Source organism: Capsicum annuum, chromosome 6 (assembly GCF_002878395.1).
Source record: "Capsicum annuum cultivar UCD-10X-F1 chromosome 6, UCD10Xv1.1, whole genome shotgun sequence".
In the NCBI taxonomy this organism is placed as follows: Eukaryota; Viridiplantae; Streptophyta; class Magnoliopsida; order Solanales; family Solanaceae; genus Capsicum; species Capsicum annuum.
In genome coordinates, this window is record NC_061116.1 from 62,017,156 (window position 1) to 62,089,244 (window position 72,089).

At 32.0% G+C, this 72,089-nt stretch overlaps 2 protein-coding genes and 2 pseudogenes across 2 annotated transcripts in view; 2 read left to right on the plus strand and 2 right to left on the minus strand.

The window, feature by feature from the left end:
• Nucleotides 1-25,007: 25,007 nt before the first annotated feature.
• Nucleotides 25,008-35,696, minus strand: LOC107874331 (annotated as a pseudogene).
• Nucleotides 35,697-41,049: 5,353 nt separating this feature from the next.
• On the plus strand, nt 41,050-41,733 carry LOC124899490. The gene is made up of 2 exons (XM_047414384.1): nt 41,050-41,290; nt 41,516-41,733. The coding sequence occupies exons 1-2, from the start codon at nt 41,050-41,052 to the stop codon at nt 41,731-41,733; spliced, it is 459 nt and encodes a 152-aa protein (XP_047270340.1).
• Nucleotides 41,734-42,424: 691 nt separating this feature from the next.
• Nucleotides 42,425-52,217, minus strand: LOC107874332 (annotated as a pseudogene).
• Nucleotides 52,218-53,797: 1,580 nt separating this feature from the next.
• The window catches only part of LOC124899491, a 21,125-nt gene continuing 2,833 nt past the window's right edge, over nt 53,798-72,089 (plus strand). Inside the window, exons 1-10 of the mRNA XM_047414385.1 lie at nt 53,798-54,056; nt 54,161-54,303; nt 54,416-54,544; nt 54,664-54,783; nt 54,845-54,925; nt 55,106-55,227; nt 55,333-55,399; nt 55,481-55,745; nt 55,833-55,980; nt 56,056-56,145. Coding sequence (XP_047270341.1) covers nt 53,798-54,056; nt 54,161-54,303; nt 54,416-54,544; nt 54,664-54,783; nt 54,845-54,925; nt 55,106-55,227; nt 55,333-55,399; nt 55,481-55,745; nt 55,833-55,980; nt 56,056-56,145 — 1,424 coding nt within the window. The remainder of the gene's footprint in view (nt 54,057-54,160; nt 54,304-54,415; nt 54,545-54,663; nt 54,784-54,844; nt 54,926-55,105; nt 55,228-55,332; nt 55,400-55,480; nt 55,746-55,832; nt 55,981-56,055; nt 56,146-72,089) is intronic.

A 72,089-nucleotide genomic window follows, 5' to 3' on the forward strand; every position in this document is an offset into this window, starting at 1 on the left:
TGTGTATGTGTGTATGTGTGTCTGTTTGTGTAGGTGTTTCTGTTTGTGTAAGTGTGCCAGTGTAGACCCGAAAATATATCCTATGAATGATATCTATGATCATTTGTCAAACTTTAGTTGTATGTGCATGCTTTATTTAACTGCTGTGTAATTATTCATAACAAGTATGTATTATTTACAATGGATTACTGCTCATCACTATTATGTTCCTCTTTAAATCAGCATGTAGATGTGATCATGTACTATTTGCAAAAAAAGCAAAGTATAGTATAATGAAGTCGATAACATATACCACAACTGATGTTTGGTTCATTAAGTGGGTCTGTGCAATTGAGCAACAATGATTGGGTGCGAAGAAGAATATGAGATATATCTCTCCTAAACACTATAATGGTCGGTACATTAGGGATTTTAAGTTGTCTGTAAATGTATCTTGGGATACTGTGGACAATATCATTATTTTAGTCAATGTTAATGAATCATTTCATTGGATTATGATTTTATTTAGCATCAGACACAAGTATCTATATGTGTATGATTAATTTATTAAAGGTGCCGTGAACTCCAAGAATGTTCATCTACATGTCCAATCAGTTGCTACCATCATACCGTTATTTTTGTTTGCAACTGAATTCTATGGTAAATGAGTTGATATTTGTTAGGATAGAGAGTCTGCATACATTGACAAGGCCATGATTGATCCACTTGAGTATTTTATTGTAAGGGACGTTCCTCAACAGGCTCCACAGCATAAGTATGTATATTTATATTATTTAAATTACTATATTATAATTGTATATATTAATGTACTATTTTTTAAAAATTATTTTTAGTGATTGCGGTATGTATGCGTGTGCATTTGTAGAGTTTATAAGTCATGGTGTGTTTGATATTTTAACCAACAAGTTCAATGCTACCAACCATCGTATGAGATATGGTGCATTACTTTGGGATTATACTTAGAAAAAAGTAAAACGATGATGCTATAAGCGAAAATGAGGTGACTGACAATGTTATAAGCAGATTCGGTGGTCCAAAGATATTGAGAGACATTGTTAGTCCAGCTGTCACTAAAAAAACAAGAAATAGATAGACATTTGATATTTAATGTTGTTTGGAGCTCATTATTGTAGTCTTCTTTAAATTTTTGATTTCTTCACAAAGTTTAGTTTTGATTTTTAAGGACTACGTATATGATGTTTTGCTACTTTTAACAGTTATTTCGTATTTGAATTCAATGAATGAAATTGATATCATTTCATTTTATTTCATCATACATGCATTCGGATAATACACATATACATGAATTTTGTAGTTCTTAACTATTTTTTATGCTCATTACTGTTATCTGACTTATCATTGTTGGTATGCAACATTTTTTTTATTTTTAAACACTACATTTATATACTTATATAATGTTATGATAGTTTAACAGTTGATTTGTATTTAACCTCGTCCAATGAAAGTGATATCGTTTCGTTTTATGTCAACATACATAAATTTAGATAGTACAAATATATATATATATATATATATATATATATATATGGATATTATATTTTTTATATTTTTTGGTGCTCTTTACTGTTGTCTAATTACAATGGTTGGTATGAAAAAAAATTTCTTCTCGTTTTTAAGAACTAAATTGTATACTTATATAATGTTATGATTCTTTAACAGTTGTTTTGTATTTCAACTCATTCAACATTTTTGATATCAATTCATTTCATTTTTTTTCTTCACGACATATGTATGTTTACTGAAAAAGTCATATAAAATACTAATATAAAGTTGAAAATGAGCACACAATATTAAACAAAAAGATAAGTTGCATTATTTATTAAAAATATTCAAAAAACATAACAAATTCATACTTAAAAAATATTTAATAAAAAAACTTATTAAACTAGATGAACATGTTTATGGCATGTTTTTCTGTTGTGTCCTTCTCTATGGCAGCTGCTACATGTAACGTCGGCTCTTTTGCACTTATTTTTATTTGATGCATTCCATCTCTCATAACTTGGACGTCCGGGTGGTCTTTTAGAATCAGGCGGTAATACAATTTCATCCAACATTCTTGAGGTATATTTCATGTACTCTCACAAGGAAGAGGCTCAATTGGTATTGCATAAGCATCCTTAAAATTTTTATTGTTGTAGTATGCAGAGCAATAGTCTTCTCCATGTTGATTACGATATGTAATAATTGTCATTGCATGGGAGCAAGGTATCTCATCTAATTGAAATCGACCATAACTACATTTTCTACTTCGTAGGCATACAACAAACCTTTTAACTCCATCTGTAATGGTATGCAAAAATTCATTTGAAGCTCTTACCTGCAAAAAATTATATTATTAATAACTCTATCCTATAAAAAAATGTAACAACATAATATGATAAGTACATGTTTACAATTCAGAACATTATCGTTAAAATAAAATAAACAAATCAAAGATAAAGTAAACACAGTAACCCACAACAAAGTTATAAAGAAATTTATACAAGATTGTAATACAATTAAGTTAAAAACATACCGTCATATTATGCAATTATTGCTTGTTATCATTGAGAATATAATTGTATATTTTTTTTTAGCACTGTCAGTGTATTTTTTCCTTCTTCATTTTGTTTTGCATTCCACGATTCAACAGTTAACCTCATGAAATCCAACACAGAAACAATAGGTAACCTTCTAGCTTTCCTGTTTGTATTGTTTATGGATTCAATAATGTTTGATGTTAGAGTTCAAGTGCGCTTTACCGTAGAATGAACACTTGCCCATTTATGATAGCCAATTTCATACAAATATACTCTTACTCTTCTGTCAATTTGGTCAACTCTTTCCATTAACTTTTTAAATTTTTTAAGTGTATATGACTTTGCCATTGCAAAAATATGCTTATGTAGTTCATCAACTTTCTTATGAAAATTCGTCTTTATATTCCCCCATAGATGCCAGATACAAGCATGGTGAGACAGATTCGGATAGACTGTTGATGTTGCATTTCATATGCTGTCATTTCTGTTTGACACAATACACATGTCATTTGTTTTTCCAAAAGCTTCTCTAAATTTTTTGAAAAATCATGTCCAAGATGCTATATTTTCAAAATCAACCAATACATAAGCAAGTGGTAATATATGACCTGCATACACAATCATTAGCAATAGGTGTATTTGTTGAATTTATTTCAAAAATTAAAATTATTCATAATATTCTTAACTTATCGATGTCATACTATAAAAAAATTAACACACTATTTCAAAAAAAAAAAAAATTATGCCAAGAAATTAACAAGTAAAATAATAATTTGTTACCTCCTGGATCTAATATGCTTGCAGTTACAATTGTCCCACCATAACGTGATTTTATCCCAGCACTATCAACAACAACTATAAGTCTGCAATACTCCCATCCACATATTGAAGCATCCAATGAAACAAAAGCATACAAGAAATAATTTTCTTCTATTTTTTTCCAACTAATAACTGATCCAAGATACTGTTTTCCCAAAATGTATAAATAACCTGAAAGTTTTTGATATGATTCGGTTGGATCACCACGCAATATCTTAACCGCTAGTTTCTTTTCACGCCACGCTTGAGTATAGTTCAAGGACACACCATATTGGCGGCAACATCATTTGACGCATATATTCTATTAGTGTTTATCAAATTAGGCAACACCAAACCGACAATATCCTTTGTCATTCCTTGTCACCTTGCATATACTTGATCTCGCGCCGAACTTGTATGTATTTCACAATACTTTTTTATTTTAAAAACCTTTGTATTACTTGTACTTGAAGCTCTAAGAAATCATGTACATTCTTCCACATGACAAACTAGGTAGTAGCTGTTTAAGATTATTAAAATCAAACAAATAGTTATAGAACATACAAACAAAATACCAACGAAATATACACTTGTTAGAAATTATGAATATAAGCTGGAATAGTTTGTACCTTTTTGCATTAGACCTCTCAGTTCTAAATGTAAATTGATGCAAGAAAGCATGCAAATTCATAACTTGTAAAAGTATTTCTTTATCGATGTAACTCTGGTTTATTGCTATTATCGGATTGGTAACTTTTTTGATTATTTCAACTCTATCTTCATTCATCATTTTATAATCTGGAGTTAATCCAACCAACCGAACTGAATTTGTAGAGTATAACTTCTACCGATCTAGATTTAAATCAGTATTCATGTTGTTACCAACACAAATATTTGACTGTTTACAATTTTCGTTAACATCTATTGACATATCAGTTATTGTCACATACAATGGTTAACTAAAAAAAAATCTGCATTATTTCTTTTTTGACCTAGATACACCATTATTCCAGTGTCATTATGTATGAGCATCGGTGGGCATCTATCATTTAATAAAAACTTAATCTCAATTTTTGTAGAATTAATATCAATCTTCAATTATTTTGATATTGCAGCAACCAATCCTTTATACTTTGTATATGCATTATACATTATCCCATCTACAGGAAAATCTCTAGGTCTACCTATAAGCACAATACAAATTTCATTATAAAAATTTTTACTAAATTTTACAATTTCTATATATGAAATTTCATATTTTCAACAACACTTTCATACGATCAACATTCCAAAAAAATAGAAAAACCAATTTATATTACTGGATGCAACTTTAAGAACAACATCATACTATTTTAAATAAACTAATTGGATGAAACTTCAACAACAACATCATACTATCAACATTTTAAAAAAATACATAAACACATTTTTGTAACTGAATACAAGATTCATAATTACTAGTTTACAAAAATCCTACTTTACAACAAAATACTATCATACATTCAACATATATATACAATAAAAAAATCAATCAATTTCAATAATTAAATGACCACAATCAGATTGTGAACATACCATGAATAAAAATAACATTGAAAGCATCTATCAACTGCACCATACAAATCACAATTAGATTGAAACCACAATCTTTTTTCTGCAAAATGAGCAACGTAACAAATCATTAAAAACTAATTGGATAAAACAACCTTAACAATTAACATACCGTTAACATCTCATCTTCCTCCATACATTACAAAAAACAAATGTACCCTTTCACCATTCATTAGTTTGATCAACTTCAAACATATAACTGAAGTTGTTTAAGAGGAATAAACGAAAAATTAATAGAAACTAGAATATCGTAATATAAGAGCAAAATTCTTTAAATGATACGTTTAAGATGTTAATTAATTATATGAAAATCGTCTATTGAGATATTTAAGGTGATGAAGATATCTGACTATAACTGACATCTCCTTTTTTGGGGTATAAGAATCTTTTTTTCATATATATAGTTGATATTTTTTAATTTATTAAATGGAAAAAAAAAGTTTTCATTTTTTTATAAGATTTGCTACAACTTGAAAAAATGAAAGTTATGTTATAAATTGTAATTTCCAATCTAAGAAATGATATATACATTTTTTTTTCTTTTTTCATATCTTGGCCTCAAAATTGAGACTTTTGATTAAGGGAGAAATAATTTGGTCAACTATATGTGTCTTTTTTGTGGTAATAATATTAGATTTCTAACATAAGATAGTATATAATTTTTGTTTTTCAAACACTTCATTGCAAGTAGTCGTTACTTTTGAGAATTTACTTCACCAATTGCATAAATGTAATTGTAAAAGAATTACTATATTCATTATTTGTATTGATTTAACACTAATTAAAAAGACTTAGGAAATAATTGAAAATAATCTATATATATAATAAAGCAAAGAAATTAGCATAAAATTATGCCAAGTGGCATATTGAGAACTAGCCACTTGGTATTTTGGCAACAAAAATCTATTTTGTTAGCAACAAAATTTATTTTACTGATTAATTATTTATTTTATATATATATATCGTATTTTTAAATTTTCCTATCTATTTTCATATTGTGGTAAAAAATCTCTATATATAATAAAACAAAGAAGTTAGCATAAAATTATGTCAAGTGGCATATTGAGAACTAGCCACTTGGTATTTTGACAACAAAAGTCTATTTTGTTGGCAACAAAATTTATTTTACTGATTAATTATTTATTTTATATATATATAGTATTTTTAAATTTTCCTATCTATTTTCATATTGTGGTAAAAAATATTGAATGAACACTATTTATATATAGATTTTTAAATTTTCATATCTATTTTCATATTGTGATAAAAATAATTATAATTGACTCCTATGAATGAACATTATTATAATTATTTATATATTTCAACTCTATATATATGATAAAGCAAAATGTTTGATGAATACTTTTTTTTTATTTTTATTCTATTATTTGATATTGTGATAAAAAATATAGAATTGACTAATATTAATCAACACTATTATAATTATTTATATATTTGAAAAAAATCCTTTGGGCCATAAAATTTGTCCATAATAGTAATAAATCCTATTCACACTATAAACTAGTTTCCTTTTGGACATTTTTATCCCTTTCATCTTATATTTAAAATTCTTTCATTACTTATTTTATTACTCTTTCAAATACATTGAAAACTATCCTAATACATGAAAATGGATAAATTAACATACAACAACAACAACAACAAACCCAGTGTATTTCCACAAAGTGGGGTATAGGAAGGGTAAGATGTACGCAGTCCATATCACTACCTCCGAAGAAGTAGAGAGGCTGTTTCCGATAGACCCGCGACTCAAGATAAAGAATAGTAAATAGTGGGGATGGGTGACATAAAAGAAAATCAGGAATAAGAAATGATACAAATAGTAATCGTAGAAATACGAAATATGAGAAAATACTGGCGACACAAAATAAGACAAATAGGAACTAAGACATAAGAAAAGGGGCACCTACCTATATACAAAGTCCTAGGGTTACTTCCCCGGCTACACAAGATCTCTCCTAACTGCATGCTACAACCCACACACTCACACTAGCCTTCTACCCTTATCCGCGCCCTCCACACCTTGCTATCTAGGGTCATGTCCTCAGTTAGCCGAAGCTGCTCCATGTCATGTCTAATAACCTCCCTCCAGTATTTCTTCGGCCTACCTCTACCCCTTTTGAAGCCATCCAAAGTTAGCCTCTTACACCTACGAACTGGGGCATCCGCGCCCTTTCTCATCACATGCCCAAACCATCTCAGCCTTCCTTCCCGCATTTTGTCCTCCACCGAAGCCACTCCCACCTTCTCTCGGATAATCTCATTCCTTACTCTATCCCCTATAGTAAGCCCACATATCCAACGCAACATTCTCATTTCCGCCACCTTTAATTTTGGGTTATGGGGGCACTTGATTGTCCAACACTCCGCTGCATACAACATGGCCGGATGGACTGCCACTCTATAGAATTTTCCTTTAAGCTTTAGGGGCACCTTCTTATCACACAACACCCCTAAGGCGAGCCTCCACTTCATCCATTCTGCTCCAATACGCTTGGAGACATCCTCGTCAATGTCACCATTCCCCTGAATGATAGACCCAAGATACTTAGAACTGTCCGTCTTACAAACATCCTGGGAGTTCAACCTCACCACCATTTCGTCCTCCTGTATCAAGTCACTAAACTTGCATTCCAAATATTTCGTCTTTGACCTACTCAACCTGAACCCCTTAGACTCAAGGGTTTGCCTCCAGACCTCCAATTTTTCATTCATACCCCCTGCGTCTCATCAATCAGCACTACATCATCCGCAAATAACATACACCAAGGCACCTCACCTTGAATACTCTACATCAATACATCCATCATCAGCGCAAAATGAAATGGACTAAGAGTCGATCCTTGATGCAACCCTATCTCGACTGAAAACTGCTCTAAGTCTCCTCCCGTCGTCCTTACCTGGGTCTTTCCTCCATTGTACATGTCCTTAATAGCTCTGATGTACGCCACCGAAACCCCTCTCACCTCCAAGAATCTCTAAAGAACCTCCCCCGGGACTCTATCATACGCCTTATATAGGTTGATAAACACTATGTGTAAATCCCTCTTCCTTTCTCTATACTGCTCTATCAATCTCCTCACCAGGTGTATTGCCTCTGTTGTCGAGTGACCAGGCATAAATCCAAAATGATTCTCCAAAATAAGCATGACCCTCCTCAGCCTCTGCTCAACCACTCTCTCCTAAATCTTCATAGTGTGACTTAACAACTTAATACTCCTATAGTTGTTGCAACTCTAGATGTCACCCTTGTTTTTATATTGATAAATTAACATAATTTTCATAATTATGATTGCATAGTACTAATTGCTTGAAAAGAATAGTCTAGGATAAAAATAATAATATAAAATTAATTAATTATATTCTCAACAACAACAACAAACCCAGTATATTCCCATATAGTGGGGTCTGGGGAGGGTAGAGTGTACGCAGTCCATACCACTACCTCAAAAGAAGTAGAGAGGTTGTTTCTGATAGACCCCCGACTCAAGATAAGAGGCAGTATACAGAAGCATGCAAGGCATAGAACAGGATAAAATAACACAGGTACGACATCCAAAAAAAATTACAATGCCAATCCAAGGACACCAAAATCCACCTAATTACTAAGTACGACTCATCTACACCCTTAGCCCTTTATCCTAATGCTTTTCCTCCATACTTTCCTATCTAGGGTCATGTCCTCAATCAACTGCAACAGCTCCATGTCACGTTTAATCACTTCTCTACAGTATTTCTTCGATTCACCCCTACCTCGCTTGAAACCATCCAAGGCCAACCTCTCACACCTACGAACAGGGGCATCCGTGCCCCTTCTCATCATATGACCAAACCATCTCAATCTCACTTTTCGTATTTTATCCTCTACTAAAACCACTCTCGCCTTCTCTCGAATAATTTCATTCCTAACCCTATCAGCCCTCGTGAATCCACACATCCAGTGCAACATCCTCATTTCCGCTACCTTCAACTTTTGGATATGAGAATTCTTAACCGGCTAACACTCCGCTCCATACAACATAGCAGGCCGGACTGCAACTCTATAGAATTTGCCTTTCAGCTTGGGGGGCACCTTCTTATCGTATAAAATTCTTAAAGCAAACCTCCATTCCATCCAACTTGCCCCAATACGGTGAGAGACATGCTCATCTATCTCTTTATTTCCCTGAATCGTAGACCCGAGATACTTAAAACTATCCCTCTTGCAAACCATCTGAGAATCCAACTTCACTACCACCTCCTCCTCTTGCCTCGAGTCACTAAACTTGGACTCCAAGTACTCCGTCTTGTTCCTACTCAACCTGAAACCTTTAGACTCCAGGGTTTGTCTCCAAACCTCTAGCTTATCATTAACCCCTTGTCGCGACTCATCAATCAAAACTATATCATCCGCGAAAAGCATACACCAAGGCACTTCGCCTTGTATATTCCGCGTCAACACATCCATCACCAAAGTGAATAAAAATGGACTAAGAGTTGATCTCTGATACAACCCTGTCAAGATCGAAAAATGCTCAGAATCTCCTCCCACTGTCCTAACCCGAGTCTTCGCACCCTCGTACATGTCTTTAATCGCTCTACAGTACGCCACCAGGACCCCCTCACCTCTAAGTATCTCAAAAGCACCTCCCTAGACACTATGTGAAGATCCCTCTTTCTCTCTCTATACTGCTCTACCAGTCTTTGCACAAGGTGAATCGCCTCAGTCGTGGAGCGACCAGGCATAAAACCAAATTGATTCTCCAAAATAGACATAATTTTCCTCAACCGTCACTCCACCACCCTCTCCCAAATCTTCATCGTGTGACTCAACAACTTAATACCTCGGTAGTTGTTGCAACTTTGAATGTCACCCTTGTTTTTAAATAAAGAAATCATTGTACTCCATCTCCACGTCTCAGGTATCTTTGCTGCCTTAAAAATATTGTTAAATAAGTTGGTTAGCCACCTCAACCCTGACTCACCAGAGAACTTCCAAAAATCTATCGAAATCTCATCGGGCCCCATCGTCTGCCCCTACGCATCATGCGAATAGCCTCACTGACCTCTTCTACCTTAAAACACTGACAATAGCCAAAGTCGCGACACTCCTCGGAATACTTCAGCTTTTCTAACACAACACCCTTGTCCCCCTCATCATTCAAGAGCTTATGGAAATACGATTGCCATCTTTTCTTAATGAGGTTTTCTTCTACCAAAACTCTGCCATCCTCCCCCTTAATGCACTTCTCCTGGTTCAGGTCATGACCCTTCCGCTTCCTAACCTTCGCAATCCTAAACAACCTCCTCTTCCTACCTTTCTCCTCTAACTCCTTATATAAACTCTCAAAAGTTATTATCTTAATAGTCATGACTGCTAACTTAGCCTTCTTTTTAGCTAACTTGTACTCCTCCCTACTCACCCGCTTCTCTTCATCATCCTTACTCTCAACCAACTTAGCATAAGCTGCCTTTTTCGTCTCCACCTTCTTCTTAACATCTTCATTCCACCACCAATCCCCCTGATACCGGCTAGACCAGCCCCTCAAAAAACCCAACACATCTCTAGATGACTTCCTGATGCAACCAGCAGCCCTATCCCATATACTTTCTACGTCCCCCCTGTACTCCCACACCCTAATCTCCTCTAACTTTGCCCCTATCTCCAAAGCACGAACCAAAGTCAGACTGCCCCACCTAACTCTAGGTTGACCTTTCCCACCTCGCCTTATCTTGCCCTTCTTAATAAACTAGTCCATCACTAGGAGTCTATGTTGAGCTACAAGATTCTCACTCGGAATTACCTTACAATCCTTACACAAAACTCTATCCCCCTTCCTAAGCAGCAAAAAGTCAATCTGAGTCTTGGCTATCCTGCTACAGAAAGTAACCAGATGCTCTTCTTTCTTTGGAAAGATGGAATTCACTACCACTAACCCAAAGGATCTCGCAAAATCCAAAAGAGCAGCTCCCTCATCATTCCTAACCCCGAACCCAAAGCCCCCGTACATATCATCGTACCCTAACAGCAAAGACATGATGTACCCATTGAAATCCCCACCTATGAAAATCTACTCCGAACTAGGCACGCCTCTAACCACCTCGTCCAAAACCTCCAAAAAATTCTTCTTCTCTTCCTCGTCCAGGCCCACCTGTGGTGCATATGCACTACAGATGTTCAAAGTAACCCCCCAAGACCAACTTGATAGTCATAACCCTATCACTAACCCTTTTAACCTTCACTACTTGCCCCCTAAGCTCCTCGTCCACTAAGATACTAAGTCATTCCGACGCCTTTCACTACCTGAATACCACAACTTGTAACCATCTATATCCCTAGCCTTGGAACCTACCCACTTGGTCTTCTGAACACACGCAATATTAATCTTTCTCCTTCTAAGAATCTTAACCAGTTCTATCAACTTACCCTACAGGGTCCCAATGTTCCACGATTGTACCATTAAACTATCACCTTTCTTATCCCCTCCCTTAAAACCTTGCACTCCGCACCTCGTACTTAATCCAACACCAACCCTCGAGCCCATCCCCAGCCCCTGGGCCCTCCAGGATATGACCCTATTCCACCATGAGCCACTCAAGCCACTACTCAAGACAAATTATAGCGAAGGGTAAAAACAGCAGTAAGCTAATAACACTAAAAGGCACATGCAAAGAACGAAATGCAACCAAACTTCAAGCACAACATATTCTATCAGAATAAAGAACTAGAGAAATAGAAATAGAGTTCAAGGTTACAATTTACAGGGATATATAGAGGAGTGTCCCCGAAATCCCACATCCGCCACTCAGTTATCCAAACAGCGGTCCACACCGTGCTCCAAACCAACCGCACACAAACACACAAATGAAGGAACCGTAGGAGAAAATAGTAGAATAGACATCAGGAATGCACTAAATACACACAATATCTACCAATATGCAAAATCAGCCACAACTAAAATCATAAGAAATCGAAATTAAAATTACCAAGAAACTAAATTGTGAAGAGTAAACTACATAGTAAAGTTAAGATGTCACCGGGATTCCGCGTATGCTGGTCACGGCAATTTTGCTGTCGAAATTGATTGCCAGAAGTACAGTCACCATAAAGAGGCCAGTTGTTCATCGCCGGAATGTCGCTGGGGCTTATTTTTTATGTTGCCAGAATCTGGTCATTGGCTGACGTCTTACCCACTATTTTAATAATTTTTAAACCATTTTTGGATGACGTTTCACTCTTCCACCGTCGCAAGAGCCGAGCCAGTGGAAGCTTTAAATTTGCTGGTCATAATAGTGTCTGGCACCAAACTGAAGGAAGAGAAGGGCTTGGTGAGAGGAAGAGAGAGGGAGAGGTAGTGACCTTACCTATTTCCGGCGCTACTACGCCATCGCCGGCGTCGGCCGGTCAGTCCCGACCGTTTAAAAGTGAACGTTAAAAGTATAAGAGAAAACGAGCATGTAGAGATAAGTAGAGATAGCCTAGGTCAGTCCCGACCGTTCCATAATTGAAATAATAGGTTTGTTAATTAATTATATTCTCATATATCCAAAATTAGTGTGACCAAAGTAGTATTATCTGAAATTTTTAATTTAACATTATATATTTATGTATCATATCTACTTAATTATGTGTTTTATCATATAAATAATTCTTATGTTTTTAATCTTTAATTTTAAATTTTATATCTCTTTATTTTATATAGATAAATAGGAGGTATAGATATATATCTTAAAAACTATCAATATTTTGAATAACTTTTAGTTTTTATTTTTGTTGAAATCTGATTCATAGTTTAGTATTACATAAAATAAGCAATTATCGAAATTTCCAACACAAAAAGTTAGTTATTTTTTTATGAATTCAGTTGTACAATTTTAATTATGCTATAATTTTTCTCATGATAATTCAAATGATTTTTTTTTTCATTTCAAATCTTTTCTATCTATTTTTAGAAGTAGAGTGGAAAGAAGTCAACATAACATTTGAAAATTTCGCAAAAAACTTTCTTAGTTGAAAAACAATTACCCTATGTTAATCTTACACTTGAATTATATATAAATGATAATAAAAATACATAAATAAAAGAATAAAAATTATTTACAAGTTTTTAAACTAAAAGTTTGCATAGTTAAACAATTTTTAATATAATATGAAAATATTTAATAAAAATAATAAAAACTTAAAATACTTTATACGTGATAGACATTAACAAGTTATAAAAATCATATAATTCATAAGTGTCAACTTTAATTAACAATAACCTAAGAGAGTCATACATTGATATTGTAGTTTTGCGTCACTATGTTACGCTGATTTGATAACTTAGGAACCATTATTTATAGTTTTATTAATATATATGAATTCTAATTAAGGAACTATATTAATTTTTATGTTTATATAAATTTAAACTACATATTTGAATAGTTTTTTTTTTTAAATATAGTTTAAAAATATTTCAATAGTGATAGTCAAAGCTCAAATTACTTTAGACATGATAGATATCGTCACAAAATAAAAATTATATAGTTTAAAAAAGCAATATTGGATAAACATCAATTCCTACGTACTTTAATTATTATATTTGTTAACTGGTGAATAAAAAATATAATTATTAATTGGTGAATCATTAATTATATTTGTTATTAATATGAAATTTAACTACGTGATTTTATTTTTATATTTAAAAAAATCGAACAACATATTTAAATAGTTTAAAAATATAATTAAGAAATATTTCAATAACGATTGTCTAAATTCAAAATTCTTTAGACATGATAGATATTAACACATTATAAAAATCATAGAGTTCATAATTGTTGACCCTAATAAACATCAACCCAAATTATTATGTTCAGTTATTAATCCTTGTTCAACTAACAATAATTACATTTGCAGTAATTATTAGTTAATTCGATTTAATAATAGACCATAAAAGTATTATTCCAATAAATAATGTTTGAGAGTAATATAAATTATTAAAATATCTGATTAAGATAAAATTAAGTTTAAATGCAGTAAAATTTTATTTAAATCTGCTATAATTAGTTAATTAAAAATAACTACATTCTAATCACTGATCTATTTAAATTATATTTTAAATTTACTTGTAAGACTCGGTAAGATTGTATCAAATCAAATCAAATCAAATGATTAAAAATCTAATTTAATTAGATCGGCAAATATATTATTGTGATATTTTAAGTATCTCGGATCGATGATTCAGGAAAATGGTGAGATTGATGAAGATATCTCCCATCATCTTGGGGCAGATTGGATGAAGTGGAGGTTCGCGTCGGGAGTGTGACGTGATAAGAAGGTGCCGCCCAAACTGAAAGGCAAGTTCTACAGAGTGACAGTCTGGCCGGCCATGCTGTACGGAGCGGAGTGTTGTCCAGTCAAGAACTCTCATATTCAAAAATTGAAGGTGACAGAAATGTGGATGTTGCGTTGGATGTGTGGGCTTACTAGGGGTGATAGGGTTAGGAATGAGACTGTCCGTGAGAAGGTTGGAGTGGCTTCGGTGGAGAACAAGATGCGTAAAGTTTGACTGAGATGGTTCGGGCATGTGATGAGGTGGGGCACAGATGCCTCAATTCGTAGGTGTGAGAGGATAACTTTGGATGGCTTCAGGCGGAATAGGGTCAGGCCGAAGAAGTATTAGAGAGAGGTATTAGACGTGACATTGAGCAGTTACAGCTTACCGAGGACATGACCCTAGATAGGAAGGTGTGGAGGATGCGCATTAAGATAGAAGGCTAGTGCATGTGGGGGGTGCCTTTGGTACGTTAGTGTAGGGTATTAATGTGTGGGTGTCTTATCTCTGTTGTGCTATCTTGTTTCATGCTTTTATTATGAATTTATTTATTATTCTTTGTCTTGAACCGGGGGTCTATCGAAAACAGCCTTGCTACCTCTCCGGAGGTAGTGGTATGGACTGCATACATCTTACCCTCCCCAGACCCCACTGTGTAGGAATACACTGGGTTTGTTGTTGTTGTTGTGATGAAGCTTAGTGTTTGATTTTATAATAAAATAATTTAATCTCTATGTAGACATAATATAAATTTAGTATTGTATTTTTGTAATCTTTTTTCAAAGAAGTTTATTCGACCTAGTCAACAACAACCTAGGAGAGTACTAAAAAATTAATATTATAGTTTTGGGGCCCTTATTTTATGCCAATTTGACAACTTATGAATCATTACTTATATTTTCTATTAATATGAACTCAAAATAAGTAATTTTATAAATTATTATGTTTGAATAAAATTTAAACTATATATATATATATATATATATATATATATATATTAAATATAACTTTTAAATATTTCAATAGCAACACTCAAAATTCAAAGTACTTTAGTTATGATAGACATTGACATATTATAAAAATCACGAAAATTATACAATTCATAAATGTCGACCCTAATTATGAAAATCAAGCATACATATGCTATATTATGAAAATCTTACACCTATACTTTCCGTAATATTATGCCTATTTTTTAAACATTTAAAAAAATTATGTATAAAACAATTTTAAAGTAAAATAATAACATAAAATATTAAATTTAAATAAAACTACAAATAACTTACGTATTTAAAGTGAAAACAAATTATTACTAATAGTTGGTTTATTATATTAAATAACTTGTATCATTTCATATCACACTCATCAAACATAATTTTTTCTTTTATAAATTAAATAAATTATACATTTGCTAACTTTTTATTTTAAATTATTCTCAAATTAAAAATAAAAGAAAAAAAATAACAATTTAGCCTCTTTCATCAATTTCTCTCCAAAATAAAAGGTGTCGCATGGATATTTAGCTTCTTTCATCATTCGATTTTTTTATTACAAGTTTAGTTTTTGCTTTTTAATCTTAATTTTTTATTCTACATTATTTATGTTCCATTTCCGTTCTTTTTATTTGCCAATCATTACTTCTTGTAATTTTATGTTATGCCACGTATTTTTATTATTTTTTATTTATTTATTTATTAATCTAGCATAACTGATTAACTACACAACTATTTTAATTATCGAATTAAAATAGAATTTTATTGTTGAACAAGGTTATAGACTCATATTTTCTTTTCTTTTGAATTAAATTACGTGGGTCATAAAAAATTATCGAAAAACATGAATCAATTATTTTTATAATATTAGTTATAAATATATATATTTTTATTCATTTATATATTTTTAATAAATAATATATGTATCTTGAATATCAATTTAGTTTTATTTATAAGAGTTAGTTGCTATCAAATACGAGTCTTACTTTAGACATGGTGAACATCAACATATTATAGAAATCCTAAAACTCATATAGTTGATGTGTGTCAATCTAGTTATCAACAATCCTAAAAAGTTTTCTCTAATGTTGTGGGGGGCTTAGGCTCTCGTGTATGTTATTTTGATAACTTGTAAATTATCATTTATGTATGTTATTAATACGACCTCTAATTATTAATTATGTTTAAATTATTTTTTATTGTAGTGGTGCCTGTGCCAACTTGCAATAAATTTAAACTATATGTTTAAATAATTTGAATAATAACAACAATCAAAATTTCAAACGCACTTTAGACATAATAGACGTCGACACATTATAGAATCCTAAAAATTATACAGTTCACATGCGTCGACCCTAGTTAACAACAACTCGAGATAACAAGACGCATTAATGTTGTAGCCTTAGATCCTTAGGTTATCTGATTTGATAGTTCGTGATTCATTACTGATAATTTTTATGAATATGTCCTTTAATAAAGCAATTTAATTAAATATTATATTTAAATAAATTTAAATTTTATTTCGATAATTTTTAAACATAATTTCAAAATATATCAATATCGACAGTCAAAATTCAAAACACTTTAAACATGGTAGACATCGGCATATTATAAAAATCGTATAGTTCATATATTTTTATCCTAGTTAACAGCAACTCATATGAGTCATGCATTGATGTTGTCGTCTTACGTCCTTATGTTACATCGATTTTATAATTTGCAAATTATAATTTATATTTTTTATTAATATGATCTCTAATTAAGTAATATCATATTTGAATAAAATTTAAGCTATATATTTAGATAAGTTTTAAATATAATTTAATATATTTTATTTACAACAGTCAAAATTCAAATCATTATACACATAATAGATATTGACATATTATAGAAATTGTGAAAATCACAAAATTTACATTTGTGGACCCTAGTTAACAACAACTAAAGATATCAAGAAGCATTATTGTTGTATTTTGTACCTCTGTATTACGCTAATTTGATAACTTGTGAATATTACTTATATTCACTATTAATATATCCTCTAATTAAATAGTTTTAATTAATTATTATATTTTAATAAATTTAAACATATTTAAATAATTTATATGTCTAATTTGAAAATATTTCAATAATGATAATCAAAATTTAAAATATTTTAGACATGATAAATATTAACACATTATAAAATTATATTTTTCATATTTGTTGAACCTAGTTCATGTTTTAAGAAAAATACTTTTGTGATAAACTTTAGAATGAAATGACTTTTATATAATAAATAAATAAATTTCTATGATAAATTCAAAATTTAGTTAACCTCTGATGACCTTTATCCAAATTTTTTATAAAGAATTATGATCAATATATAATAAAATTAGTTTTAAATTTTGATAAATAAAAGACTGAAGAGAAATTGAGGGAGAAGGACGAAAAGGGAGGGTGTGATTGGATAGAAGGTGAAATTAATACGGGTCTCCCATTTTAAAGTTAAATAAATATTCCTCTTTCATATTTAATGATAGTCATAATTTATTCAACATAAATTTTAGTTACATATAACTTCTTGAATTTAGAAGAAAGTAAAAATTTATTTACTTTTTTAAAGGAAAATGTTAGTATAATCTTTATACATTTATGGCCATTTTTGGGCCAAAAAATTATGGCAAAAAATATGTACTCTAATTAAATAGTTTTATTAATTATTATATTTAAATATATTTAAATTATATTTAAATAAATTTTTAATTTTTTAAGTCTAATTTGAAAATATTTCAATATTAGCAATCAAAATTCATAATACTTTAAATATAATAAACACTGACACATTATAAAAATTATATCGTTCATATTTATCAACCCTAGCTAATGTTTTAAAAAAATGTTATAAACTTTAGAATTGAATGACTTTTATATAATAATAAATTTATTATTGTGATAAGTTCAAAATTAGTTAATCATAGATGAACTTTTTCTAAAATATTTTAAAGGATTATGAGCAATATATTAATAATCATTGATGAGCTGTTCTAAAAAATATTTTAAATAATTATGATCAATGTAGTAATAAAATTAGTTTTAAATTTTGTTTTTAAAAAAAGACTAAATTGAAGATTGAGGGAGAAGGATGAAAATGCAATGGATGAAGTTAGGTGGGTTCCAAATACTGAAGTTAATTTAATAATTTTCCTTCACATTTAATGATAGTGATAACTTATCCCACATAAATTTTAGTTGCATTTAACATTAAAAATTTACTTCTTTTTTATTTAAGGAAAAGATTAGTATGGTCTTTGTACATTTATGACCATTTTACGGTAAAAAAATTATGATCATTTAGCAGCTCCCATATATATATCACATTGTGGTAAAAAAATAATTCAAATTATTTCTAATTCCGTGCCACTTCATCTTTCTATGTAATTTTTCCTAGAATTTCACGTAATTTACTTTCCATGAACCTCTTGTAATTGTATAGTTTAATTTTATTTAATAGATTGTTTTAGCTTCCTCAATAATTTCGGGAAGAAATTAAATAAGGTAGAAAATTATTTTGATCATTAGTTACAGATTTATTTATATATATATATATATATATATATATATATATATATATATATATATATTTATAATAATTTTATTATATTTTATATCTTTTGAATATTTAATTTGTTATTAGTTTAATTTTAGGAAAACGTTGATTTGGTTAGTTAAAAAAAAGGTAACTCTCTTTCAATTAGGTCAAATTATAGATATTATTTAAATAAAATAAATAAATCTATAATAAAAAATCCATAAAATTTTAAATAATTTTCTATTTCTGTGCTACTTCATCTTTCTTTGTAACTTTTCCTAGCATATCACGAAATTTATTTTACATAAATCTCTCCTAATTATATGCTTTGATTTTATTTAATTGATTATTTAATTACAACTATAATTTTGGAAAGGATTCCAATGAGGTAGAAAATGTTTTAATTAAAATAAAGAAATTTAATAATAAATAAATAAATAAATAATAAATAATTTTCTATTTGTGCTACTTTATCTTTATTTGTAATTTTTCCTAGAATTTCACGTAATCTTCTTTCCATAAATCCCTCTTAATTGTATTATTTGATTATATTTAATTGATTATTTAATTACATCTATAATGTCGAAAAGAATTCAAAAAAAGGCAGAAATTGTTTTTCCCCTAATAATTGATTTATTTATTTTAAAAAAAATAATAATTTTGGTATGTTTTATATCTTTTCAAGTTTAATTCGTTATTAGTTTAGTTTTAGAAAAAGAACATTAATTTGATTAGATTAATAAAGATTATTTGATATTGTGATAAAAAATAATTAGAATTGACTCCTATTAATGAACACTATTATAATTATTTATATATTTCACATTGTGGTAAAAAATAATTAAGTTTGACTTCTATTTAATTAGTATATAGATTATTTCATAGATATGTAAGACTTTAACATATTCACATAAAAGTTTCGTCAATTACTCCTAAATATATATTCCAATCAAGCTATAGGAGTAATTCCACAATCTGTATTCCAATTTACAAATATATATTCCAATCAATCAACTGATTTAAGAAGATCATCCGTCAATTACTCCTAATTCCATTATCATTAAGAGTAATTACACAATTTATATTCCAAATATATATTCCAATCAAGCTATAGGAGTAATTCCACAATCTGTATTCCAATTTCAAAATATATATTCCAATCAATCAAGTGATTTAAGAAGATCATCCATCAATTACTCATAATTTCACTATCATTAAGAGTAATTCCACAATTTGTATTCCAAATATATATTTCAATCAAACTATAGGAGTAATTCCAAAATCTATATTCTATTTTTTTAAATATATATTGCAATCAAACGATACTCCGAATTCCACAATATGTATTTCAATTTTCAAATATATATTCCAATCAATCAAGTGATTTAAGAAGATCATACAAATGCTAGACGGATATGGTAAGTGAATTGTAAATTTCCTTACTCCCATGGATGAAAACTAGATGGCTATGGTAAGTGAATTGTATCTATAATAAATCAAACCTTTACACTGCCAATCAATACCATATATGACTATGGTAAGTTCTACTAAATTGTAATACAACTAATCATGAGACAATAATTTTATATGGAAAAGTAATATATTCTGATCATATAATCTGATCATAGTTGATTCTAACTAATTTTTCCTGTAAAATTACTATATAATAGGATGGTTCCTACGTAATATGAGCATTGAAGCTACAGAGGAATCTATAGAAAAAGAATCAGTTAACTCATTTGCTTCATTAATATTATGGATGCTAAGATTGACTTAATCAAAGAGGTTTCAGGGACAAAAATGCAGTGGTGTTTAAAAGTGCGAGTCGTGCGATTGTGGGTTATTCCTGATCGTGAAAAGGAAGACAATCCACAATCGATGGAGATGGTGTTGCAGGACAAAAAGGTATTGATATATAAATTTTAAAATTAGTTATACATGTATATCTTGACGTTTTTCAATTATGGATATAATATAGGTGTTGAATTTTTGTATAGGAAGATCGTATCCATGCAACTGTTGGGAGATATGTTATGCGTTTGTTCAAGGGAAAAATAAGTGAGCTAGGGCTATATATAATGAAAAAATTTGTGGTTGGTCCAAATATTTTCAAGTTTAAGACCACTAAGCACAGGATGAGGTTGACGTTCACAAATAGAACAATGGTTGAAGAAATAAATGATCCACTTTTTGGTATGAATTTCTTCAATATATGACCTTATAAGCATTTGATTGACTACGTGAATGTTGACGAGAACGAATTATTTGGTAATTATCATAACAGATTTATATTGTAATATACATCATTATTTTCATTATTTTTTAACCAATAACTAACTTATTATTATTTTTGAATCAATATTAGATGTCTTTGGTGAGATTGTTGGCCACGGGGCAATTCAATTGCACAAATAAAATGATAAGATCAGCGTTTTTATGAATGTCGAGTTACAAGACCACGAGTTATCTCATGTTTTATGAATAAAATTACTAATTTCTATAGAAATTATATTTTTTCCTTTGTTATGATGATGTATACTTTCATGTAGGTTGAACAACATTGAGGCTACTTTTTGGGGTGATTTTGTTGAACAAATCACTCCATATTTGGATGGATCCAACACTGCTCCAGTCGTAGTTGTTATACAATTCATTCAAGCGCATAAATTCTAAGGTACGAATTGTCTTGTGTATAGTTAACCAAGTACTTATATAGTTAACAACCTATGTATGCTTAATATGGAGTGTGTTTGTGGATATAGAAAAGTACTCTGTCCGTAATACTTGGCATGCTTCAAAGTTGTGGGTTAATCCTGATCTTCCTCAAGTTGTTGATTTTAAGACCAGGTTTTCAATCGATCTATATTATATTATATGTTTTTTCAATTTCAATTGTACAACTACAACTATAGCAAATTGATAAATAAATACAGTTTGATCGGTGTGCATGGAGATAACACTTTGAGAGTTAGCCAAATTTCAACTCAGCATTCTTATTCTGTTTCGGATGAGCTACTGTCTGGAGATGTGGAGGGTAAAACTATAGTGCAATTAGTTGAGTGTCTTCATGTGAGTATAATTTGGCATGCATTTGGAATTAACAAATAACCAATTGATCCAGAAAATTAATTCTTTATAGGATCTTCTTTTCTATATGTGATAGGAGGGGGACTTTTGGATATATGCAACTAGGGGTGTACAGACCAAATGTCAAGTCAAACCGAACCGACGAACCAAACCAAATCGAGGAAAAAAAATTGACTTATGGTTTGGTTTGATTGGTTTGGTGTTAGAAAAAAAAATCGACCATTCTTGGTTTGGTTTGCTGCTAACCAAAAAAAGTCAAACCAAACCCGAATCAAATCGATATAATATATATATATATATATATATATATATATATAATATTCAAACTTTTTTATACATAAAATATTAATTATAATCTACTTTTTAAATACTTTTTCAACTAGTTTTAGTAATTTTCAATAATTTGAAAGTAGATGTAGATATATATTTGAAAAATACATAAAGTAACATACTTAAGTATTAAATTACAAAAAATAACAACACTTTTATCAAATTACATTTTGTAGCATATGTATTTGTATGTATTTGTATTTTTGTACCAACAGTTTGCAAAAATACAAAATGTATATCGATAATAAGGGCAGTAAAAATCATATGTATTTGTATTTTTGTAGCAACAGTTAGCAAAAATAAAAGTACAACTTGCTATATTATGTAATTATGAAACTGTTGCTATGAAACTCATAATTAAGGGGATAAGTATGCTATTTCTAAATTTTGCCCTATATATATATATTTAGATTTGAGCCTTTTAGTTGTAATATTTGTTCATTAATTGCTAATTAAATGATTGAAAACCCAATATAAACTTAAAACCTAAACTTTTCACTCTTCATCTCACTTTTTAGTTTCAAGAGAGTTTTTCGCTCCTCTTTTTTTCATAATTATGGTTTTTCATTAGCAAATGAGTGAAAATATATTTGATCTAGTCTTCAATCACAATATAATTGTAAAAACTAAAGATTATAAAAAAACCCAAAAAAATGAAAAACTCAAAAAATCCGACTAAAACCTAAACCAAAAAAACTAATTTTATGTTGGTTTGATTTGGTTTATAATTTTAATAAACCGATATGATTGGTTTACTTTTTTTAAATAAAAACCAAACCAACCCGACCTATGTATACCCCTATATGCAACCATTGTTCATATATAAATGGAAAATGGTTGGTCATATATGGGTTGCAAAAAATGCCCTAAAAAGGTCGCAAAAATTAGAAATAAGTTTCATTGCAAGAAATGTGATTGCCTGGATCATTTTACTGCTCATAGGTTTGAGCCCAATTGTGAATATTTTAAATGAGATTTTGAAATGTGATTCAAAATTTATATTGTAAACTTTTGTTCCAGATATAAACTCCAAGTGAGAGTAATAGACGGTACTGGTTTTGTTTCTTTGTTGGTTTGGGATTGCGATGCAGCAAAGCTCATAGGGAATCTGCTACTCAATTGAAAGGATAGGTAGAGGAGGTATGATAATGACGTATTTCATATAGAATTTGTTTTAGACTTTTTTAAATGCATAGTTTGTTGTTATCTATATTGTTTTGGAAAGAACCCTTTTACTACATAAAATACTGTGTATTTTGGCTTACAGACTACTGATTTCGATGAGGATGGTGCTTATCCAGTGGAGCTCAATACTATTCTTGATAAAAATGCCCTGTTTAAGGTAGTTGTCAAGAGACATAATGTAGAACAACATGTTGAGGTTTATACCGTTCTTAAGATTTGTGATGATGAGGAACTTACCAAGTAGTTTTGACCTTCTTCCAGTGACGACGATTTTCCAGTATGTTTTTGTTTATACATAACTCAAAGCACACTGGTTTCTAATGTTCACAACTATATATCAATACCTTAAAGGTTTGTGACTGATTGTTAATAAAATAATTTCATATTCATAGGATCCAAATTTCATCTGTGAAAAGGTCGCTGCTGAAACTCATGAAATTGCGGTGATTTCAATATTGCCTTTTCTGTCATTCTATATATCTATATATAAACACAATAATTATCATAGAGTTGTTTATTATCGATAATTTTGAAATTAAAGTTGCCCTTACATTATAGGATTCTAATCCTGATAATGACTTGAATACTCCAACAAACACTCAGGCCAAGAGAAGTTTATTGGAGGTTGAATCGCTTAGCATAGAAGTTGAAGATGACCCCAATACACAACTCTCAAGCACTAAGCTTAACAAAGTGGTTAAGAAGGAGAAACTTGCATAAGTTAGAGCATCCAACAAGCTTGAAGATGATGATTAGAGAAAGAATTATTTTTTAATGTTTTTCCAAGGAATTAGTTTTGTTGCAAACAATATGTTTTTGTTGATACCTATTTAATTTGATTCCAATGCTTAATTAATATGGACTAGATTTTTTGTTTTATTTCTTGGAAACGTAATAATCCACTTTTGTTATAGATGTGATGTTTTGGTTTATAAAGAGCTGTGTTGATTCTATTGCTTGAGTATTTGAACCAATATCAGCTCTTTTGTTATTCAATTTAGTGGATTACTTTAGCAAAAAGCAGTTACTTTCGTCCAGTAGAATTTGTTAAGGCTTACTAGATAATAAGGATGTTGCTTTCGCGCTGTGTGTATTGTACTATTAGTGGCCAGATGTGGAAGAATGTATTATTCAGTAATAATATCGCGAAAGCTTCCTCTTATTCTATTTAAATTCTTATGTGAGTATGTTGGATAATATCGTCATATTTCCATAACTCTTTGTATAAATTGACTATTGCATCTTAGAGTTGTCTCCCATTTTGGCCTCTCATTTATTCCAGCTGCATAGTTGTTACTTTTCTCAACTTCTTTATCTTAAAATTTCCTGTTCGCTGGAAATATTATTTACAATAGAAAGTATACTACTGCTTTCATATTATTAGGATTTGGAGCATTCAGGAAGAATGTATTTAGGTTCCCTAGTGATTAGAAAACCGGCCAGAAGCTCAAAGATTTTTGGTTGCCGGTTGAAGGAAATATTTTGTAGTCACTGTTATTGTTATGGACAGAATATAATTCTTCAACAGTAGCTTAGAATATATATCCAGTAAACCTTTGTTTTTTGTTCTTATGATCACAAAGAGCTTTGTCAAATGGAGGATGTAGATTTACTTGATAGGCATTTTCAATAGGCTCTTCCTTTTGCCTCTTCTTTTTGTTTCTTGATGCTTATGACTATAAAGTACTTTTGCACACAGAATATCTTTAGATTTACTTGAAAGGCACTTGCATTTGTTTTCATATAGTTCTTCCTCTTCCTATTCCTCTATTTCTGTCTCATATGAGTGGTATTATACTTCTTAATAGTTTGTTGGGTGTGATCATGTCCTTTGGATGGTTTTTATTTTCAGCAATCATCCTGGAAAATTACTGGATGAAACTGTTCTATAAGTTTTGACAAGTTTGGCATTTTCCATATGTCAGTGGTTAATATGTTGAGGTGAAATTCATCATTCAATTTGCTTTTTTTTTTGTGTGTGTGGGAACCAATATTTGGGGTATGTGTTAATGTCTTTGGTGTTAATGCTTTAACGTGGTTGAGAGAAAGGGATCCCGTCGCTGAGCTTCAGACGTTACTATCTTTACTTTACAAACATTGTGAGTAATTAAAAGACCTGATGCGAGTTGTTGAACTTTGAGTGCTTGCGGATTCAAAGATAGCAATTGAGGAACTTGGAGTTGTCCACCGGCAGCAAGACCAAATGTATTCTTATTAAACTGAATCATGAAGCAGTCAAGAGGAACCTGTGAATTGTTTTGAAACATCATACTGTAAATACCTGTTCATCTCTCCGCACAAATGATTTGACTCTATGTCTATTTTTCCAGGTGTTGCAGCCTTTTATCGTGTAAACTCTGCTTTTTTGAGCAATGAGGTAGCTCTGCCAATATCGGCAGAAGAAGGCTTCACTTGTCTCCTCGCAACATTTAAAGGTTATCAACCTAGAAAGGAGGAGTGTCGTTTGATAGCAGACGACCTCGAGTGCTTTTCCAGAGATGAGCTTCTTAAAGTTGACAGTGAGGGACGTTGCCTGATCACCGATCATGGTCATTTTGGTGAGTACATGATATTTATGAAATCAACAGGGATGTCCAATTCTTAATATGAATCATGGTCTAAACTTTTTGTTCCGAGCCTTCTCCTTTTTATTTTCTGTCTCACTGTGTGATATAACTCTTCAAATTTTTTATTATTTTTTTAAATTTTCTTTAATGTTTTGTCGCACATTCATAAATGTATTTCCTACCATAGTTTGGTGATTGACAAATGTTTTCTTTTTGCAGTTCTATTTAATATATACGGACCCAGAGCTGTTCAAGATGACCCTGAGAGAATTCAATTTAAACTTACGTTTTCAGGATGTTAGAGGTAATCGATTCTCAATTAGGTTTTTAGGTTGTGACAACCTGAGAAATGATATTTTCTCCTATTTTCAAATATGGAATAAGCTTTTGCTTTATTGATGAGGATGTCTTGCACCAAATATGTAAGGAATCCACTATTCTTATGCATTGTGTTTGCTTTTTCTCGTGGTGGTATGTCCACGACATAGGTTCATTGAAGTTTTAATAGCACCAATCTTAACACAGATTATTGGAACGAATGGAACCTAAATATAATAGATTGGATATGGCAGACTCATTCCAACTAATTTGGGATTAGGGAGTAGTTGATGTAGATGTTAACAAAATAATATTGCTCTCACAAACAACATTAAATTTCTATCAGTATAGTGGGTGCAAAGATTTAGAAAATGGATCTGAGTACTTTGGAATCCTATTTCTACAATGTTGTAGAAATCCCATGATAGTTGCCTTATTATTGTCATTTACCTAGAAATCAAAGTCTCGATCCAAGCATGACTGTAAGTTTATGAGTTATTGGAAATTTCATATATTTTATTCTTTTCTAATTCTGTTGAATATGAAATATTTTGGAATATTCCTCGACATACAGGTGTATCAGTTGATATGTTTAATCTTATCACATTCTTTTGATATGATATAGTAAGGGATCCCCTCGCTGAGCTTCAGACGTTACTAGCTTTACTTTACAAACATTTCGAGTAGTTGAAAGACCTGATGTGAGTAGTTGAATAATACCGTCACATTTGTATAACTCTTTGTATAAATTGACTATTACATCTTAGAGTTGTCTCCCATTTTGGCCTCTCCTTCATTCCAGCTGCATGGTTGTTACTTTTCTCAACTTCCTTATCTTAAAATTTCCTGTTCGTTGGAAATATTATTTACAATAGAAAGTTTACTACTGCTTTCATATTAGTAGAATTTGGAGTATTTAGGAAGAATGCATTTAGGTTACCTGGTGATTAGAAAATCGGCCAGAAGCACAAAGATTTCTGGTTGCTATCTGGTTTGGAATCTAAACTCTTAAGTTGCTTTTGCAGTAGTTGTGTTCTTTTTACTAACATAGGCATATCAAACTTTTTTTCGAATTAGGAATTGGTATGGCTGTGGTTGTGGGTTTTTTCGGCCAAATAAAAGTTATATCCTAAACATAGCATCTCTAAAGAATTTGCTTTCTGGTTTGGAATCTAATCTCTTAAGTTTCTTTTGCAGTAGTTGTGTTTATCAAAGTATGAAATTTTTTATATGAATATAAAAGAATAGAAGACCCTAATAAAGTTGTGCCACCAGAATAGAGAATTAAAGGTTTTTAGTATGGATTTCAAGTTGTTCCTATATCCTTTGCTGAGTTGGAGGCTGTAAAGTTCAAACCAGAGAAAAGTGTAAAGCTTCTAGGATTCACAGATGCTACAAATATAATGCGGAATAATTTGTTTCTTGAGTACTGTTTACACAGTTTTTTTCTGGTTGATATTTGGATAGGAGGGAATGTCTTGTGATGTTTGTCTTTCCAATCTTCATACAATAATACTTTGTTTACTCAGGCATTTCTACCTAAAAGATGTAAATATTTTCATAGGCGAACCTGGCAACAAAAAGCCATCCTTGCACTTTCTGCTTTGGCAAGGGCAATGAAGAAAATGAACAAAGTAGCAATTGTCAAATGTGTATGGAGGCAAGGATAGGGTAATGTTGTTTTTGGGGTCCTCACTCCAAATGTCTCTGACAAGGATAATACTGTAAGTATGGTTTAAATTTTCAACTCTTGATTATTCTTATCTTAGATTGTTGGCATTCTCTTGGACTGCTACTTGTAGCCTGATTTATTTTACTTAAATGTTCTTCCCTTCGCTGAGGATGTTCGGGAGTTTCACTTTTCTTCTTTTAACCATCTGCTTTCATCAATGCAGCCAAATGAAAAGCACTAAGAGGCGGCAGATAAATTGGTTCAGATGTTGTATCTTGCACCACCTGGAAAACAGGAAGTGTTGCCTCCTGACTTTACACCTAATCCTATTTTAGAGGTATGGCATCATGATAGTGACAGAGTATTGTTGATTTTTCCTTTTAGCTAGAGTATTACTTCACGTGGTATGGAATCAAGGATTTTTATTGAGTAGTTTTTTTTGATGGTTTCTAATATTGCACGCGTGATTTATATTTGTCTGTTGCAGATATATTTAATAACTGTTGTAGATACATATATCAAACTTCTTTTCGAATTAGGAATTGGTATGGATGTAGTTATGGGTTTTTTTCGGCCAAATAAAAGTTATATCCTAAACATAGCATTACTAAAGAATTTGCTTTCTGGTTTGGAATCTGAACTCTTAAGTTGCTTTTGCAGTAGTTGTGATTATCAAAGTATGAAATTATTGATATGATATAGTAAGGGATCCCCTCACCGAGCTTCAGACGTTACTAGCTTTACTTTACAAATATTGCGAGTAGTTGAAAGACCTGATGTGATTAGTTGAACTTGGAGTGCTTGCAGATGTCCCAGGTAGCAATTGAGGAACTTGGAGTTGTCCACCGACAGTAAGATATCATGTATTCTTATTAAACTAAATCATGAACTAATCAAGAGGAACTTCTCTAACATCATGCTATAAAATACCTGTCCGTCTCTCCACACTAGTTGGGCACTGATTTGTAAACCTTGCCCACTAGAGGTTGGTAATGCAATGGGTAAATGAAGGTTGGCAGGGGTTGCAGTCTGATCAGCTGACACAATAGCACTATTGTTGTTATCCTATCCAAATGTATTCTTATTAAACTAATTCATGAAGCCGTCACGAGGAACCTGTGAATTTTTCTCAAATATAATACTGTAAATACCTGTTCGTCTCTCCACACCAGGTGGGCACTAATTTGTAAACCTTGCCCACTAGAGGTTGGTAATACGACGAGTGAAGGAGGGCCAACAGGGGTTGTAGGCTGATCAGCTGACACAATAGCACTATTGCTATTATCTATGCCAAGATGAAGTAAAAAAAAGTACAAGAGTAGCAGGTACAGCTGGTTGCCTTGTCGTAGGATGCTGAGCATTAGCTGTACTAGCTAGTGGTGACACACCACTATTTTCTATAAGAGCAGGAGAATCAGAATTACTCTGTTCACTTGCATCAGCATATGCTTCATCCTCAATTTTTTGAGTGGTCTTTACATGAGTGATAAATTCTTCTGGAGGCTTATAATCGACAACGGATAAAATAGCAATATTGGAAAGAAGTTTGTCAAGAAGAGTAAGATCGAATTGGTTTGAATCATCACTAATCATGGGCTTTTTAGCTAGCACAACATCTTTAGATGCCTCAGGATTAGTTGAGAGAAGACGTCAATAAATGTATGCACGATCTCGCAAGTTTGGATTGTCAGTCTCCACAGTGGCATTATTTAAGACCACCTGGATCATTTGTTATGTGAGCATCAAGTCTTGAGTTGATAATTGATGCTTTTGCATCACCTTTTTAGTTATATGAGCAAGGAAAGCAGCCAAATACTAGATAATGTTGGACGTTATAAAAGGGGGTATCCCATTATACAAGAAGTTATGCTATCCTTATATACATTTCTTAGGTTACACTAGAAAGCTACCAAACATGAACACTTATATTTTAACATGTTTAAATAAAAAGTAACATCTCTGGTTCCCTTCTTTACATAGACATAACCTGGAATTATTCTTCTCATGTTCCTCAGTTCTTTATAATTTGAAGTTCGTTGAGCTACTAGAGAGCTCCTTAACAAATTGGCATCGCCCATTTTATCCCAAAAGTATTAAGAAAAGAAGTTCCAAAGTTGTCTAGCTAAAGAACAATGCATTAACATATAAATTCTATCCTCCACCTACTCACTACACAAAGTATTTACTTTTTTTTGCAACTATATCCGAGTAAGGCATGCATCATCGTCTAGCTAAGTTGCTCGGACTCTTTAAATATGTTGTCGTACCCGTGTTTGATCCTTCAAAAATGCACTACTTTTGAAGGATCCAACACGCACCCTATGATATTTTGGAAGAGTCCGAGAAACTTAGTCGTCTAGCACCCAACAAAAACAAACTGTGTTATTTTAGGGGACCTTTGATCTCTATGTCATTTATAGAGCCATGAAGGGGATCTGCAAACACCGGTGATTAGGTTTGCATGATACAACTTCGGAATAGTTTCCCCTGCTATGTGCACTCAAAACTGATGTCTTTAGATCATAAAGATCATTATTGAGCTGAAACGCACACAAAGCCCTTTGTAATTTTGCATATTCGGTTATTTACTTTGATACCATTTTGCAAGTGGAAATGGTGGCACCACCTCTTAATTTTTGGTAAATGTGTTATATCAGTTTTGAACTACATCAATGCTGGTGATGAGTTTCATTTGATAGAGTATCATCTTGACAGTTGAAAGCACAACAACGCAATTTCAAAGATGGGTCACTCCACAATGTTTTCAGCTTAGCGAGCATCATCAACTTTGTACTTGGAAAGGGAATCCAGTATAAATACTTGACCCCATTCAGTGCATTTATTTAGAGCAGTTAAAAACTTTGAAAGTGTATGGCTGGTGATCTCAAAGATGGGTCTGCTACTACTTTCTTGGATTTCTGCAAGATCAGCAACAACATTTGTAGCAACCATAGGATTATTGTCAGATATTAAGTCATTGAGAGCATTGAGAAAACCCTTATCTTCCACAAGCTCGACATTTATATCATAGAGCTTAGCAACACAGATAGCCACTGTCTTACGAACATATGGATCATCATCCTTAAGGCAACGTTGAAGGGGATCACATAAATACTCGATGATCTTATCAGCACGAATGCAACCCATAGTTCGTACAGCCAAATCACGAATTAAAGGATTTGGATCCTGTGAATCCTATACAAATGTATTTACGGAAAGTATAGCAAGGACACTAACAATAAATGGAAAAAATTGCACTATGTTTCTTGAGATAGTCTATATGAAACTCAAAATTTAAATTTACAATACCAAGATTCCAATATATTTACTGTTGTAAAGTTTCAGATTGTGACTTATATTAAGTACATATGTACCTTTTAGACAACTTGGCAAATAAATATTCATGGTTTGAAAAGAATATTGGAATGAGTTTCGAAGTAACACTAATCTTGGTTAAATAAGACTACCAAACTATCAATATATTAAACAAATACAAAAATAGGAAAACACAAATTCCAATAGTTTAAAGCTTAATTACAGGAAATTTTATCATTTTATATAATTATTGAAAATCTCAAATTTAGGTCTGTTGAGATACATAATTAGCCCGCGATACATCCAAACGAAAATAGATTTTTTTTTGTAAGGATATATAATTAGATCTCAATAATTTTTTTCTGATTTTAGGTCTGTCGAGATACATAATTAACTTTTGATACATCCAATGAAGATATATAATTTGTTAAAATTTTTATAATTTCTTTATAAGGATGAGAACTTGTGTAAATATGATAAATTAGGGTGTATGTTTATGTTATTTTATTAATAGCAAGAACAAAAAACAATAAGACCACAACTATAATATTAATTTTATAATAATAATAAATATAGATAAAAGCCAAAAAATATCTCATATTATGAAATAGGAACGTTCAGGCATTCCACCAAATTGTCTTTCTCTTTCTCTTTCTCTTTCACGCGCGCTTTCTCTTTCTTTCTCTCTCTCTGTAACGCCCCGAAAAATGGGTCCCGGATCGTCACACGGTGCTTGAGGCTACGAGTAGCCCCAAGCTAACCCTTTGAGCCATTTTCATTTAGTTCAACACAAATCAATGGGGTTTCCATAAATAACCCTTAAATATCAACAAAGTAATCATCATCCAAGAATAAAAGAATTTCAGAAATATAACAAAATACGACTTATTAGTCAACTCCCAACATCTATACTAGTCTGATAAGCCTCTAAGAAAATTAATAAAACCAGCGAGCCATTGAGACATGCCCCAACTGACTCATACTCAGTTATCAAATGAAAACAATTTCGTGAAACCAACATAAGGCATCACGTCCTCGGAACATGAGGACTCACCACAACAGAGGATGTAGAACAGCTTGTCTGAAGAATCACTATCGAAACTGGAACTGAGCACCTGAACCTACATTTCAAGAAAATGCAGCCCACATCTGAAGATGTGGGTTAGTACCATGGAAAGGAATCGAGTATATGGGGGTGTATGCAGTTATATAAACATCATCATCATAAATATTTATAAGAAATATGCAGGATGTATGAAAGACTCACATAGCCCGAAGAAAATCATCATAATCATGAGAGGATGAAATAAGTACAATAACACACGTGAGTCATCATATAATTTGTCAATCACTTTCAGTTCGTCAAGAATATCAATTCTCATAATGTAAATATCATTTAAATCTTTCGAAAGAATAACTTTCACAATTCCACTTTCAAATCACTTCACCATTCACCATAGACACAAGGAAACACACACACACTGGGAGATCCTATAACCGACATAAACCATGTGAGCTACATGGAGTCCAACGTACAACCCACGTTGGGGATAGCCGTCCTATCCTTACCATCGGAGTAGGACTATCGATATCAAATCCACACAAACTAGTGATCACTATATAAATCAGCCTCAGGCTCACTCCTATGGGGGCACGTAGTTCTAGGGAAGTAAGTTCGCTTTATAACTTCCACTCGGTGCTAAAGATTTCTTCCGGACTTAGCTCAGATCATTTTAAAGACAATCCACAACAAAATAATTTCAGTAATATATAAATATACATCGGGAGCCATCATACTTGCCATCTATCAAAATCAACCACGTTGTGGATTTCATTCACACTCGAGTTCAAAATAACTCCATTAAGACCAAAAGGTCAAATCATTCAAAATATCTCAAATATTCAACATCAACGTGCTTATAACACACACTTTCTAAAAAAAAACACAATTTTCAATGGGGATTCATGACCCAAATATCAAAATCATGATAAATATCATTCAAGATTCATGCTTTATATCTCCACACATGTAAATTCATCTTTCAAAATCATAAACATCAAGATTTCATAATAATCATCATAAGATATGGGTTCATGCTTCCAATTAATAAAAAATCAAATAAAAATCATGCCTTTGTAAAGAAAATTACTTTTGGGCACAAGAACGAAAGAGTGTTCTTGTTGAAAAACCCCACATATCTTGAATGATGAACTTTAGATCGATACTCATTTCTGAGATGTTAATCGTGCCTTTGAATGATGGTTCTTGGAGTTCTTGAACTAGGAACTTGGAATCTTGAATAAATTTGCAGAATTAATGGTGAACTTTGGAGGTTCTTGAAGTTGGATGTAGGAGCTTAGAGTTTTCTTTTTGAGGGAATCTGATGAAATATAGCATATAATGCTTCTAATAAGCTTTAATATAAGGTTTGGACGGATTTTGGGTGAGGGGGAATGACCAAAACTCTCCTAAAAATCAAATAATTCTCGAATTTGTCCTTTGATGGACTATTTTGATAGTTTGAAGTAGATCAACCACAACGTTTTACTCCGATATCCAAATTAGATGAAACTAATTTCATTAGAAAGAGCACTCTCATATCTTTTCGTTGATATATAGTATCTCACCCAGATCATTGTGTACGAGGAGTTATGATCGTTTGAAGTTGACCCAAAAATTAGCTTTTGATAGGCTGAAGTAGATCGACCATAACTTTTTGCTCTGATGGACAAATTGGATGAAACTAATTTCATTGGAAATAGGACTCACAGAGCTTTCCGTTGATATATAGTAGATCACCCAGATCATTATGTACAAGTAGTTATGATTGTTTAAAGTTGGAGCAAAAATACGCCAGGTCTCAGTACTTTTTCCTGCTCGTTTTACTGTTCACTACTATTCACGGTTCTATCGGAATGTTCATAACTCGTCGCTCGGGTGTCCATTTTGGATGATCCACATATCGTTGGAAATCTTATTTGATACTCTAAGTAATGGTGGGTCATAATCTAAGAAATTCCGCATGAAAAATTTATAATTTATTCTAGAAGATAGAACCCAACACATTTATGCACAAAATTTCAACAAAAAATTTCTCGGGGTATTACACTCTCTCTCTCTTTCTCTTTCTTTTTACATTTTTCTACCTCTTCCTATATCTATCGTTAAATAGACGACCACAAGGTTCAAGGCTCATATGAAATTCAGCTTCAGTAGTGCATACAAATGGAAAATTAGGGCAAGAAATTAGTGAGAATAAACAGAGTATGCGTGTGGAGACAGAAATGGGCTAAATATTCTTCGAGAAGCAATGGTATAAAACTTTGAATACTAAACTATATTTTTGATGTATTTTTCTTATTATTTTTAGTATTAGGTAGATGCATCTCTATGTACCACTAAGCAATTATCTATATGCCAAAATTCCCCAATTTATATAGCTGGACATATCAATATGAAAACTCCCAAATTATTGAGATAGCATTTTATTTTAGAGAAAATTTAAGTTTTACCGAAGGTTGTGTTGTGTTAATTATAGTGCAATTTTGTTTTCGAAATAATAATTCTACTTTGCGTGATATAACCTATGGTTAATTCCAAACACTAATCTTTTCCCCTATGGTTCTGAATATATAACTTACATTAACAGATTTTTGATTGTGAGCCGTTTCCCCTATCTGTAACTTATTTTGTTTGTAATGATATTTATTATACAGAGAACGTTGAACCAGTGAATGTCAGAGGGAGCAGAATCGAACAAGAGGAAAATAATTTTACTTTGCGTGATATAACTAATAGTCAATTCCAAACAGGTAATCTTTTTCAATATGGCTCTGAATAAAGAACTTACGTTTAAAGATTTCCATTCGTGAATAGTACAACCATCGAGAGGCAAGGAGAATTGTCCTCTGAGTGTTGCTGTTAATGAAATGAGAAAACAAAAAAAATGTGATGATCTTAAACATATCAACTGACACACTGTATGCCAAGGAATATTCCAAAATATTTCATATTCAACAGAATTAGAAAGGAATAAAATATATGAAATTCCCAATAACTCATAAAGCATAAAAATAACAACACACGTTCTAGATACCATTTTAACTTATTATGATGAGAGAAAAGCTAAATTGCTTATGAAATTGCTTTCTTTCCACCTTGTGACTATCTATAACTTATTTTGTTTGCAACGATATTTATTAGACAGAGAATGTTGACCTAACGAATGTCAGAGAGAGTAGAATCGGATGAAAGGAAAATAATTTTACCTTTCGTAATATAACGAATGGTCAATTCCAAATAGGTATCGTAATATAACGAATGGTCAATTCCAAATAGGTAATCTTTTTCAATATGGCTCTGAATATAGAACTTACGTTTACAGATTTTCATTCGTGAACAGTACAACCATTGAGACATCAGGAAAAATGTCCTCTGAGTGTTGCTGTTAATGAAATAAGAAAATAAAAGAATGTGATGAGCTCAAACATATCAACTGATACACTTGTATGTCGAGGAACATTCCATAATAGTTCATATTCAATATAATTAGAAAGGAATAATGCTTATGGAATCACCAATACCCCAGAAAGTATACAAACAACGTCACATGTTCGACATACTATTTCATCATGTAAAAATTACACACCTTTGATGAGTATCCTATCAATGAGTTGTGGAAACATCGCATCATCGCAAATTTTTGCACATAATTAAAAGTTATTTCCACTGCGAGATTTGAGCAATGGTTAGTTTCTAATTTCTCTATTTCTTAGTTCGTATCAGATTATTGAATAAATTTTGCATTGAGCATTTAAATAATTTGATTATTTCAAACATTTATTGATGATATAGTTTGAAAATTATTTTGTCTGCAAATTTAAAACAAAAAAAGGGTAAAGGCATATTGGGTGGTCTAAAGATTCTAGACTTAGGTCGTTTTAGCATGAAAGATGGTAGTTCAAGTTTTAATAAGGCTACTTCACAAGGTGTTCAAAGTTTTGGAAATAGGATGAAAAATAATTGTCTGCCTGAGTTAAATGTTCCTCCGATCATGCAAGGTTAGCCTTTGACTTTTTGTCTATTAATTAATATGTGGTATTAAAAAGTACTGATAATTCCAAATTTGTAGTATTTATCATAATTTCATCATGAATTTAGAAAAATTGTGTTCTAACACGAATGTCATAGTTATTAATTACTCCTTCTATATTTTACTATATTATTATAGGTATTCGAAGTAAAGATAATCTGCCTGATTTAAATGAATATTCATGTAATAGAGGTAAAGTTTGAATCTCTTTACAACATTTGAAGGATTTACCTTATTTGATTGTTAATATGACCCTTATCTATATTTAATCAACTGATAATAGGTCTTCAAAGTCATTCTCCAGATTCTGACCATATCAGATTCTACCTGATTTAAATGTTCCTTTATATTTGTCAGGTTGGTAATTGAGATTCTTATACTATCATATTGAATAATATGTAATATTGGAAGTTACTGACAAGCAATAATTATATAATTCTTTTAGAATCTGAGGTTGGAAATGACGATGCTGCTATACAAGGTATGTCATAGGGATATTTTGATTTTTCATTTTATAGACATCAACAAGTAAATATGTGATTTCTATCTAAGTTGTTTGGACTCTCGAAATTGTCGTACTTAAGTTGGATTCTTAAAAAATATACTATCTTTAGATGATTCAAAATGCACCCATCAATATTTTTGAGGAGTCTGAACCACTTAGATTTCTATAATAAAAGTAACTTCAGAGTGACATCGCTAACATGAACACACTTGTACAATTTCATCATATCTTACTTTCATACGTAACAGGTAGTGATATGGAATCAATCTTAGATGATGAACATGAAGAGGACGATCATTATGAAGGTATGTAAATTGTAAATCAAATAATTATCAATATGATTTTATATAGAAAGACTAGAGCTTTAGCATATTTTTCTCATCTTTGATTTTAATTTTAAATTTTTAGAGGATTACATCGAATGTGGAGACATTTGTACGATGGTACGTATCGTATGTTATATACTACTTTTATATTTTAAATTTTTGTGTTGGATATGGTGTTTTAACTTTAATTTTATTCATTTTAGAGTATTGGGACATAGGAGATGCTACTTATGAATGTGAACATTATGGGGCATATTTTTGGTATGAAGATAGAACAAAAAAATACTATAAGTCTAAAAGACTAGTGTTTAATTTATGTTGTAATCATGGAAAGATCAAGCTCCCTGATTCAAAGGAGCCTCCTCCAACTTTAAAACAATTATTGTTTGGATCAGGTTAGAAGTAGAAACTAATTTAATGTTATTATTGTGATGCACTCAGCACTTCATGTGTATGCTTATCATTTTTCAACTCTTATATTTTGTAGGTCCTAAAACTGTTCCTTTTCGAGAAAATATTAGAACTTACAATTCGATGTTCTCATTTACATCGATGAGTGGAAAGGTTGATGTCTCCGTCAATCAATCACATGGTCCACGAACATTCAAATTATCTGGCCAGAATTATCATCAAATTGGAAGTTTATTGCCTCCTGAGGGGTCTAATCCAAAATTTACGCAATTATATATTTATGATACAGGAAATAAAGTCAAAAATAGAATTCATGCTGTGAGGTAAGTATTGTACCAAATATTATATACATAACAAAGTACTAAACGAAATCATGTACCAAAATTCATATAATCTTTGCTTCTGCAGACGTGGTCAAAACGTAAGCAAACTTCACACTGAGATTATTTCTGATTTGAAGCAAATGCTTGATGAGCACAATGTTTTAGCCAAGACATTTATAATGGCAACAGATCTATTTTAAGAAGATAGAAGCTCCAATGTTAGACTCAAATTGATAGGAAAAATAAACACTAATGGAAGAAGGTATAATTTACCAACGGTTTCAGAGGTAGCTGCTTTGGTGGTTGAAGATTTTGAACTATCAAGATGTGATAGAGATATCATAATTAAAACATAGTCTGGTCAGCTGTAGAGGATAAATGAGTTGAATGCTGCCTATTTAGGTCTACAGTATCCTTTGCTTTTTTCATATGGTGAAGATGGGTACAGAGAGGACATTTATTTAAATGGGTATGTAGGTGGAGATCATAAATCAGTTGGAGGAAGACAACGTGTTAGCGTGCGAGAGTTTTTTGCTTACAAAATTCAAGATAGGAAGGATGAAGTACCAATAAATGTGTTTGCAAGAAGATTATTTCAATAATTCTTAGTTGATGCATATACAATGATTGAATCAAGTCGATTAAAGTATATTAGGACTCATCAAAAATAGTTGAGAGTTGCAATGTATAATATGTTACAAGAAGCTAATTTTCAAGGAGAAAATAATCCTTCATCTCAGGGAAAAAAAGTTGTTTTACCATCAACCTTCATGGGAGGTACACGATACATGATTCAAAAGTATCAAGATGCTATGTCTATATACAAATGGGCTGGGTATCCTGATCTTTTTATCACGTTCACTTGCAATCCAAAGTGGACTGAGATTCAAAGATTTGTAGCGAGTAAGGGCTTAAATCTCGAGGATCGTTCAAATATCTTAAGCAGGGTTTTCAAAATCAAACTGGATAGCTTAATAAAGGATTTACGAGGCAATAAAATTTTTGGAGAAGTAAATTCAGGTATACATATAACTTTTCAAATAATAATTTTATCGTTGTTTTTGTTTTTTGGGATAATTTTTTATTATAGATTGAAATTTTATTATTCCATAACTTTATTTATACTTTCTATGTAGTGATTTATACAATTGAGTTCCAAAAACGAGGGTTGCCTCATGCTCATATATTTTTGTTTCTGCATGAGCATAACAAATATCCAACTACTGTAGATATTGATAAAATAATTACAGCTGAAATACCAGATAAAGTAGCTGATTCTCAATATTACAAGGTCGTGAAAAGTTTTATGATTCATGGCCCGTATGGTGCTACTAAAAGATCTTCTCTTTGTATGCGAAATGGGAGATGTACCAAACACTTTCCTAAGAAATTTGTGGATTCTACCACAATTGATGAAGATGGTTATCCCATTTATAGAAGAAGAGATAATGGAAGAACTATCCAGAAGGATCGTATTGACTTAGATAACAGGTTTGTCATACTGCATAGTCATTTTCTGTTAATGAAGTATGGTGCACACATAAATGTGAAATGGTGCAATCAGTCGAAATCCATCAAGTACTTATTTAAGTATGTTAATAAAGGCCATGATCGTGCCACTATTGCTTTTTCCCAAAGTATACATGATGAGGGTTCACAGGATGTTGATGAAATCAATATGTATTATGATTGTCGATACATATCACCTTGTGAAGCTGCGTGGAGGATATTTGGATTTTCTATTCATTATAGATAACCTTCAGTGGAGAGGCTGTCATTTCATCTTTCAAATGACCAAAATGTCATCTTCTCTGATAATAATCTAATTGATGATGTTGTCAATAGAACCAGTGTAAGGGAATCAATGTTTTTAAGTTGGTTTGAGGCAAATAAAAGATTTCTGAAGCAAGACAACTAACTTATGCAGAATTTACTCTTTAGTTTGTATGGAAATCAGATTTGAAAAGATTGGAGAAAAGAAAAACTTTTGCATTTAAGATTGGAAGGATTTTCTTTGTTCCTCCTGGATCTGGTGAGCTATACTACCTCAGATTATTGTTGAATGTTATTAAAGGTCCAACATATTATAAGGATTTTAATTTTATCAAAAATCATGATCACACCACTATTAGAGATGCATGTTATGCACTTGGCTTATTGGATGATGATAAAGAATATGTGGATGACATAAAGGAGGCAAGTAATTTGGGTATGCCATCGTATCTTAGGTAGTTATTTTCTATGTTGTTATTATCAAATTTGATTTAATGACCAAAAAATATTTGGAAAGGAACATGGCGATTATTGGCAGATGATATTCTTCATGAAGAAAGAAGATTATTGAATAAACCAGGTACGAATATAATTCTTATATCTTTACGTTATGATAGTATCTTATATAATTTTGGTGTGCATGTGATAATGATAATGATAAATGAATTATTCATTCTTAGGATATTGAAAATATATATTTTTAACGAGGAGATTAATTGTCTTTATAGTGATAAATAAATATCGAAACCTTGAATAATTAAAGTGATTATATCTATTCATCAATTATAGTTCAATCAGAAATGGCTGAAATTCATTTTGATATATTTTTTCCTATCGAGTTAAGATCTTTATATTGCTACATAAAATGGGGTTGTAGGGAATGTTTCCTAGAAATCTATAAGCCAAATTTGAAAAATAATATTCTAAGAGATCCCTAAAGCAAAGAACCAAAATATAATTCTATCTTTGTCACTAAATTAGATAATGATTATTTTATGTAATCATGTAACTTTTATTTTTATGTTATAACCATTAAGATGATGTTTATTTTTATTCTTTCAGATGCACATTTATGCGATGATGAATTAAAAATCGTTGTTTACAGAAGTTGAATTTTTTTTTTTTGAAAGGTTCCGGAAGAAGTTTTCAAGATTTTCAAACAATGCCAAGTCCGCTTTACAATGAGAAAGAAGTTGACAATACCTACAAATTAATTCATGATGAATTGCGGTATAATAGACGTTCTTTGTTAGAGGAATATCAACGTCTATTACTGAATTTGACAAATGAATAAATATCTATTTATCAGAAAATTATGACAGTAGTGGATGAAGATAGAGGCGGATTGTTCTTCTTATATGGTTATGGAGGAACTGGCAAGACATTTATTTGGAGGTCTTTATCTTCTGGCATACGGTCTAGAGGAGATATTGTGTTAACTGTTGCATCAAATGGGATTGCATCTATTTTGTTACCAGGAGGTCAAACTGCTCATTCAAGATTTGTAATTCCCCTCAATCCAACCGAAGATGCCACTTGCAATATAAAGCTAGAGAGTCCCTAGAAAAATTGATCATTAAGACAAAGTTGATTATCTGGGATGAGGAGCCAATGATGTATAGATACTATTTTGAATCTCTTGATCTAACTCTTAGAGATATTCTTAGATTTGAAGCCACTTACAATTTGGATCGACTGTTTGGAGGTAAAATAGTTATTTTAGGTGGTGACTTCATACAAATTTTGCCTGTCATTACAAAACAAAGAATATGAGATTGCAGGGAAATTAGTTAGGGGCACATTTAGAAGAGTTAAAAGAGTTTTCAGATTGGATTTGGCAATTGGTGATGAAAAAATTAGAAGTTCCGTTGATGGAATTGAAAAGGTCCGATTGCCTAATGATATTCTCATACATAATTATGATGATCCAATAGCTGCAATTGTCGAAAGTACTTATCCTGATTTTCTCAGCCTTTCTAATGACATAAAATACCTCTAGGAAAGAGAAATTCTTGCTCCAACTCTCGAAATGGTGGGATCTATCAATGAATATATGGTTTCACTCAATCATAATCCCGAGAAGAGCTACTTGAGTTCTGATTTGTATGTCTGATCATGCTTTTATAGTTTTGGACCAAGTGCATACACCGGAATTTTTGAATAGTATTAAATGTTCAGGAATTCCAAATCACTCTATTAATCTTAAGGTAGGTATTCCTGTGATGTTATTGAGAAATATATATCAGTCCTCGGGATTACGTAATGGAACAATATTGCTCATCACAAGAATTGGAAATCGAGTTATAGAAGCCAAGCTTTTATCAGGTAATATGGCTGGAGAAAAAGTATTTATCCCAAGAATGACATTGACTCCATCCAATGCGAGAATACCTTTTAAGTTTCAGCGACGACAATTTCCAGTCATTGTGTTTTTTGCAATGACGATCAATAAAAGTCAAGGCCAGTCACTATCTCATGTGGGATTATTTTGAAGAAACCAGTATTTACACATGGACAGTTGTATGTTGCGCTTTCACGTATGACAAGTAGGAAAGGGCTAAAGATTTTAGTTTATGATGACACGTTACTAGCTTTACTTTACAAACATTGCGAGTAGTTGAACTTGGAGCATTTGCATATGTCCCAGCTAAAAATTGAGGAACTTAGAGTTGTCCACTGGCAGCAAGATATCATGTACTCTTATTAAACTAAATCATGAACCCATCAAGAGGAACTTCTCAAACATTATGCTGTAAAATACCTATCCATCTCTCCACACCAGTTGGGCATTGATTTGTAAACCTTGCCCACTAGAGGCTGGCAATATGATGGGTAAAGGAGGGTCGACAGGGGTTGTAAGCTGATCAGCTAACACAATAGCACTATTATTGTTATCCATGCCAAGGTCAAGTAAATCAGGCAGTGCAAGAGCTGCAGGTGCAGCTGGTTGTCGTGTTGTAGGATGCTGAGCATTAGTTGTACTAGCTGGTGGTGACGCACCACTTTCTTCTACAAGAGCTGGAGAATCAGAATAACCCTGTTCACCTGCATCAACATACTCTTCATCCTCTATTTTTAGAGTGGTCTTCACACGAGTGATAAATGCTTCTGGAGGCTTATTATAGACAAAGGATAAAGTGGCAATATTGGAAAGAAGTTCGTCAAGAAGAGTAAGATCAAGTTTACCCCCGTGTTTATTTTACAAGTCAATTTTACGCCTAAAAGAAGCTTGTTAATGTACCTAGCCAAGTTCAGGGAACGTAAGATAATTTACTTATATCTTAATCAATTCAAGAAGGACACTGATACAACGCTCAGCAGCCCTCTCTAATTTGATGGCATAACGGCCAATAGCTCGGACAACTTTTCTAACAAAGTCAACATCCACTTTCGTGGAATATTCCTTGAATGTAAGTAGCAACTGGTCTATGTTTCTGTCTGAAGTAAGTTTTATTATCATATCTAACTTCTCCTTTTATCATATATATAGGATCATTATACTTGGAAAAGAATACTATGATTTCATGTGCAAGGATTGTCGGATGCTTTTGCACAATGAGATTTGTGTTCCTTAAAGCAACATATTGAATTTCAGGTGAGGTTTATGTTCCTTAAAGCAACATATTGAATATCAGGCTCTACTGAAAGCAATGTTACAAGAGGAGGAGCCATCTTTTTACAAAGGTTCCTAACTACATCATTGCTGGTGATGAGTTCCATTTGTTCGATTATCATCTTGACAGCTGAAAGCACAACAACACAATTTCAAAGTTGCAATCATGAAGGGACTCACTCCATAATGTTTTCAGCTTTGCGAGCATCAGCTGCTTTGTACTTTGAAAGGGCATCCAGTACAAATACTTGACCCCACTCAGTGCATTCATTCAAAGCAGTTAGAAACTTTGAAAGTGTATGGCTGGTGATCTGAAAGATAGGTCTGCTACTGCTTTCTTGGATTTCTGCTAGAGCAGCAATAACATTTGCAACAACCATAGGATTATTGTCAGATATTAAGTCCTTGAGAGCATCCAGAAAACCACTATCTTCTACAAGCTCGACATTTATGTCATAGAGCTTAGCAACACAGATAGTTATTGTCTTACAAACTTAAGCAACACAGATAGTTGTTGTTTTATCACACATGCTTTGGTTTCTATTAGTTACTTTGATACCCTTTTGCAAGTGGAAATGGCGGCGTCACCTCTTAATTTTTGGTAAATTTGTTATATCGGTTACTCTAATCACCTTGATTTTTTGTCTCTGTTGGAATGTGAACCTGAAATCTCAAGTTCTCAACCTACGTACTTCATTGACTACTAGACCACACCCTTGAAAGTAACACAACTAAGAGTGATTGCAAGTATTGTCTTCATGAATAAAGATCATAAAAATTGGTGGTATTTAAGGCATTACACAATTTCTTTCTTGGAGAAACAAAAAAAGATATTATGCCAAGAGTGAGAGTACTGCTTTGAAATCTAACCCACAGTTAAAACAACAACATAATACTTAGTGTAATTCTATAACTGGTGTCGGGAGAGGGTGGTGTATACGTAGTCTTATGCCTAACTTTGTGTTGGTGTAATATACGACAAATTACAATAATTATTACAGTTAGAAATAAAATGAACAAAAATGAAGAAAATAAGATCATCTTCTTCTTGACTGAGGCGCAGTTATCTCGCTTTCTTTAAGGATATTCAAGCCCACTGCGGCATAATCTACACCGATCCAGCAGTAGCATATACACCAACAATTTGAAAAGATAGAAAAGTTATTTTCGGTAGACCTTCAGCTCAAGTAAAGCACATTAAGTATATTGAGACATATGAAAATAAATATAGGTAAAAACATTAGCAAGTTTTAGGACACTACAACTAAAAGTGCCTTCCCTTAATTCACTCTCTTATATATTGCAAGAGGAAAGTAGTTCACTGTAAAATACTGAGAAATTAAGCTTAGAATAAAGAATCTATACTAACAAATAGCTTAATAAAGTCTATAAATGAGTAAGTGCATTCAATTTGAAATAGTAACAAAATTAACTTGCATCACCAATCTAATAAAAAATAAAGTTCCCACGTTTTCCTCTCCCTAAGGATTTGTATTGGCTACTCTGCACTTTTGAGTTGCAACGACTGATCTTCTCTATGAAAAAATTTTAGTTCTTTCAATCGAGACTTGCTTATTTGAGAAGAAGAATGACTCAGACTCTTCATATCTATTAAACAATCGATGAAATATTCAGTCCCCAAGATTGTTACAATTATCTTTCTCCATTTTTTCTCTTTACAATAATCTGCGAATCGCGCGGGTAAGTATACTAGTTAACATGAAACATAGGGAACAAGATTGCTCCTATCTATACTAGACAGTTAAAGGACCTTTATAACGAAAACAAACAACACAATGGTTTAATTAGGAAGGAAAATGGATAGTGTAATACCTTTAATTATGTAATAAAGACATTGACACTTTAAATTTAGTGATTGATTAAAATATATATAAAAAAAAAGAGGTTAAAATAATCGAAAAAAAAGATAAATATAAATTTTGATTAAGAAAATGTGTTACATCATTTTTTTGGTGTTTGTCCTGACTATCTTACCATAACTGGGTTTTCCTTTAGGTACCATAATTAGATTTCCTTTTAGGAAAAGGAAAACATATTCTCCATAATTGGATAATCCTTATTCTTGTAGAAAAAGGTTATAGACTCTATAAATAAAGACTCTTTTCTTGTAACTTGGTAGCATCCACAATGTTGTCCTAGGGGTTTGAGAGTTTAGTTTGGGGGAGACTTTGTGAGACACAAGGGTTGCGGGATCACTTGTGTGGACCTTTTTTATTTTGAGTGAATTGAGTGAGGTTGTCTCTCTTGACAGTTTGTACTCTCTTTTATAAAGTGGATTGCTCATCTCCTTTTGTGGATGTAGGTCGATTGACCGAACCACGTTAAATTATTGTGTCTCTTTTGGTGTATTTCTCGTTTATCTTCTTATGTGGCGTCTTTCGAGGTTTGCTTTGCTAACTTTTGCATGACACCTAATTATTTTGATCCTACCAAGTGGTATTAGAGAGAGATTAAATCGGGTGTTCCTCTTGACGGATTCAGTTCTAGTTGTAACCTATTTGACGATAATGAAGATTTTGGTTTGAGAAAGTTTTTCAAAGTGTTACTCTATGTAGATGTAAGATTTAATTGAGGAGATTTTGGAGATGGAGAATGAATTTATTGAAGACTACATGAAGAAGGTGGAACAAATTTATTTTATCAGAAATTTAGGCCAAGGGGGAGAATTGTTGGTGTTTGTCCTGACTTTCTTACCATAACCGGGTTTTCCTTTAGGTACCATAATTAGATTTTCTTTTAGGAAAAGGAAAACATACTCTCCATATTTGGCTAATCCTTATTCTTGTAGAAAAAGGTTATAGATTCTATAAATAGAGGCTCTTTTCTTCTAACTTGGTATCATCCACAATGTAGTCCTAGGGGTTTGAGAGTTTCGTTTGGGGGAGACTTTGTGAGACACAAGTGTTGAGGGATCACTTGTGTGGACCTCTTTTATTTTGAGTGAATTGTGTGAGGTTGTCTCTCTTGACAGTTTGTACTCTCTTTTATATTGTGGTTCGGTCAATCGACCTACATCCACAAAAGGATGTAAACTGTCGAGGTTTACTTTTCTAACTTTCGCATGACACCTAATTATTTCAATTGTTGGGAAAGATAGGGGCACTATGAAAGGGTACCAACAAAAGAATACCTAAGTCTAAACTTTTCCTTCTAGTTTGAACTAAGAGGAGACAAGCAAACCAAGCAAAACAAAGTAATATGATAGCAAATGAATTACCACACAAATGTGACAGGGCAAGAATAAAGCCAATCACACAAGACACCAAATTTACGTGGAAAACCCTTCGGTGTGAAGAGTAAAATACCACGGGATTAAACCTCCACTATAATCACCAAATAGTTTCAATATTGTTCTCCAAAATGGCCACAAAACAAGTGTCAAACAACAAGAAATAATACATAAACCACAGCACCAAACACTAGAGAAATAAAGGAGTGATAGCACAAAAAACGCAGCTATTGTTCGAGAGTGAAGAACAGGAGCTACAGGCCACCAAATCAAGTTCCATCAATTCCTAATCAAAGATTGAGATGGGAGGAACAAGAAGTCCAAAAATCAGCTCAATCGGACAAGAAACGAAGCGAAAATCACAATTTGAAGTTGACAACTGTGGCTGGAATTTAGGTGCGAAAATCAGCTTTGTTTGTCTGTTCGGCGGCTGAAAACTCTCTTTTTGTGATGGTGAATAAGATCTAAAAAGATCAATATATATGCCGCATAATAATGGTCCTATGGGCAAAAGTGGGTTGGTCCAAATTGAACTTCATTTATCCACATAGGAAGGGAAAAAGACCCTATAACCCAACACATTTCTCTTTCCTGTTCATTAATTTAAATTTTGAAACGGTGTGTATTAAATCTTATTTGTAATGGTGTCTTACTTCTTTATGTATTATCCAATAATCAGAATAAAGCAATGTTTTTCTCCTTTATTATTTACTATAGAGCTTGCAATTTAGTTTTAATTTTGTGAAATAATGTCTTTTTCATTCCGCCTGCATTTACTGTGGAGCTGCAATTATAAATTATTTTTAAAATTATATAGTAATAAAATATTTTGTTAAAAGGAGAAACGAAAATCTCAGAATCTTAAAATTTAGATAAACAATAATCCTGAATATGTTGTGTCACATCATCTCTTCAAATCCTCAATATAAATATTGATTAAGCCTCTTTATTTTCCTTTACTTTAGAATATCATCTGCTAAGTAGATTTTAATAACTCTTTCGTAAACGATCAAATCTTCAAGCACTATAATCAATAGGGACATTTTCTATTGTAAAGCACCATAAGACAACCTATATGCTTCTACTTTAATACTATGCCCTATGTTGATGCAATAAATAAATGAAGTTCAACAAAATGAAGAGACAAATACTAATAACTATATAACTTTCATGCACAATTTAATTTCTTCATGTGTATTCAATGACAGAGATAGGCTTTCAAATACAAGTTTGACTAAATCCTGTAGTTTTGATCCAAATTCTGTATTGATCTAGAACTCAATAACTTAATCAAATTAATATTCTAAATTCATGAACTTCAAAACTTAACTCCACTATCAAATATGTGACATACATAATTGCAAATGTGGGATGCTCATAAGATATGATAAGAAAAAAATATTGAGTTTAATTGTTGAAGTCACACAATTACAAATTCAAATGTTAAAAATAAAGTTAAAAAAAATTATATATACACATAAAAGTGTTTATGTTTGCCTCCTATTTTCATGAGCTTCTTTCTCTTTTATAGAAGACAAAAAATTCGATTTCATACAGGTATAATACGACCCTTCTTTATCTGTTACTCTTCATATTCGGAAAAGCTACAACAAAATTTTTAATTCCGTTCCTGATATGCCAATACTTTTTGGGCTAATCTTCAAGCAAGGTGAAATGTGAAATAGATAGAATCATAGGTAAGAATTTTTTTTCTTTTGGCAGATTAACCATCCATTTTCCCCTTTGTGATATATTCACACTGACACTCTTTGACATAATTTATATACAGAAGATGAGACCACTTTCAATTCATTAATTATAGAAAATGAAAAAGGTATAAGTTATTAAAAAACGTACAATTTAAAAAAAACTAAAGTTTTTCATTTACTTGGGTAATTATTCAGATTGTTTTAGATTTGTTTTAAAATAAAATAAATAAAAATAAAAAATAAAAAAATTACAGACATGGATTGAAAAAGATGCAACTGCTACATTTTTTTTTTAAACCTTCAGAGTTTCGAATTAAATATAATTGAATCAAATCGGTAGAATGAGGAAAAGTTTTTCAACTACTAACCCTTTACTATTAAATGCATTTTTTTTAATTGAGCATTGAATGCGGATAATATAATTGATAGAGTGGTTTTGATTTTAGTTTTCGGCAAAATTATTTAAGAGAAATATAAGAGAAAAATGTAAAAAAAAAAAAAAAAAAAAAAAAAAAAGATAAATATAAATGAAGGTCATAGAGAGATGCCACATCACCTTATCTATGATTCTCCTTTACACACATATATATATTAAATCAAATTGAGACTTTTAAAAATGAAAAAGTGAATGATAAAAATACAAAAAAAAAAAAAATACGTCAGTTATTGACGTGGCGGGGCGTGTAAGACACATTTCATTGCAAGATTGGTTTGAGCCACGAAGAATTGAAAAAATTAGTTTAAAATGTTTTACTTGCTAAAGTAAATTTTGGTGACAAGATTGGGTGTTGTTGTTGTGCATTTCCCCATTTACAGATTGTTTGATAGAGTGTGTTAAAAAAAAAGAATAATGCATGCATTAACTTTATGTATTATCAGTACCTCGTTTAGTAGATTTTTTCAACCTTTAAATTATGCATGTGTATTATGCTATGCATAATTAATACCATCATTTTTTATATATATTAGTAATACAAAACTTTCAACTCATGCATTAGCTTATTAAATGACAAATTTACCTTTCATTTTTTTTTTATTTCTTTTCCGTTCTTGTCCCAAAAGTATACTCATTACACTGGGAATAAAATCTTGTAAATGATATAAAATTATTGCAGAGTAGCTTTATCTTTTGAATCTTTTACGCCCACGAAAATTAGATATTGTAATCTGCTCAAATGTTGTCTCTGTTTGATTTTTCTTCTCTTTTTGATTTATTTTTATCTTTTTTCCAACAAAAGTTTGTCGATTTCGTTTTCAGAATATTTGGTTTAGACTAGGGGCGGAGCCAACCTTTGGAATGGGGATCATCGGCCCCCCTTCAGCAGAAAATTATATTATTTATACATCATTAAAATTATATTTTATGTATATATAATTATTGTCGAACCCCTTTCGATTAGTTTTTCTTTAAATTTATATCCTTTTGTGAAAATTCTAGCTCCGCCTCTGATTTAGACGAAGTGAAAATTAGGTTTCTTTCGACAACAGTTATGGTTGCTCCTGATTTGAGACTTCCACTATGGCCATCGGCAGAAATTACTAAGAGAAGGAATCATTAGCATATGGGATACTACTGATATAATTATTAAGGTTCTTGTTTTCAAGTGTTCCATGTAAAATCTTACTTGTTAATGATAATATACTCTGATGTTTCAGTTGCTTGTTATCTCCAGATAAGTGAAGAAGAGATTTCGTTTTTGACACAAACTTGAAAAGAGAGTGTAGAATGTTAAAATGAAGGGTATTTTAGTAAATAACTATTATTTAATAAAAATTATATTTACATGTTATTTTTAATATATCTAACCAAATAGTATGTAAAAAGTATTGTTTGCATTACTAACATCAACATAACTAATACAAACATTACTACTATAAGTATGATCAATACACTCTATTTAACATTATTCTTATACTCTCTATCAAACGATCCCTTAAAAATTAAGATCATGGGACACACATTCTTTTAATGATACGAATATTGATGTCTTGTCATTTAACTATGGGAAAGGCATAAGTATCCCTGAACTTGTAGCCAAAATTCACTTTAGCACTCTAACTTTATTGGTAATTATTTACCCCTTAAATAATTTTCGCGTGAATTATATTACTCCCTTAAGGACTGACGTGACAAAAAAAAAGTGTTTTGAATTAAAAAAAATGGGACCATTTTTAAATTTTCAGCCACTAATATTTCTTTTTTTCACACCCCACCACCCCCTCTTCTTCTTCCTCAAACCCCACCACCCCTTCTCTTATAATTCCTATGTTTCTTTTTTCTTTTTCACTCCTATCAACCATTTTCAATACATATCAAAATATTTTCATGTGAATTTTTGTAATAACATCATCTTTTTACACAAAAACCTTCAAAAAATGCAATTTATTTCATCAAAATTAGTTTTTTTTCAACAGTTAAATTAACTTCATAACTGTCCCATTCTTATTTTGATTGAACAAATTAAAAAAAATCAAATTCCAATAATTTGAATTTACATATCAAAAAAAGAATGAGGTGGAGGTGGGATTGAAGGTTTTGTTCTTGTTACTGTACATCCATGCTTTGTTTTTAAAAATGACCCTAAAAGACAAAAAAATATATTGGGGTGGTAAAAGTCGAAGGGGGACGACTTGGGGGCTGAGGGTGAGGGAGAAACAAGTTTGGGAGAGAGGGGGAGGGAGGGGGTGTTGCAGATTCAGCAATACGGAGAGGAGGTAGGTTATCAATTACGTGTGGGGAGAGCAGAGGGAGCGTTTGCAGATTGTAGGAAGGGGTTTGGGTGGGGTGGGATTCGGGGGAGAGGGGGCTGAATAAAAGAGAAAATGGGGTGCAGGGTGGAGGGGAGCAGGGGTGAAGAAGAAAGTTTGGAGAGAGGGGGAGGGGGGTGAAAAAAAAACCTTTTCATTAATATATATATATATAGAGAGAGAGAGATAATTTTTTTTTAATTTGTTTTTTTGCCTGACTTGGGTGACAATGACGTGGTAGTGATGTGGCGCTGATTTGGGGGTAAGTGTATTACACTCTCCATTATGAGAGTGGAATTATATTTTTAGAGTGGTATATAATTCACGCGAAAGTTGTTTAGGAGGCCGGTAAATAATTAACGATAAAGTTAAAGTGTTAAAGTAAATTTTGACGGCAAATTCGAGGGGAAAATTATGCCTTTTCCCTTTAACTATCAACCTCTCAATTACTATATGCAACTGATTTCAACTCTTTGGAATTACTTTGTCCTTAGGTTAGGTGTAGAGCAATGGAAAATCACATTAAAACAAAAAATAAGAGCTTAAAAATTAGACATTTATAGCATAATATGGCACTTCCAAGTTATTACCATCACAGATAAATTTAAGATTTTAAAGTCATAATTTTAAAAATAAATTCGATCATTGTTATAATTCCTTTGTCTTATATTACTTGGTATGTTTGCTTTTTACACAATTTTTAAGGAAAAATTAAAAGGGGGTGCAAATTATTAATATAATCTTATTAAATTCACATTAAATATTGTTATTACCTATTGAAGTTAATTACTTCCATTAAATTACTAAGGTAAAGTTGAAAAAAGATATCTAACGATAGCTTGATTCTTTAAACATGTCAATTATTTTGAGACGAATTTTTTTAACAAATATGCCAAGTAATATAAATGAAAAACTATCCGAATTAGCCATTATTGGGCTTTTATAACCACTGAAGTTTGCCATAATTACATTACATAGCCAGATATGTAAAGAAGTTTTAACTTAATCACACTTTCTGACACACGTAAGTTTTTAAACCAATAAAGCAACGACACTTTTTTCTCTTTACTCAATTCACCAACTCTCTCCTTTTACCCCCCAAATCACTCTCTTTTTACCCCTAAATTCTCAATTTTACAAGCGGTTTCTTCTTCAATCCACATCTCTCTCACGATAACAATCAATAAATCCTTATAATTAATCAACTGACATTCATATTTTAGGTTAGTTTTAACCTACTTGTGTTTGTATTTGATTAATTTATAATTTTAATTGTTAGTTTTTTTGCAGATCATTTATTTTGATTTAGAATGGTGAATAATACTCGTACGAAGATGGTCACTAGAATTATATCATGTAGTGACCCTGATGTACATACGGTTCCAACGTTTGACATAAGAATTTCTCAAATGGAAGAAGAAGATGCATTGTCTTCAGAAGAAGTTAGAGGTATTGGGCATAAAAGAAAAGTTACAGATGATGTTCCAGGTTCGGACAATGATGATGATGAGTTGGTGAAAGAGGTATTTTGTTTTTTAATTTTTCATTTTGTTAAAGTTTGTGAAAATTTTGATACATGTAAACAGTCTATTTGATCTAATTTGTTCTCTAACTAATGCATGTATTTAGATAAGTATTTTACACACTTTAATAAATACATATATATACACTTTAAGGTATTGTATATTTATATATGTATTTATCATTTACTTTGTACTAAATGATTGTCATTTGTACTGTATGCATGTATTTATGTATGTGTATTTGTTCCATTAATTTGTACTGAATGATTGTTATCTATACTGTATGCATATTTGGTACTGTATATATGTATTTATCCCATTAATGTGTACCGAATGATAGTTATCTGTATTGTATGTATGTATTTATGTATGTGTATGTGTCCCATTAATGTGTACTAAATAATAGTTATCTATACTGTCTATATATTTGGTACTGTATGCATGTATTTATGTATGTGTATTTGTCCTATTAATGTGTACTGTATGCATATTCCTTGTATTTGTATTTATGTTCTTTGTGTGATATTCATATGCTACTGTATTTATATTTATATTCATTGTATGATACTCATATGCTACTGTACGTTTATATATGCAGAATATGCAATATTATGTTAAGAAACTTCCTTCAGAATCACCTCACATGTGTTGTTATTCCAACAATAACATAATAGCAAATTTGAAGGAAAAACTTTCTGTTGCTCAGTTTCAGATATTTAGCAAGACTTGTTTTGAGGTGTATATGCATATGCATGATTGTTCTGTTCAAGCACAACTAATTAGGTGCTTTATGTCTTTGAAGTTGGAAGATAGTTCGAAAGATGCTCTGGTGATATATGTAAATGGATCGACACTTCAATTTATGCTTAGGAAATTTTTAATCATAACAGGATTAAATTGTGTTGCTAATGAAGATGATTTTGGGATTGAAAATATAGAGCCTAACTAGATTATTTTCCAGTATTTTGGAGGTTAAAAAATAGTAAAAAAAGTAGCTTTGATTAAATGTTTTGAAAATCGAGAATGGGGTGAGGGTAATGATGATGATGCTGTCAAGATTGCTATATTGTATTTCATTAATACCTTCATTTTTTCTGGCGAGAAGCATTGTGTATCTGTCCCTAAGATTCACATTCATTTGGTTGATAATGGTAAATACAAAAATTACCCATGGGGTAAAAAAGTTTTTAAGGACTTACTGAAGTCTATTTCCAAAAAAGATGGATGCACAGAAACAGTACTATAGAATTCATGGTATGCCACTTGATATGCAAGTTTGGCTTTATGAGTGTTGCTCTGTTGTTCATCCAAAAATTATTGTCGAATATGCTAGTAGGATTCCCAGATTACTCAATTGGGAGACCACTGATAAACATGCTCATTTTGAGGTTTTCATTGAAGCCATATTAGCTGATGTTGACAATCCGGTAACTATGACATTACTCTTACATTATTACATTAGAATTGAGTTATTTACATGTATTCAAAATAGTACACTAATGTATCTATTATTTTCAGGTTGTATACAAAAATATAACACCTACTTCTAGAGAAATGGCAATTTTACAATTTCTCTTCTGTAGATGCAGTAGATGATACAACCTCAGATGATGTTTCTTTAGATGATGATTTTCAAGATGCTCCACCAGCTATTGAAAAAACAAAGCAAAGAAAAAAGTTGATATTGCATCCTCCACCACATAAGAAACAGAAACAAGTGAAGTCAGTACCTTCATCTTCAAATATTTCTAGCAAATCATCCTCGAAGAATACAACAACCCTTCCCTTCTGTTTTAAAAGCATCGAAGAGATCATTGTCTCCTGTTGCAAAACATCAGATAAAGAAAGTTGTGACTCAAAAAACTGTTCCTCGAAGGACTCTTCCTAAGCAGCCGCCTATCCTAAAGAAAAGAAAATTTGTTCTCAAGCCTACAGTTAAAGCCAAACCATCCAATGTTCCTACTGATGTACCTTACAGCAGCAAGTCGGATGAAGAATCTATTTTGGCTAAACAATTTTCCATTTTCCAGGAATTGATAAATACAATTTTAATTTTCTTGAAATGTCTTGTATTTTTTTTCACAAGTTTCTCCTTGATTCTTTTGTAAAGAAGGTGAAGGCTGAGATCGGTGATCTGCGCAAGTTGATAACTAAACACTTCATGGGTGTTATGAAAGCTATCAAATCAATCAAGATTGCCGAAAAAGTAGTTATAATAATATTTACTTTCACTATATACACTATAGTCTAACAAATTTCATTTACAGGATCCTAATGTTGAAGCTGCGGCTAATATACCTATTGTTCCTCAATCATCACCCCAAGATATTAATGCTGCTCGTTTCAGTGTTCCAAATTAGTCTGATACATCTACGATTGAGCTACAACAGGTATCAAATTAATAAATTTAATAATTGTATATATATGCAATGTATTAATTTTTCAAGTACGTTTGCATTTCTGTTTTCTTACAATATAGAAAAATATGAAGAATATATTAGTCTATCATATTCATCCATCTTTTACAGGGTCACAATGTTGAAGTTGTGGAAGATATACCTGTTGTTTCTCAATCGTCATCTCAACATATTGGCACTGACCGTTCTAGTACTCCAAAGCAGGGTGATACTTGTAGCGTTAAGCTCAATAGGTAGCTATGTATAACTGTATTTAAAATTGTATAACTGTATACATACCATATGTATTAATATTTATGTATTTATGTATCTAAGGAAATGCGTGACGCATATATTAGTCCATCATATTTTATTGTTGATCCGGATGATGACATACAATTTAATAAGGTGCCAAAGAAAAAAGAGGTACATTCATATTTGTGCAAAACTTTTATAGATAAACTGTGTTTGTATTTTTATTTGACATGGTATATTTTGTATTTTTAGATACTAGAAGAAAATTCACATCAAATACATACGAGTGATGAACAAGTGATTAAGGATGATGGTGTTGCTACATTAGGGCCGGAGATTGAATCACAGTATGAGATCCCTGATGAGCTCCTTCCAAGCTTAAACTTGATGAAAAGTATCATCATACATCCAACTAGATGTATAAAGGATGATACAACACCTGTACCAATGCAAAGGAACAGAAAACTTAGTCGCTGGAACTTGTCTCCTTTTACAACAAAGTTTGGATCATCATCTGGTACTCTATTATATTTGTCTAATTATATTTGTATTTATTATTTATTACACTATAAATACATCTTATATTTATGCATTCAATTTTCAGGTACTTCTGCGAGTGCATCATGTGATTCACCCATATTGAACAAAAAACATCCATTTACACCTTTTATCGGTTGTCCATATGATCTGTCTATTGAGAACAAGTATTTGAAATGGATTAAGGAAGGACTCCTTACTACACATGAGCGAAAGTACGTTATTTTTAGTATGTTTCAACTGATTAGATTTTTATCATATTGAATCTATTTTCACAATACTTATGGCAGGAAGGACAACGAAGATCGTTTCAGAAAGCATAAATCAAACATGCCGGTTCCATTGCAATTTGGTGTAGAACTTGTCAGTGATAAGAATTGGTTCCATAAACTATCTTCCATTGCAAAATTCACACATCATGAATTCACCACACAAAGTACCAAAACTTAAGATTAGTCAAGAATGAGATGAGGAATGGAACTTAATTGAAGCTTCAAAATCAAGTATTACTCAATTGAAAAGACAAAATTCGCATCGAAAAACCTCAAATAGAACTTCAATAATGAAATTCAAATTAATAATGTCGACCTCAAATTTTATTTTGCCTAAACTCGAATATTTTCTCTATGTATTTTGGCGCTGGACTGATTGTTGTTGTTTTTCAGTGAGGTCAATAGAAACTAGAACTATCATTGTTTTTCAACAAAAATTGAGACAAAAAGATAGGTTTTGCCAGATTTTAGGTTGGTTGTTGTTACTGGTTTCAATCGAATTTTGAGGATGGTGGTCAAATTTGGTGATGGAGATAACTTGTGGCTTTGACCAGTATTTTTCGTTTAGAGTTGACTGTGGAATACGTTTTTTGGTGACACTTCACCGAAAAATATGAATTGTGAGTGAAATACTCCTTCACTCCCTTTGTTTTCACTCTTGTTTTCTCTCTTTTCTATCTATTTTTCTCACTATTTTTCTCTAATTTTCATTGTTTCTCTCTCGTGTTCTCATCTCTCTCTATTTTTTGATCACTCTCTCTTTATATTCTCACCCTTTCTCTCCTTACTCTGGTTTTCTCTCTAATTCCCCTTACGTCTGTATATATATGGCTCTCCTCTTTGTGAATTATTCTCCTCTTATCTATCTATGCTATAAGTGGGTGTGTATGCTCTTTTTCTCACTGCCTGTTAGTGTGTGTATATATTGATCTCTATTTTTTTTGTTAGTGTGTATTGGTCCATGTAGTGAGGTGGTGTAAAAGTGTAAAGTGAATGGTGTCTGGTTGTTGAGTCTGTTAGTCTGTTATAGTCATTATTATGGGTAAAAAATATAATTAAGGAGTAGGTGGGGCCATGGGGAAGGGTAGGATGGTGAGATGTCCATATGGTTACAGGTGTTTGTTGTTATTTGATAAGGATTAAACTATGTGAAGGGGGAGAGGGGGTTAGTTATTTTGTTCATTATGGAGGAGTAATTGAATAGGGTGGGGTGCGTGGTACGGGTGTGGGAAATGAGACAAATTAATGTTCTAGAGGAACAAAATTACATGTATCCATCATGCTCCTCTTTGATTGTAAACACAAAGTGTTTGCAAACAAAGAAGTAGAAAACAAGATAAAATTTGACTCGACCATTATTCAAAGGGAAGAAATAGAAAGATAGAGTACAATCAGGTTTTTATTTTGGACATCCTACCCATCCTAGGTTATGTGGGAATCAGGTCATATGTAGTTCCCAAGGTTGAAAAGGAGAGGGAATAATACCGAGTTGGAGATTCGAGTGAGGTCCTGTTGAGGTTCTGATTCGCGGCTCCATTATTACATCAAAAATGAAAATTACAAGTTAACAAGATAAATGAAATTATAAAAATCTTATCTATGCAGCTTCTCCTGATTCATGACTAGAGCCTTCAATACTTTCAAAAGTGAAAAAATTATCTAATCTTCTTTGGGTTAAACTTGAAAATATACTCTTTCTCCATGCAAAATCTAGTATTGGGGATGAACTTGAAAATCTACCATGTTATCTAGGTGGGACTTCTGAATTTGAACTTGAAAATCTTTGCCCTATTCTCCAGGTGGGCTCCTGACTTTCAATTTAAAAATCTTCATCTCATTCTTCAGGTAGGCTCCTGGCTTGTTATTTCTTCACCCTATTCTCCAGGCGGGCTCCTAACTTGTAATTTCTTTACCCTATGATTCAGATGGGCTTCTGACTTGCTATTTCTTCACCATATTGTCTAGGTGGGATCCCGATTTGCTATTTCTTCACCCCATTCTCCAGCGGGCTCCTAACTTGTAATTTCTTCACCCTATTCTCCAGGATGGCTCCTGACTTTCAATTTCTTCACCCTATTATCGAGGCAGGTTCCTGACTTATAATTTCTTCACCCTATTCTCCAGGCGAGCTCCTAACTTGCAATTTCTTCATCCTATTCACTAAGAAGGCTCCTAACTTGTAATTTTCTCACCTTATTCTCCAGGTAGGCTCCTGACTTGCAATTTCTTCAACCTATTCTCTAGAAGGGCTCCCGACTTATAATTTCTCCACCCTGTTCTCCAAGCGGGCTCCAGACTTGCAGTTTCTTTACCCTATTCTCCAGGCGGGCTCCTCATTTTTAATTTCTTCATCCTGTTCTTCAGGCGAGATCCTGACTTGTAATTTCTTCAACCTGTTCTCTAGGCGGGCTCCTGACTTGCAATTTCTCCACCCTGTTCTTTAGGTGGGCTCCTAACTTTCAATTTTTTCACTCTGTTCTTCAGGCGGGATCCAAAAATCAAAATCAAAATCAAAACTAGAACAAAAATTATATCGAACAAAGGTTATGATAAAGAGAGATCTCATTTTTCTAAAAAAAATAAAGCCTCATTTTTCAGGAGGCTCCTAAATTGAAGTTCTAAATAACATGAATGAAATTATTTTGCCTCATCTTATTATCAAAAAACTTTTCTGACTGTCAAACCCAATTACAACTAGTTGCAAAATGCATAATGCAAAGATGAATCAAGACTTTGATCCACAAATGCATCTTTTGAGTATAAAATTGAATGACTAAGACCAACAAGTGCGTCTCTAAAGAGTAAAAGTGAAAGTTTCTGACTAAAAAGATGTATCTTTTAGGATTAAAGGATCAAATTAGGAAGTGGACCTCATAGCCATGAAATATAAAAAAGCCAAATTAGAAAGTATGATCTTAGGGGTACAGGATGATGAGTTTTACCATAATTGTGATTACCAAACCTGTACAGCAACATTGCCTCTTATATTTGCAGAAGTGAGGAATTGCAGCCTTTGATATTTAGGCTCTGAAGTCCTTGATTTGAAGGTAACATGTGTTCCAGTTTAATACAAAGAAAATTTGTAAGTTTAAAAACATGATGGTTGGTTTGTGGATTTAGCTTTTGAGGTGATTGCTCTTGCACTTGTCACATTTAATCTTGCTTCCAACCATTAGCATATATCATTAACTTGTTGTACCATTGATCCAAACTTAAACTATTAAGAGTGACTCTGAAGCAAATACAGTATCTCTGTCTACGGAATCTCCCAACTAAACTCCATTGAAACTTTGTATTACCATGAGTTTATAACCTTTCCGTTGATGAAAATTCTTCGAATACCTTGCTTTGCTATAGATCATGCCATCTTTACATGCTGGCTTTTGTCTTGCTATGTGCAATTAAAGAGGTGGGTAACAAGTTTTGAAATCCTTTCTTACTTGTTTTGACATGGATTTGACTCAAAGACACAAGAAAAATGACAATGATTTTACATTTGAATGACAGACTCAAGAGAACAAAAATAGAAATATATAAAAGAAAAAAAGACAACGAATTCCCCCTTTTTGAAAATAAATAAATAAATAAATTATCTGAGTATGACAGCCAGCTCTAATGATTATGACATGTATTTTTTATCAAGTCGCCTGATATTTCCATCCAAACTTTTCACCAATTGTTGTTGAATTAATGACCCTAAAACTAAGTTGCTTCCTTAAGCTCATTGAATTCATAGTCTTCATTTGGCAAGTGATGTCTTGATGAATTTTCACCAACAAACCTCTCTTATTTTTATTCTTTCATATCGTCATTTCCTTATGGTGCCCATGGAGGTTTTCACCAACAAGACTCTCATTTTTATTTTCCTCAGCTTACCATCACCTTACGATTTCTGTAAGGCTTTTCACTAATAAGACACTCTTATTTTTTATTTTTTTCAACTCACGATCATCATATGGTACTCGTAGGGGTTTTCACCAATAAAACTCTCTCATTTTATTCTCTTAACTCACAATCATTTTACGGTGCCCATGAGGATTTTCATTAGTAAGACTCTATCATTTTTATTTCTATTAACTCACAATTATCTTACGGTATTCGTGAGGGTTTTCACCAATAACACTCTCTCATTTCATTTTCCTCCTGATTTCTTATGCTAATGAAGACAAGTAGTATCCAAAACACAACGAAATACACCCCTCACATGTTTATTCTTAGCATTCTCAAAGATTGATACGAAAGTCTTTCTTTGGTTCTAACGTGGCGTTTAGATATGGTGAGAAAGAAAGGATGACATGAGGCTCAAACGACACTTGAAATGGGGGGATTTACAACTTTTGGAATCGACTTAAACAATGAAAATTAACTCTTGCCCAATTTTTTTTGACTGGGTAATTCTAAATTATTTATTTGGTTGGACCAAATCCAGAATAGGGTTACCTACGTATCTTTTCATTGCAAGAATTAGGTCAAACGCAGTTCCAGCAACTTGTTCTTCTATTCGGTTTTGGTTCCTTGTTTTTTCTTTTATTTGATTCTATTTTTCTTGAAACTTTTTTTTTGTTTTTTTTTTAATTTTTTCTGACTATTCTTTTGCCCGACATTTCTCTCTTTTTAAACTTTTCTAACTCTATCTTGATTTCAAAAGTGAGGTACAAAAGAAAATAGAACTAACGCTCAGAAAAGGATAAACAAAAGATGACACAATGTTTGGATAGTAGAATGAAATGCCTTTGCCGTATCAATCCTTAAAATGCAAGTATATAACATCCAATATGAAAGTGGACGATGAAGATCATTTATGACATTTTTTAACAATACTAACCTGCACTGAGCATGCGTGTCACTTCTTCTTCTGCACTTGTCAAACATCCAACTCCATTTTTGTTGTACACACCTCACGTTGAATGACTCATGCTTTAGTGGAGCAAATTTTCCTTTTGTTTCCCTTGTTAGAGGAGATCATTCCTTAACTATTTGACCCAGTTCAAAATGTTTGAGATATGTCTTTCAATTGACGATCAAGTTATTCCTGTGATTCTTAAAGTAATTGCCTCAGTCTATTCAAGTGAATTGCCTTAATATATCCAAGTGAGGCTTCAACTCGATCACCAAATATCTCAACACTCTACCTATTTTCTCAGATACTTTTTTCTAATTTTAATATTCTAATTTCAAGCTTCATTATTAAACTGATTTTAAGATCTGACTGAAAATTTTGCTAGCATGTCATATCACTAGAACCAATATAAAATGTACTGTGTAAAGAAAACATACAAACAACCATTTTAAAAAAGCAAAATAAAAAGGGACACTTCATTTAGTTGAAAGGAAAGATAGAAGTGTTTGAAAGTAATCGACAAAGAAACAAAAATAAGATAGATTCTGAAGTACAACCCTAAAATAATACGGATAACAGAAAAGATAACAAAACAAACTACCAAAACCTCTTTCTGGTAAGGAGGGAAGTGTCTTCCTAATTGCTGAGCTTGACATCTTAGCCACTAGTTTGCACATCAGCATGACTAGAGCTTTCATCACCGTCAAATACATTCCCTCAACAAATAAGTTCTGAATCCCCATGCTTAATTCATTACTTCCCACGTATTGTGTATTACCATATGTTGGTAAAGGATTCTGTCTGACGCTCGTAGTGTCAATGTCTTACACTACAATTAATTTTTCTTGGATCATTCTTTTTATTTCTCTTTTCAAAGTACGACAATCTTCAGTACTGTGATTCTGAACATTAGAATGATATGCACATCGTACATTAGGATCAAAATTTATTGAATGAGAGTCAGGAGTATATCCAAAAAGAGGAGTAATCATGCCCCATTGTCTTAATTTTTGGAACAAACTGGTATACGATTTCCCAATTGGTGCGAAATTATCCCTTGACTTCTTTCTCTTTGCAAATTCTGGCCTGCGTTGAAAATTGGACTTAGGGGTGCCTTGGCGAATATGTGAGGGTGAAGTACGATTTTGAGGGATCAGTGCATGTCATTATGGATAAGACGATGGATGAGTATATAGTTGTGCTTTGTTCAAAGGATACTAAGAACTAAGAGTGGAATATTTTGAATTTTGAAGAGAGGAACCTTATTGCAGGTGAGTATGTGGATCTGGTGTATAGGCTCGGGGTTGAGGACGACATTATTAGTGAGTTAGATCTCTCGATCTCTATTGTGGCCCCAACACAACAATAGATATATTTTTTTTCTTCTTTCCTCCAGCTCCCTTTCAATTGATTGCAATTTTGTCCCAAGCGTCTTACATCATCCTCATACCCATCATTCTCCTCAGATTCCGATATCTTAAAGATAAGAGGAAGGTTAAAACTTGAAACCATGACCCAGTCCTTATATGAAACATCTTTATAACCCGTAAGTCCCAGAGAATTTTTCATATCCTTTTCCATATTCTTCATTTTTCTAGACATTTTCTCTAGCTCTTCTGCCGTGCTAAGCTTTTTGGTAAGAAATTTTTGTGGTCCAGTTAACTTAGATATAGGCTCAGGAGTATAGTAGTGATCATCAAGAGTATTGATCATATACTCACTAGTAGATTGGGTAAACACAACCGTTGCACAAATATCCAAGGTGGGAGCCTCAGTAGAGGGTTGACCAACAAAAGCACAAATGGTAGGTGGTGCGGGAAATATGATAGATTTATATTGAGGAGCTAGGGAATGAATGGTAGAAGCGTTGGGATGTTGTTGGCGTGGAGTAAACTCTAATACATGTCATCAACAACATTATGAAACTGAGTTTGCAATATTGATGGAAAACTAAAGATATTTGTAGGTTCAATAGCGGGAAATGGGGGAGGAGACAATCCACTAGTCCAAGCTCGGTGCATTTTGGTCATTTGTTTCCTTAGTCTCAAAATCTTTTGCTTTAAACTTTCATTTTCCTGACTCTTTGTCTGATCCATGATGTCACTCTTAATATCCGTGTTGGACATAACTAACTCTTCGTTGGGCTTGGTGTAATACGAAGGACCAGTCTAAATGTCACAAAGCAACCACCTTAAACTAACTGAACAAGATAACAAATGCGTTAGAGTTCAACACTTTCTCAAAGCTCATTTTTTTTCTTTTTTAAAATATCACCGAACCCTAGAGGGTGCCTACGTATCTCACCCCTGAAAGAGGAGAATCAAGTGTGCGTAGTTCATGAAGTTTTGGCATAAAATGGCCAATCAAACTCTATTTCTTTTATTTTTTCCTTTTTTCTTGAAATATTAGAGGAAAAGCAAAATAACAAATTTTCAAAAGTAGACAATTTTTTTTTTTTGAATTTTTCAACTTTAAAACCCCCATGCAAAATGAAACCTATGATTACCAAAGGAAACACTTTTAGCATTTTTCATAAGAAGAAATGTTTGAAACAACTAATCTAAAAAGAAGAGTAAAAGAATTTTTTTTTTTCAAAATATATTGAAAAAATCTTTTTGGATTTTTCGACTCTGAATTTACGACTAAAATGAAACCTAAAATTATCAAAAAAAAATCTTTTTAAAAAGTTTTTCATATGAAACATCACGTGAAAGAACTAGTGAAGAATAAGAATTTTTTTCTTTTATTATTTATTTTCAAAAGATATTGACATAAAAATCTTTTTGAGTTTTCAATTTTGAATTTCATATAAAAATGAAACCTAAAACTAGTAAATGAATTTTTTTTGTATTTTTCTTTTTAAAGACGTATATGTGATACCAACCCTAAATAAAGCGTGAAGAAAATCTTTTTGAATTTTTTAAATAAGATCAACTCAAGAACTACGTATCTCACACCCAAGAGAGGAGAATCAAGTGTGCATAATTCATTAAGATTGAAACATTAAAGACTAAATAATATATTGCACCCTGATTTAACAGACAAGACCAAAACAAATGATGAAAAATTTCTATAAAATCTTTTTTGCGTTTTCGATTTGAAACTTCATATACAAATGAAATACAAAACTATGAAAGAAAAATCTTTTGATATTTTCATATGAAATTATTCAAAAATAAAGCCGCAACAATATAAAATTCTTTCTAAAACTTTCGACGCAGAAAACATGAAGACACTGAAAGAAAAATCTTTTTGTCATTTTCATTATATGAAATGTATAAAACTTTTAACATATTTTTGGATTTTCTTCTATATAAACTATATATAACTCCTATCAAAAACGAAAAAATATTTTTGAAAACTTCAAGTTGTGAATGCATGCTAAAGGAAATAAAGGAAAATTCTTTTTGATTTTTGTTTTTTATGGAAAAACATACAAAAGGTAAAATCTTTTTTCAATTTTTTGTATTCTGAAAACAAAAGTCAAAGTGAAACTCCACAAACTACGAAATTCTTTTTTTTTTTTTACTTTGATTTTTTGACATCTTTTTTTTCTTAATCACCCTTGCCTAAACAAATATTTTCCAACAACTTTTAGCACATGCCTCCCTAAATCAGTCCGTCAAATTACCCTTTTATCCTCAAAGATGCAACAAATAGCACATAGGAATGCTTAGGGATAAGTCTCCTATAAAGGACTAAATGGGTCTCACTAGGTCTCAAGATGATGCAAATAAAACTGATCTAAAGGCCGACCTAGGCTGGGGTTCAACTAACAAGGTTGTTCGGGAGAGCGTATGATCGATGGTGGCTATGATTGCTTTTCACCCACTCCATATGTTCGACGGCTCCACCTCCTATACACGATGTGCACTCCGAGACTTATTCTGAAAGAAACGATTCGAGGTAATACATATGATGCCAGTTATAAATCGATAACACATAAGAAAAAACTGTAAAAAAAAATAACACGTAGGCACTCAATAATGATAAAATAATAACACAAATAAGGTGTCTATACACCTATAGTGTCAACTAAGCCGATACAACTCAACAATGAAGCTTTCTAAAAATTTCCAGTAGAGTCGCCAGAGCTGTCACACCCCCTTTTTTTTTATTGAAAGAGATTATTTTTAGGTTCGAAAAGGATTTTTATTTATTGAAGTGACCAAAGAAAATGCATTTCGAAAAAGGATTTTTGTAATTAACTTCATATTCGGCACTTGGCATTGTTTAGTGTGCCAAGTCACCTTTTTAAATTTTCTTTTCAAATACAGTTGACTCTTAAAACTGATCCATGAATAGAGATTCAGATTAAGGAATTCTATTGACCGAGAGAAAGGTGTTAGGCACCCATTGGTTCTGTGGTTCGATCGTGATTGCTTCATTAAGTTATATCAGCTAATATGACACTATGCGGTGACAAACTCACAAATAGCACACATACGCAAACAAACAACCAAAGTTTCAAAAAATAATGTCCAAAGTCCAATTTATACAGTTCCAAAAATAAAAAAGTACTGAAATAAAAACCTAAACTGATTTAAATTATCCTAAACTATGCTCTACCCGACGCCTCGAGACTTGATCACGAATATCCTCTGCATAAATCACACTTTGTAGCATTCCTAGGTGAATAAGTATAATTTTTCTCTACGAATTCCCCAATCAAATAAGTACATTTGAATGAATGAAATAAATTAGAACAAACAAATCAATTTCATCATTCAACAACCCAGAATTCCTAAATTTGCCTAGCCGACCTACCATTTGCCTTCCATTTTCAACCTATCATGTTACTAATATCAAATGAAAACAATCCGAATTAATAATAATAACTTGAAATAAACTAATTAAAGTTATTGAGTTAATGAATTTTTCGATTCCCTTCCTGAATAATTGATTTTAATTCTCAAGTAAGATATCGTTTCATCACACAATCCATAACTAAGGGAACCAAACAATGAATCAAAACAAACAACTATTCACCACTAACAAGGACCAACCAACACACAATGACCTCAATTTAAAGCTTTTGAAATCAAGTATTACTCAAGGAATAATACAGAATCCGCACCCGAAAACCTCGAATCAAGCCTCAATACGAATCTGCTAACTCAAATCAAAATTCGACCTTGAATCGAACCTCCGAATCAAACCCAATGAACCCGAAACCCTAAAGAGACTAAAATAATCGCAAGCAAATCCCGGCAGAACTAAAACTTAATGGAAAATGATCTAAAAAGTGAACTCAATAGTTGTGAGGGGTTTGGTCTTTTAAGTGTTTTTTTTGAGGTTCGACACTAGTTTTTGATTGAGTTTTTAGGAAGGATGGTCTCGCTCGTTGGTTTACGTGTTTCCATTGGATGGTGGAGATAGTGTCTTTTCTGGAGCTCAGGCGAGCTCAGGCGATGACGAAAAATGATGGGATTGGGAGTTTTGGGGTGGGTTTGTCACGATCTAATTTATGAGTCATGATAGCACCTACTCTATCCCACCAGTAGGTAAGTCAAACCATAACCTGGAGTTAAACACAATGGGTTAACTTGGTGGAAAATACCCAATCAAGTCAAAAATCGACCACACAACTTATAAATAAACATAATATTTGAAATAGATAAAGATAGTCAACATAGATACCATCCCATGACCTGGTTGAGCCAGTACAAGAAAATCTAGAAATAGAAATACAATCCAAGTATCTAGAGTAGTCAATATATCTGTATTAAAACAAAAGATTGAATAAGAAAAGATAGAAGGAAATAGGCGACTCAAACTCCAAGAGCTTACCCTATCTCCGAATATCAACACCGCACGAAGACGAATCAACGACGGCTAGTACTTGAATTTGCGCCAAAAAAGTATAGAAGTGTAGTATAAGTACCAAAATAATGGATACTCAGTATGCATTATCAGTAGACTGAGCAGTATGCATTATCAGTAGATTGAGCTAAATCATGATATAAGAATGATAAAATGTAAGATAACATAACTAAGTCAAGGTAGAAACAAACCTGAATCATCTACAATGTCGTTGTACATAAACAAGTAAATAAACAAAAATAATAGCATAAAGTAACATAAACATCAACACAAGCAATCATAACTACAAAATTGGCACCCATACACCAATTAGTGCGGAAAAGTAAATAACCTATCACAAGCCCCCATAAGCCTTGATGGTACAAACAAGATAGCATATCCCACCACCATCATTTATTAACTCTCATAATTCAATTGGAATTCATCCAAGTCGTGACACACTAAAATCAATGATTGTCCATATTCATCACTTGCCAATTAATCCATACTTATCAACTAGCCATCATGTGATAACTAGTCCTCATGTATCGATAAATCATCCTTTATCAACTAAACATCACTTATCAACTAGTCATTATTTCACTAGAATCTATTTATATTATGTCACATTATAACCATTTCCTCGTTGTTGACTTAGCTAGATTATCAATCTCACACCTCAATGTCAACATATCATAATAAATATCTTATCATAGCATAATATCCATATTTAGACTCGAACTGATATGTATATATAATCAATAGCCAAACTTGAATTGATAAATATATCATCAATAACTGGACTTAAACCGATAATTATATCATCAATAGCTGAACTTGAATCGATAATTATATCATCATTAGCTGAACTTGAACCGGTAATTATATCATCAATAGTCGAAATTGAATCGGTAATTATATCATCAATAACCAAACTTAAATCGATAATTATATCATCTTGAACCGGTAAATATAAACATATCAACATAGTCAATAGTATCATCAATAACATAAGCAATAGCATAATCAATAGACATCAACCTTCATATCAATCAACATACTATCAAGTGTCCAAATTTTTCAATATTACCTCAATAAGCATTTTCAAGAGTCTAAGAGGCATATAAAGGCCTACAAAAACTAACATGCATCTTAGCCAGGTGGGTCAAGGGCCCATTTCTAATCCCCGAAGTAATATTTTAGGAAAATCTTATTTGAACTAGGTTTAAAGTATCTAAATCTACTTTTATATGTTAAATAAGCCTCAATTATCCTTAAGATAGAAAATTCACCTAAAATATAAGCAACTAGGTTAAGTATGCCAAATTTATGGTTTTCGATTAGCCTAAATGACCCAAATAACTCAAAACACTTTAATTCATAATACCAACACCTAAACCCATACCAAATCTAACACAATATCATAAAATACGATAAACTAGCTTAATCTAATAAGGAAGAAAGCCTAGTCTACCTCGACATCGAAGAAAGCTTAAAGATCCATTAAATCACCGTTTTTCTCTTTCGAGAAGCTTCCGCAATATGACAAGCTATCAAAATCACATCTACTCATCAATACAAGAATAATGATTCCCAATTGCACTATTGTGCTTCGAGTCCAAAAATCACTCAAAATCTCATGTGGATCACATTTATAGAAAATCACATTTCCGAAGTCAACCCAACATTGCCACATGCTTAAGAAATTACTATCCTAAAAAATGAGTGTAATTCCAGCTAATTTGGGGATAGAATCAAGCCCCCAAGGTTTTGAGATTTTAGAATAAGAAATGGAAAATTTTTCCATGAAAAGGGTGGAATCTTACCACAAATTGAAGATAAATCACAAAAATAGATGTTAGCCAAGCTCCTAGATCACTCACAAACTTTAATTTCAAGATATCTCCCCTTTTAGGGTTTTATTTCTCAAGAAAATAGGTGAAAAATGAGCTAAATTGGGTTCAAATGACCTATTTATACCTGTCTCAGGTATTCGGATCCTGCGATCACAACCCAACCTTCACGATCGTGGTATATTGGGCTGCACCACTAATCACTATCGCAACAAGCCACCACGACCGTGGCACTTGAGGCCTTCCGGGAGTATCGCAATCACAACTCTTGGCTCGCGATTGTGATGTACCAGATAACAGCAGTGGATTTGAAAATTTTCAAATCCCCGCCAAGCCCTTGAAATTCCATATACGCAAAAATAAATTATGTAACCACACCAACGTTCTTGACTCAATGACACAGTCAAAATTTCTATCCAAGGTTGTTTTGATGAAATGTGGGTTCCATACCCAATTTTCATTTTCTTAACTTTTTAATCAATAGGTCGAGATGAGCTCGGGTGTCTCGGGACCCGAACCAAGAGTCCTTCTAGCCTAAAATAGATATTCCAGAGCTACTGGCGCAGTCAGAATTTGCATTGGTTGTCATTTAATTAATATTTTTGTTCGGTGGCCATTTGAAACCAGCGAAAACTTTCAAATAGGGAGTTGGCTCTAAAAAACAAGCGAACTGCCCGATAATCGAATTGTCAATTCCAGCAAGTCATAAATAACTTGGGGTAGCTATAGAGTATCTCTACCAGCAAAAATAAGAGAAAATATAAAAAATGACCTGAAGGTTCATTATAAGATTTTTGGTCGAAAAAATATAGGAAGAGAGCTGGTGGTGGATTGGGTTTTACGATTTCAATGGTGGAGCCAATTTCGGTGAAATTTTATCGGTTTTCACTGGTGGATCCGATTTCAATTAAATTTTATCATTTTTCACTGTTCACGCCGATTTTCCTCTACTATTCATGCCAATTTTCTCTGTTATCTCTCACTGTTTCTTCTTTCAATATGTGGGTCTTCATTGTTACTCTGTGTGTGTGTTCCTCAGTGGAGAAATGGAAGGGTCTGTATATGTATTATGAGGTATGTCCATTTTATTGTGTATATGGGTATGTATATATTGTTGTTGTGCATGAGTGTGTGTAGGTGTGGGAAAAAACGTGAAGGGTAAGGGAAGTCTAGGAGGGGTACGTAGGGATGGGGGGTGAGTTGTCAACATTTGATATAGTAAGGGTTTTATTTTGTTGTGGATTTGTTACTTTTGGATAAAGATAGAAAAGGTGTGGTGGGTTGTTGTTTCTTTTATTTTCTTACGAGGAAAATTATCAAATGGGTGGGGTACATGGTAAGGTGAATGGTTTAAGTTGATTTGACTTTCAATTAGGGTCGAATGAAAATTATCCTAAATAAACTTATTAGATTGTTTATTATGAGTTATAGCAAAACTTTTAACAATTACTAGATTAAAGAAATAATTTACAAGTTATAACAATTTTTTAGAAAAAAAATTCAATAAAATATTCAAAAATTGTTTTTTTAATATTATTATTTATATTATTTTCTTAGTTTTAGTATTTAACATTTATCACTCTTCATTAAATCTTTGGATAATTAAGGCAAGTTATATTACTGGTATCAATGATTTTCTTTTATTTTAATAAAGAAGTATTAAAGTTTGTTCACAATTTAAGGAGTCATATATGGTAAATATATTTTTTAAAGTTAAGACTTGATTTCTTACTTTTTATTAACTTTAATAATTAACTTACTTCTACACTTTTTACATTTTACGATCTTTCATTACCAATAAAAGTCTTAACTCTTTACCATTTTTCAACTTCTTTTTCTCTTCTTTTAACTTCTAAATTTTTTCACGTTTTACTTCTAAAAATTGCTGAAGAAAGACTAAAGGACAGTAACCTCCAGTGGCTTGGTTACTTGTCTATTTATTTATCTTTTGGTGCTAAGCACTGCATTATAATAAAAAGGGTATGCATTATCGTAGTCATTTTAATTTAGTTTTGAAAGTTAAAGGATAAGATCATTCCAGTCACAAAACAAGATTGTTGTAGACATTTTTATTTAGTTATTGTGTTTTTGTCTTGTTTTTATTAGGTTCAAACATTTTTTGTTCAATATATGTGTTGTTAAACTTAATTAATTATATTTTGTCGTTATTGTTGTATCACTTATCAGAAAGTTTATGGGAGTGATTTTTTTGTTAACTTTGATATTATTGACGTTTATTTAATTATTGCATTCAAATTTAATTATCACATAACAAATTTGACATTATAAAGGCAAATTACATATAGTAGATAAGTTCTATTGATTGTATGTTCATACATATATTAACTTTTCATACTTATATATGTAATTTCTTATCATTAGTAATTAAAATAAGTTTGATTATTTTTCTTTTTATAATAGTTTATCCATTATAAAGGCAAATTACATATAGTAGATGAGTTTTTTTAGTCGTATTCCAATGTAATCATAAATTAATAAACAAATTTTTGAGAATTAATATACAAGCAACATCAAAATGTGCAAAACCTATTTTCCTGTGTATGAAGAAAGATTGTTTACGGATTGCAACACCTTAAAGTAATAAATAAACTTTTGAGAATTATAAACAATCTACATCAACATGTGCATAAATTATTGAAAACGCTTTATAAGTCAGCTAACAACATAACATAAATGATAAAGAAAAATTGATCATTCAAAACCAACAAAAATCAATACTCTTGAACATAAATTATTTAAGACAGGACAAATCTTAACACTAGAATTTATTGAGCATAAACAATTTAAACAAAAAAAATATTTAAAATCAAAATAAAGTAAGAAAACACATATTCGATCTTAAGCAGGTGGTGCATGTTTGTGGCATGTCTTTTTATGGTGCCCCTCTTGATGACAACTACTACATGTAACCTTTGAACGTTTACACTTTCTTCATTTGGTATTTTTCATCTTTCATAACATGGTCTACCGGGAGGTCTTTTTGAATCCGGTGGCAATACAACTTCATCCAATACTTTACATGATATTTTTCATGTACTTTCATAAGGAAGAGGTTCAACTGGTATGACATAAGTATATCTCTGAAATTTTTGTTGCTACAGTTAGGTGAGCAATAGTTCTCGCCATGTTGGTTTCTATACGTAATAGCAATCATAGCATAAGAGCATGGTATTTTAACTAATTGAAATTCTTCACAATTGCACTTTCTGCTTCTCAAACAAACAATGAATCTTTTCGCTCCATTAATTACAGTATGCAGGAATTCATTTGATGATTTTACCTACATTCACAAACAACTTCAATACACAAAGCAATGCACATAAAATTTAAGTCATGTATAAAGTAATGTATAAAGGACTTACTATCATTCTTTGAGAAAGAAAACGATTACTTTTTCATAACATACTTCATATAATATGATGTTTGATTACTTTTTTCAAAATAAACAAAAAAATATATAAGACATACCAATATTATACAATGAAATCTACTAATACGTTGTAGTTTTTACTTGCATCATTCATAATTCCGTCAAT

Bases quoted from the DNA above. Each gene is read 5' to 3' on its own strand.
- LOC124899490 (XM_047414384.1), top strand. From the start codon at position 41,050: ATGACAGTAGTGGATGAAGATAGAGGCGGATTGTTCTTCTTATATGGT. The intron at 41,291-41,515 runs GTCCCTAGAAAA...ATGAGATTGCAG, and splicing joins TTGCAATATAAAGCTAGAGA to GGAAATTAGTTAGGGGCACA.